Source organism: Ranitomeya variabilis, chromosome 6, assembly GCF_051348905.1.
Source record: "Ranitomeya variabilis isolate aRanVar5 chromosome 6, aRanVar5.hap1, whole genome shotgun sequence".
NCBI classification, from domain to species: Eukaryota; Metazoa; Chordata; class Amphibia; order Anura; family Dendrobatidae; genus Ranitomeya; species Ranitomeya variabilis.
In genome coordinates, this window is record NC_135237.1 from 447,261,384 (window position 1) to 447,333,472 (window position 72,089).

Below are 72,089 nucleotides of genomic sequence, written 5' to 3' on the forward strand. Positions count from 1 at the left end.
CACTAGCAGCACTTCTCTCACTTGGAATGGAGAAGATGATGGAATTCATCAGTGTGTCTTGGTACTCCCGCATTTTTCGCTCCCGGTTCAACGGTGTGATGAGGCTTTCTACGTTGTCCCGGTAGCGAGGATCGAGGAGGGTGAACACCCAATATTCAGACATGTTGAGAATGTGGGCGATGCGGCGGTCGTTTCTCAGGCACTGCAGCATGTAATCCACCATGTGCTGCAGACTGCCAACTGCCCAAGAAACGCTGTCCCCTGCTGGAGGCGTGATCTCTGCCCGCTCGTCATCACCCCACCCTCGCTGTACACACTGACTACTGGACAATTGTGTAACTCCCTCCTCTGGACGGATGTCTTCCTCCTCCATTGACTCCTCCTCATCCTCCTCACAAACTATCCCCTGCCTACGCGTTTGTGAGGAACCACGTGGCGCTGACTGTCCAGAAGATGATGGAAATGCTGAATCCTCATCCTCCACCTCTTCCACAACATCATCCCTTAGCGCTTGCAGTGATTTTTCAAGCAGGCAGATAAGGGGGACAGTCATGCTGACTAGTGCATCATCTGCACTCGCCATCCGCGTGGAATAATCGAAGGGACGCAAAACCTGGCAGACGTCCTTCATAGTGGCCCACTCTGTGGTTGTGAAGTCTGTACGGTGCTGACTGCGACTTTTTTGCGCCTGAAGCAGCTGGTACTCCATTACAGCTTGCTGCTGCTCACACAACCGCTCCAACATATGTAACGTGGAATTCCACCTGGTAGGTAGGTCACATATGATGCGATGTTCCGGCAGGCGGTGTCGGCGCTGCAGAGCCGCAATGCGCGCTTTTGCCGTGCTGGAACGCCGCAAGTGAGCACACTCTAGGCAGACCTTGTGCAGCAGTGCATCAAGATCCGGATAGTCCCTCAGAAAACTCTGCACGACCAAATTGAGCACATGTGCCAGACATGGGATGTGAGTGAGGTTGCCGAGGCCCAGAGCTGCCACCAGATTTCGGCCATTATCACACACTACCATGCCTGGCTGGAGATTCGCTGGCACAAACCACACATCGCTCTCCTGCTTGATGGCATTCCAGAGCTCCTGCGCTGTGTGGCTTCGATTCCCCAAAGAAATTAATTTCAAGACGGCCTGTTGACGTTTGGCCACGGCTGTGCTCATGTCGGTCGTAACAGGTACACGTTCATCACGGGTCCATGTGGAGGTGGACTGTGACGGCTCCTGCAGTGATGATTCTGAGGAACTGGTGTAGGAGGAGGAGTCAATGCGTACAGAATGGATTCCTGCAATCCTTGGAGTGGGCAGGACACGTCCTGCGCCACTCGCACGGTCTGTACCCGGCTCAACGACATTAACCCAATGGGCAGTGAGGGAAAGGTATCGCCCCTGTCCATGGTGACTGGTCCACGCATCGGTGGTGAGGTGGACCTTGCTACTGACGGCGTTCAGTAGCGCGTGTTTTATGTGTCCCTCCACATGCTTGTGCAGGGCAGGGATGGCTTGCCTGCTGAAGTAAAAGCGGCTGGGCACATTGTACTGGGGGACTGCCAATGACATCAAGTCACGGAAGCTATCAGTCTCCACCAGCCTGAATGACAGCATTTCCAGTGACAGAAGTTTGGCAATGCCTGCAGTCAGAGCCTGTGCTCGTGGGTGGTTTGACGAGAAAGGCCGCCTTTTCTCCCATGCCTGTACTACCGATGGCTGTAGACTGGGCTGGGAGTGTGTGGATGACTGGGAAAGTGGTGCTGCGGGTGGAATTACAGCGGGTCTCTGGACAACAGGGCCAGAGGTTCTTCCACGGCGATCCTGGGAGGAAGCCGAACCAGCTGCGTGTGAGCTGGAGGAAGAGGCAACACGAGCTGAAGAGGTGGTAGCTGCCGCTGTTGGTTGGCCTAGCTCTTCAGTGTGTTTTTCTAACTCCGCCGTGTGCCTGGTGCGCACATGTTTCCACATGTTGGAGGTATTGAGGCTGCTGACATTTCGACCTCTTTTGACTTTCTGATGACACACCTTGCATTTGACATAGCAAATGTCAGCTGCAACTGTGTCAAAAAAGGACCAGGCACTGCAAGTCTTGGGAGCGCCCTTTTTGGCTTTTGGAAGAGACATGCTCCTAACGGCTGCCAAAGCGGAGGCTGCAGGATCCGCAGTCTTCCCCCTCCCTCTCCCTCTTTGGGCCATACGGGGAATCTCTTCCTCAGAGCTGCTCCCACCACCTTCCTGTCCCTCACGCCAAGATGGGTCAAGGACCTCATCATCTACACTACCCTCTGCCCCCAACTGCTCCTCCTGGGTAGTCTCAGCAGCAGAGCACGCACCAGTAAGTGGCACCTGAGTGTCATCATCAGCTGATGCGGCCTGCGATGTGGTGACCGGAGCCACTGGCCCACCCGCCTCTTCAGAGGAAGAGAGAAAAAGCTGTTGGGCATCACTGCACCCTGCCTCTTCTTCCATTTCTCCAATGCTGCTTGGCTGGCCCCCTGTTTCCGAGCCAAGAGATTCAGAGAACAGAAGTAGAGACGGCTCCTGTCCTGGGCTCTCTGTCTGCCTGGGCAATTTGGCAGGTGGTGAAGAGACAGATGGCTGCTCTCCAGTGCTCTGTGTCTGAGAGGATGTGGCACTAATTGAAGTTGATGCATTAGCTGCCATCCATCCGACAACGGCTTCAATTTGTTCTTCACGCAGCAGCGGTGTACGGCGCTCTGACACAAAGCTGCGCATGAATGACTGTTGCCTGGTGAAAGTGGGTGCTGATGAGTCACCGGTGCCCGCAGCAGGCACAGAATCCCCACGTCCCCTCCCTGCTCCGCGCCCACGCCCACGCCCACGTGCCTTACTCACTGCCTTCTTCATCTTGGTTGACTGATAAAGATAAGCAGAAAAGTACTAACGGCTTTGTGTGCTTATTCCTGAGCAACTCCTCCTAACAGGTATAAGAAACACTAATTTTCTAAAGTGTGGACTAGACTTTAATATGAGCTAATGTGGCCTACACAAATGTAAAGTGGTGTAACTGGTGTGTTTGGTGAACTTTATTAGGTATTTATTTTTTGGGGGCTGAACTGACAACGGATAGAGCTGCAGTCACACGGAGACCGTGCAGACAGACGTAAACGGCGCTGCAAGGCCCAAAAACCCTCCTCTACGTTATCCTATGTAGTGTTTTTCCACAAATTAGCTGGAGACGGGTGGAAAGACACTAATAGGAATTTTTTGAAAAAATGTGCAGCAGCCTGCACTACTTAAAACAAAATGAAAATTGATTTGGCGGTATGACGCAGTGAACAACCCTGAGCTGGAGACAACCAGGCTATGGCTGCTCACAGACTACAGGGCGAGCTGCAGTCACACGGAGACCGTGCAGACAGCCGTAAACGGCGCTGCAAGGCCCAAAAACCCTCCTCTACGTTATCCTATGTAGTGTTTTTCCACAAATTAGCTGGAGACGGGCGGAAAGACACTAATAGGAATTTTTGGAAAAAATGTGCAGCAGCCTGCACTACTTAAAACAAAATGAAAATTGATTTGGCGGTATGACGCAGTGAACAACCCTGAGCTGGAGACAACCAGGCTATGGCTGCTCACAGACTACAGGGCGAGCTGCAGTCACACGGAGACCGTGCAGACAGCCGTAAACGGCGCTGCAAGGCCCAAAAACCCTCCTCTACGTTATCCTATGTAGTGTTTTTCCACAAATTAGCTGGAGACGGGTGGAAAGACACTAATAGGATTTTTTTGAATAAATTAGCAGCAGACTACACTACTTGAAAAAAAAAAAAAAAAAAAGAACAGTATGAGGCAATGAACCACCCTCCCTGAACTGAATACAACCAGCTATGGATGGCCTATGTGGCTGCACTCAGACTAGAGAGTGGGCTGCACTCACACACACACACACACAGACCTTGCAGATCGCTGTGAAAACAGCGCTACAAGGCAAAAGCAAGGTGAATAGTAGGTGAACACAGCGGTTGCTAAATTAGCCTTTGGAAAGCACAAAGAAGCAAATCGCTATCTCTAAACTGTCCCTCAGTCAGCAAACAGCGTCCTGTCACTAACTGAATTCACAGCAGAGTGATCGCAAAATGGCGCCAGCGACTTTTAAACTGCATCATGACATCATTTCAGCAGCCAATCACAGCCTTGCCAGTAGTTTCATGCCCTCCATGCTAAACAGGATGTGCCCACACTTGGAATCATTCTCATTGGCTGAATTTCTGCATTTTGAATCTTGGAACTTCCGATTCCGGTATCCGATACGTGGCAAGTATCGGAATCCACCCGATACTTGCGGTATCGGAATGCTCAACACTACTCAGGAGCAGTTCTGTAACTCCTGTGCAAAATAATGCAGTAAATGGAAAAAATGGCTTGGGCTCCTGCGCAGTTTTCAAAGCCAGCAAAGGGAAAGTTCACGGCTGGGGGCTGATTTTAATAAACTGGAACAAGGGACAATATCCCAAAAGGTTCCCAGGCTGTTAATAACAGCTCATAATTGTTTGCTTAGCCTTTCCTGGTGAATTTAAGGGAGACACCAGAAAAAAAATGACTTGGGGGTCCCCTATAAATTAAAAACCAGCAAAGGCTAAACAGACAGCTGTCAGTTGATATTAATAGCCTGGGAAGGGGTCAGGAATATTGCATCTCCCCCAGTATCAGCCCGTAGCCGCCCCGAAATGGCACATCCATAAGATATGACAGATGTTCTGCTTAGTCTCACTTTCCCACTTGCCCTGTTGCAGTCGCAAATGGGGTAATAGGGGTTGATGTCAGCCTTGTGTTGTCCGCTGACATCAAGCCCAGGGTTAGTAATGGAGAGGCGTCTATGAAATGTCCCCATTAGTAATCCCATAGTAAGTTAGGAAATAAACACACAGGAAGATTAAAATCCTTTATCTGAAATAAAATCAACACCTTTTTTACAAATTTATTTAAAAAGAAAAAACAAAGTTATACTCACCTTACACCTATTCCATTGAATCCCTTGTTCCCTGTAAAAGATAGAAAATAATAAACAACCATATCCCTCACCTATCCAAAAAATAGCAATACTGTCCCATTCCGTAATCCATCTCTGCGATATCTGGTTTACAACCTGAATGGTGGCTTGATGTGACCATTCAGGCTGAAAACCATGAGGTGCTGTGAGCGCTGCTTCATTGATGAGCAGTGACTTCTTAGAGGTTACCGCCAGTCAAAGATGTGTTTTCAGGCTCAGTTCACTGCGAGCGACCCAATGAACTGTGGTGATCTCAATGAGATCACCGCAAGCACCATAAAGGACAGAGCTACTCTAGAGACTAGTCAGACCGGCTGGTCTCTGGTGACTTTTCTGCCCCCGCAGTCCTAAATTGAGAGATCTCTACATATATGCACATGGAGGCAGAGACCTTTCAATCTAGGGCAGCAGGCATTTAAAGTATGTTTTTCTCTGAAGTGCTGCAGTGTTTCAGAGTCAAACATACATAGCTGAGATCATACAGTCAGTGTCTGATACAAGCCGGATCTTCGTGGGACAGATATGGATTATCATCGGAAAGGTGAGGAATATTGTGTTCTATTTTTTTTGTCTTTTGCACATAGCATGGGCATCGGAGGATTATCTTCACATCTGACAGGTGAGGATTTTGGTTGTTTATTAATTTTATTCTTTTACAGGGCACATGGGCTTCAGGGTATTAGTAAGATGAGTATAACTTTGCTTTTTCATTTTTATTTCAAATAAAGGTGTCAGTGTCTTTATTTCAACTGAAGGACTTTATTCTGGCTGTGTTTTTTTACGATCTAGCTATAAGGTTACTAATGGAGGTATTTTTTAGATGCCTCTCCATTACTAACCCCTGGGCTTAATTTCAGCAGCCATAAAACAGCTGATATCAACCCCATTAACCCCAAACCTATAAACCATCTATTACCTATTATCCCTAATAGGGCTCATACTCACATGCGATAAACTCGGATGAGTCTCGCACGTCAATACCCGGCACTGCACCCGGCACTCAGATTGGAGCGTGCGGCTGCATAGAAATACATGCAGCCGCACACTCCGCTCCTGAGTGTCAGGTGCAGTGCCGGGTATTGACGTGCGAGACTCATCCGAGTTTCTCGCATGTGAGTATGAGCCCTTACCTTCACTCTCCACTGCATCAGCACCTTATCTGGGGTGACTGTGGGCTGTTATTTTAAGGCTGGGGAGGCCAATATCCATGACCTTGAGAATATCAGCCCCCAGCTGTCTGTATTAGATTGGCTTCTTGTCAAAGTGTGGGGGACCCCACACCGCTTTTTCTATTATTTTAAATTATTTAAAAAATAATGGAGTGGTAACCAGCCATGATAAAGCGGACAGCTGATGGCTGCAGTCCGCAGCTGTCAGTTTTGCCTGCACTGATTATAAAAAATAACAGACCCACATTATATTTGTCCAATATATTTACCTCACAGGCACCAGCTGATGAATACTGTCATCATCATACACCTGCTCTCACTGCTATCAGTGACAGCAGGCATACATTGACAAGAGTAATACTCTCACATCAGCAGATGCCTGTTACTGGCGGTCACAGCTGCTGGCTCACAGCTTTTTAACCCCTTAACCCCCACAGCTTTTTTCAGGTTTTGCGTTTTTGTTTTTCGCTCCTCTTCTTCCCAGAGCCATAACTTTTTTATATTTCCGTCAATATAGCCATGTGAAAGCTTGTTTTTTGGGGGGCAAGTTGTAATTTTGAACAACACCATTGGTTTTACCATGTCTTGTACTACAAAATGGGAAAAAAATCCAAGTGTGGTGAAATTGAAAAAAAAAACTGCAACCCCATACTTGTTGTTTTTGTTTGGCTTTTTTATTAGGTTCACTAAATGCTAAAACTGGCCTGCCATTATGATTCACAGACATCAAGTATGTCTAGGTTCTTTTTTATCTATGTGGTGAATAAAATTCCAACCTTTGTTAAAAAAAAATTGCGCCATTTTCCGATACCCATAGCATCTCAATTTTTTTGTGATCTCTGGTTGTGTGAGGGCTTATTTTTTGCGTGCCGAGCTGACATTTTTAATTATACCATTTTGGTGCAGATACGATCTTTTGATCACCTGTTTTTGCATTTTAATGCAATGTCGCGGTGACCAAAAAAAAATCGTAATTCTGGCGTTTTTACTTTTTTTCTCACCACGCCGTTTAGCATTCAGGTTAATCCTTTTTATATTGATAAATCATGTGATTCTGAACGTGGCAATACCAAATATGTATGTTAGATTTTTATTGTTTTATTTTGAATGGGGCAAAGGGGGGTGATTTGAAGGTTTATATTTTTTACATGTTTTTATATTTTTAAAAACTTTTTTTTTAACTTTTGGTATGCTTCAATAGTCTCCATAGGAGACTAGAAGCTGCCATAGCCCGATCGGCTCTGCTACATAGTGGAGATGTTCAGATCGCCCTCTATATAGCTGATTTACTGACTTACTATGAGCACCGACCACTGGGTGGTGCTCACAGCAAGCCGGCACTGAAAACCATAGAGGTCTCCAGGAGACTTCAGGTTGTCATGCCAACACGTGACGGGGTCACCGGTATGCGCATTTCCAGTCCGATGGCCAGAAGCGTGATTGAAATGCCACTGTCAGAGTTTGATAGCAGCATTTAACTGGTTAAAAGCTGCGAGAGGATCGCGATTCCACCTGCGGCTATTGTGGGCGCATGCCAGCTGTTCAAAACAGCTGACATGTCCGCGGAAAGATGTGGGCTCACCACTGGAGCCCACATCAAAGGGAGGGAGACTGACATTGACATACTATTTTGCCCAATGTCTGGTGGTAACGATCTTAGCGCCGATCAAAGCAGATGACAGCGTGGCAACCAATGGATGTTTGCCCCCCATTCATATGAATGGGGTTCGGGTTCGAGTTTGGTTACTGTTTTGATGCCTGAACCAAACTTTTTTTAATGATCGACTGAACCCGCTCGACCCGAATATCCATGGGTTTGCCCATCACTAGTCAATAATAATAGCACTAAAATAACATACCCTGAAGCTTCTCTATACAAGAAACTGGAAAAATGCTTTAAAATTATAACACATGTAATAAATCTGTACGTTAAAGTTATGAACTTAATTTACTGAGTATATTTTTCATTTTTTTCTGTGAAATTGTAAGGGGGGCACAAGGGCTATTGTGCCCACTTGCCCTGGCCCGTGTTTTACGTCCCTGACAAACTGGTGTGTTTAACATGCACTGCTGCTATATTGTATATAATTGTTATATGTTATGTGTACTGTAAGATTGCTAATGCCATGTATTTATGTTATTGTCTAGGGACTAGACACTAGAAGGGGGCACAATAATATAAGACATCAGTAGGATAGGAACTAGTTAAATTAGAGTGCTCCCCCTGACGAACGCAGGCCGCCGAAACGTGCGTAGGGGAAGTGGCACCACCATCTGGGTCTAGGTAAGGCAACTTTTCACTATCATTTATGGTTTTTTCAATCCTTTTTCTGGCAGCATTGGCATCTTTTTGCACTATCTAATCCTGAAACCTTCATCCTCATGTCATATGACTGTAATTATGTATTGCCATTGATATGGATTACCAATTGTTTCAGGATGCATTTATTTGTCTATGTCACAGACACTTAGTATAACATCGCCATTCCTTGCCATTTAGTTGTACTTGTACCTGCCTTGCTTGTTTTCCCAGGGTGGGGTCACTGAGATCTATTTTGGCTCCTTTTAGGCACTCATGACTACTTTTTAAATAATTTTTGTTTTGCTTTGTTGCGATTATTAATAAATTTTCTACTTTGTTCAATATACGTTTTTTGTCTATATGTTTTTAAATTAGAAGGGGTCAACTGGGGTAAGCTGGAAGGATTTCCTGTAGTCAGTCAGTTGGGTCATACAATGTTATTAAAGGAAAATGAGCCCAGCTCGTCCATGGCCTAGGAGCAACAATTGCCAGAGAAGCAAAGGAATACAGGGCAGCTTCATCAGGGTGGCAGTCAGTTATATAGGAAGACACCTGAGTGTCTGGGGCAAAACGGACCAGGAACTTATAAAGTCAGACCTGTCAGACAGAATGCTGTAGTACTGGGGACAACAATGCGATCCTGTGAAAGCCCTAAACAAGTGAGGGACAGCACAGTGAAAGAAAATGTCATATCTTATGAAGTTTCTGGTGCTATTCCTAAATGTGAACTGGACGAGCTGAGAAAGGAACTGAGTAAAATCGTTTGTTTTAAGTTGGAACTTGACTCTGTCTCTCTTTATGTGGAATCTCAAGAAAGAAACTCCCAGCGAATTAGAGGGGACCCAGATGGACAGGAAGCGGACAAAAAGGTATGCTACCGCTGGGACATTGTGTGCATGTGATGGAGGGCCAGGGTGCTCTAGAGCAGCCGCCATTGGAAGCCACGGCTACAGCCCTGGCCCCCGTTACAAAATCAGTTACCTTATGTATTGACCATTAACTATTTTAATAATGTCTATATTTTTAATAGGTATCATTACTTTTTTACTATAGTAACTTATTTCTTTTATATTAAAAGGGCAATTTTATTCCTACGCAATACTTAATGTTTGGAGAGGTTGGCGCTCACACTGGGTAATATGGAAGATTTATGTGACTAAGCTTTTATTTCTTTATCTCTGTAAGTATTTTAGACTTACTTTATCATAACATATTCTTCGTTAGAATGCATTACATAGTTCAACTTTTCTATTATACTGTGAAGGAGCACTCACACAAGGACATTTAAATAAAGTGAAAACTGCTACTTTCATGTCCTTCATGTCATCTGGGAGAATAAATACAACATAAATCCCAGTTATAAAATAGGTTTCTGTGTCCCATATGACAGAAGCATAGGCTTTAAAAAACCCAAAGTTTATGCTTGCAAATAATTCTGTAATAAATGAAACTCATACAAATAAAACACATGGTTTTAAAGTAATCACCGAACAAAACAGTGTAAGAAATATTAGCCACATCTGTGTAAGGATTAACGTGGCCATCTCGTCATGGTTCATTAGAACAAAAGCAGAATAAAAGACGACTGCTGGTCCAAAATAAAGAACAAAGATACGGTAAGTTTATTGGATAAAAAGGGGATTATGACGGTGTGGGGAAGGGACAATAACATGTCACATACAAGACTGGGACACACACAATATGGGGACAGTTGCATCTATCATGATATGTATACTTGAAATGCTGACAGACTAAATGGTAAAGTACTGTACATACAGTCCCATAGATGTTGCCATTTATATATGCAATTACATCTCAAATCAACCTCTGCCTAGGAAATAATAATGGTATCAATATTTATATTAAAATAAATATTCGATCATGTAATAAGTAAACTAGTACCTATGCAAAGAACGACAGGAATCCCCAGAGACTGCGCTGCCGCAAAAAAACAAAACTTATGCTTGCAAATAATTCAGTAAGACAAGAACACATTGCGAGATGTATTAAAAATAGAACAAAAGAAAAGTGGTCAAGGAAATATCAAGATAGAACACCATATAACCTACAATGTGTGAACTAATGGCGCTCTGTCAGTGGTCACCTGGCATCTCTAAAATGACCACAGACAGGCTTAACGCAAGCCACTCCATTTACCAGATCTCAGGGGTTTTCCTGGCCTTCATTCTTTACCCCTGTACAGTAATCTGGACTTTGATAGGGGTGCTGAGCAAAGACCATGGAATAAGCTGCTCCTTGGTGGTGCAGACTGACAGGAATGGTCAGGTGATCAGGTAGCCAGGTGTAAACCAAAAGAGTAGAAAAAGTTCAAATTCAGAATATGTAAGAATAGTCAGAAACAAGCCGAGGTCAAAATAAGGAGCCATAACACAACAAAGTGCTAAATAGACAGAGTGAAACCAGAGAGACACAAGACTATATCTGGCATCCTCCTGGAGTAAGCTGAAAGCTTAAGTAGGGAGTGGTACTCTCCAATTGGTTGGAGCAAGGAGTTGTCCAGCTGGAGAGCACACACATCCATACTGTCAGACTGTACAGCCATGCAGGTCCTAACCACCTTAATCTAAATAGTTGGACAAAGTCTGTGCTGTTCTGAGTTTCTGGTTCCAAAATCTCTTCTAACACTAGTGCTGACCATGGAGTGAATATGGTGGTTCCTGGAGACAGAAGAAGACATTGCAGGAGATGTGACATATACCTAAACAGGAGACAGGCAGCTGTATCCCACAAAGCTTGTAATTTAACCTTTTTACTGGTGGAAACATTTACAGTTCAGGTCACCAGAAGACTTTGTTTTGCTTTTACCTTCCCATATCTGTAAAAATAAGAGCCAAACCTTTTTCTTTTTTACATACCGCATTTTTCGGATTATAAGACACACTTTTTCTCCCCAAAATTTTTGGGGCAAAAGGGGTGCGTCTTATAATGCGGATATACCTTCTCAGCACCGTTGCAGGTGTCCCGGATGTGCTGAGTCCCGGTGGCACTGCTGCGCTGTGTCCCCGGTGGCGCTGCAGCACAGTGTCCCCAGTGGCGGTGCGGTGCTGTGCTGTGTCCCCTCATGCGTAGATGAGATCTCATGAGATGAAATCTCATCTCCCGAGATCTCGGTGCCAAGATCTCCATCTGCACATGCGCCGCCTCCCGGCCGCCATTTTTCTGGAGTCCACCACACAGGAAACCATAGAAGAACTGCCGGGGCTCTGGCCTTTCACAAAATGTCGGCAGAGCTCCATGCAGTATCGGGGACACAGCGAAGCATCGCAGTGCCACCAGGGACACAGTGCAGCAGAGCCACAGGGACACAGCACAGCAGAGCTACCGAAACACCCACAGCAGCATGCCACACAACGGAGCACCCCTCATCCCAGCCTGCAGCATCACCCCACTCCGGCCTCCTCCAGCAGCAATCCTTGGACCCTGCTTCACTGCAGCCACCACCTTGGAAAGCAATAAGACACATGGATTATAAGAGGCACCACCATTTTATAAAAAAAATGTTTTCCTATTTTTCTCCCCAAAATTTTGGGTGCGTCTTATAATCCGGAGTGTCTTATAAAGCAAAAATACGGTGATCTTTGAAATACGAGGTCTTGTTTTTTTTGCAAGATAAGTGGTAGTTTTTTAGGAATGATTTTACCATACAAAAATGTAAGCTTACATTTATATTAACTTTTATTGTTAAATGAAGAGAAAATGATTGCAACATTTACAGATCATCATAAATAATATGTTGACTTTATGTACCATATTACAGTTACAGGAATATCAAATATGTCTTTTATTTACTGTTTTCTTTACCCATAGTTATGTATTTTTTACCCAGTTGTACATTATGCCTGGAAAGAAGAAAAATTTAATTCAAAAAACACTATTAATGTGCAGATATGGTGTTAATTTCCAAGTTAATAGCATTGTGAACCTGCCCGGCGCCTGCACTTAGAGCCCTGCTACTACAAAAAAATTAACTTTATTCCTCCCTGCAGCGCTCGGTGTTTAGTCATAGGGTTGGTGCCGGCATGGTTCAGTCACAGCTCTGATTCATAAAGAGCAGCGTCTGCAACCGTGTCTCTGGCACTGACTGTCAGCAGGCTCCTCATAAGGATTCGGTTGTCAGTCAGTGTCGGGAGGACAGATACAGCCACCACTCACTACAAACACAGAGCGGTGTCTGTATTAGGGTTGAACAATTAATATAAATGTTCAATTCTCTAGTTGCCTACTCCTGGCCTAATGTATATTGATCATGTGCACTAAAGAAATACACCAGACACAGTCAGCTGTAACTCTCCTTGATCAGTGTGGCTCAGCTCCAAGAAGAAATTTATTAGTCAAACACAATGTTATATATCTCCTGTAAGGGGGCTCGGTTAGCTCTAAAATGGGAGTGATCGGATGTATTCCATTGGTTAGTGGGTTGGGCATGAGCAAGTCCATGGGCGGATCCATGAGGTCATCAAGGTGGGTTGGTCCGTGAGGTCATCAGGGTGGGCGTCGCTGTGGGTGGATCCATGAGGTCATCAGGATGGGTGTCATCTTGGATACCAGACCATGCGGCATGCTAAAACAGGAAATGGCGGCCATCTTCAGTGTCTTCATTGTTCATCTTGGATACCAGAGCACATGGCTCTGGTATAGGAGATGGCAGCCATCTTAAGTGTCTTACTTTGTCTGAGGAAAACTTATGTAAGGTTAAACAATACATGTTATAGGTTGCTTCCCTCAATTACCTTATGTGTTGAGGTTAATTAAGTATTTGATCTTATGGCTCTCCTCAACAGTCCCCCCTAAATACTTTATTAACCTTTTCTTTTATCTTGATCCCACCGTGGTTCCCTAACCCATCGATGTTAAGTGTTATTATGACATCAGAAGCTTCATGACAATATGGATGCTATAGACACCAGAGAATGTGTGACCAATTACGGGTATACCGGAGCGTGTTACCCATGTCCTTGGGACTTTCCTACATGCTGGATCTATTACTCTCCAATCTCCCATCTTTTTGGTTACTTAGAGTAAAATACACATGCGACTAACCCTGTTGTACACATCCTAGATCTGACCGTCTTGCCCGGGAGGGGGAATTGGAGTTTTCACCAGTTTGAGACAAGTTTTCCCTTGTGGAAAACCTCCCTTTGTAGCTGGACTTTGACAAGCAGGTCAGATCCTACTCTGTCCCTAACTGTCTAACAATTTTATAATGTGAGAGATGGATCCAGGAGGCGCTCAGCAACCCTGACTGAAGTAGGAGTAGTCAGGAGCACTTGGTAGGGACCCTTAAATCTCGACTCCAGGAATGTCTTTTCTGATGAACTTCTTTACAAGCACGTAGTCACCAGGTTGGAAAGCATGGGTACCTTCACTGGAATCTGGACCTGGAATGGATGATAAAGCTCGTACATGTGTTACTGACAGTTCTTTAGTAACAACAATTAACAACAATTACAGAATTTACAAGAGTATCACTTCCCAAGGCTAGCTGTTGTGGAAAATATTGACCCAACCTTGGAGGCCCCCCAAAAAGAATCTCGTATGGTGTGAGTTTAGTGGGACCCCTTGGAGTGTTTCTGACTGAGTATAAGGCAATGGGCAAAATGTCTGTCCAAGGAAGTCTGACCTCCTGACTGGCTTTCAGTATTTTATTTTTCAAGGTGCCATTCAATCTTTCTACTTTCCCACTGCTCTGAGGGTGATATGGAGTATGTAAACCCAAATCCGCTGCCACCAGTGTCCATAATTCCTTAGTCAGTGCTGCAGTGAACGCAGGTCCTTGGTCACTCTCAATTACCTCTGGGACCCCATATCTGCAGACTACTTCAGTCATCAGTCTCTTAACAGTCACTCTGGCAGTCATGTTTGTTACTGGATAGGCTTCGGGCCATCCTGAGAACATGTCAGTCACTACCAGTACATACTCGTACTTCCCTACTTTTGGCATTTGAATGTGATCAATCTGAATTTTCTGAAAGGGATAAAGAGGTTTAGCCAAATGTTTCTGAGTAACTTTCTGAGGTGGTGCTGGATTGCATGCTGCACACACAAGGCAGGACTTGAAATGATTTTGGGTGACAGTAGAAATTCCAGGTGCCATATAAGTCTTCCAAATCAGGTCATTCATCCGATTCTTGCCTCTGTGGGTGATACCGTGTGCCCATTCTGTCACTGAAGGGTACAGATTACGGGGTAGACAGACCTTTGTGTTCACCCTCCAGCCTCCATCTTCATCCTTTTTAGCTCCTCCTTCTTGCCATGACTTCTTTTCATCATCTGATGTCTTGATGTATATGGATAATCCTCATAAGAGAGGCTTTAGTCCCTTCTTCAGTGTCTTGTGACACGTACACCGCTGCTTTCTCTTTCCTAAATGGATCCACAGCATAGGTTTTTGCTGTTTTGTCAACAAAGAAGTTCCCCCTTGCTTCTGGAGAATCCAGTCTCCCGTGAGCTTTGATCTCGATCACTGTAACCTCTTGAAGGTAGATTCAGAGTGACCACAAGTTCTTGCATGGTAGCAGCATGTTTTACAGGAGTTCCACTGGACTTTAGGTATCCTCTGGCTGCCCAGATACTGCCGAAGTCATGAGCCACTCCAAAAGCGTATCTTGAATCCGTGTAGATGTTGACCACCTTCTCCGTCGCTTCCTGACAAGCCAGCGTCAAAGCTTTAAGTTCCGCTTCTTGTGCAGACATGTGCGGTGGTAGCGATCCAGCTGAGATGATCAGGTCATTTGTAACCACGGCATATCCCGTATGGAATCTTCCTGTTTCATCTGCAAATCTGGAACCATCAGTGAAGAACGTCACGTCAGCATGTGGGAGTGGGTCTTCAGACACGTTTTTCTGGGAGGCTACTTCTTCCTGCATTTGTTTGAGACAGTCATGATCCTCTGAGTGTGTAGAGGCATCTTCTCCGAGAGCATCAGTATCATCATCCACATCCCCCCTGGAAAGAGGAAGCAGCGTGGACGGGTTGAGGATGGTGCAGCGGACAAGAGTGACATTATCCGGAATCAAGAGGGAACATTGGAGTCTCATATGACGCTGTACCAACCGATGTTTAGGTTCCAACAATAGCAATTATGTCGTGTGGAGCCATTAAGAGAACTGGATGTCCTCAGATGATATCAGGATTTGTGATTCCAAGAGCTGGTGCAGACTGTATGGCCTGTTTAAGAGCGTAGAAAGCTTCCACGGATTTAGTACATAGTGGAAACGCTGACATCTTGAGGTCATCGTACAATGGCTGCATCAGCTTTGAGGCATCTGGAAACCTTTGGCAACAATAATAATTGATAGGTCAGCCAACTCATCCGAGGCCCTTGTCTTAGGTTCTTGGCAGAACAAAATACCAGAGTCCCATGTCTCGTCATGCTCCTGTAGAAAGGCATCAGCTGTTTTTCTGGATCTAGAACTTGGTTCAACAGAGTAGCAGCTTGCTGGGGTGTAAACTTGATGTAGAGGGTGGGCTCCTCAGACATGAGCATTGGCGCTGTTGGTGGTGGCACCTGAGGCGGGAGTAGAGATGGCACCGCAAGTACAGATGTAATCACTTGTGTATGAGGAGCCGGAGGAGGTAACAGTCCTGGAATGAGGGGCTCTATTTGGGCAGCTCCAGTATCATGGTGTGGGCTCCAGGTGACGCAGGCAGTCTTAAAAGCTTTAACAGTCCTGTCCTCATTAATGCGAGTTATTGCTGCATGAAGTTGTTAAGCACTAACGTCTGGATGAATAGGGTCATAAGTAGGGGTCACAGCATGTATGATCATTCTACATGGAAGATTGCCAGCTTTAGTCACCGCTATATCCCCAACAGCTATCTGACCACGTGACTCAACAATGATTCGACTGTCAGCTTGAATAGTCGCCCCTCCTGCTTCCACTATAGCTCTAGCTACACCTCCGTTGTGCTCTAACCGAGAATTGGCAGCATTAACAATAGCGTCTGTCTCCAATGTTATGTCACCCTTTCCCACCACTAACAAGGGTCCCTCAGGAAGTTCTTTTTCAAAAATAGGTTGCCAACATTCCCTCCCCTTTGTGCTTCCTGTGCTATTGGTATCCCCCTCCCACATTGAGCCCCCCTTGTTACAGTTGCCACCGTCCCATACAGGTGTGCACTTGGCTGCGAGACAGCCTGTGAGGTACCAGGTATAGGGTTAGGTAGACTGCATGAGAGTGCTGTTGTGGAAGCATTGGGAGGAGAGGCCGCTGCTTGGAGCATCTCATGTGGGTGTGCGGCTAAATTGGCAGTGGAAGTGACAGTAGAAAGGGTAGGTGCTGGGGACGATCCAGGTGGGAGGACTGCTGGATTCACAACAGGAGTGATAGGGGAAAGGGTTGGTGCCCCATTGGAAACAACTGAGATAGGAAACATGGGTAAAGCCAGTTCACTTCCCGAAGGAATATAGTATTGGCCGTTAGTGGTCATTACTGGGTAACAAGGATTTGGTGATGTGGCGTGTAGCCCTTAATCTGAGATGTTCACCACCAGGAGCAGCACATTCGCCATCTACAACATGGCCGCCGTCAGAATTATATTTACCACCAACAAGATGGCCGCCATCAGAATTGTATTTACCACCAACAAGATGGCCGCCATCAGAATTATATTTACCACCAACAAGATGGCCGCCATCAGAATTATATTTACCACCAACAAGATGGCCGCCATCAGAATTATATTTACCACCAACAAGATGGCCGCCATCAGAATTATATTTACCACCAACAAGATGGCCGCCATCAGAATTATATTTACCACCAACAAGATGGCCGCCATCAGAATTATATTTACCACCAACAAGATGGCCGCCATCAGAATTGTATTTACCACCAACAAGATGGCCGCCATCAGAATTATATTTACCACCAACAAGATGGCCGCCATTACATTTAGCACCTGGCTCTGGGCCACCATTTTGGCTGCTATTACATTTAACACATTCGCCATTAACAAAATGGCCACCATTACATTTACCACATGGCTCTGGGCCACCATTTTGGCTACTATTACATTTAACACATTCGCCATTAACAAAATGGCCGCCATTACATTTACCACATGGCTCTGGGCCACCATTTTGGCTGCTATTACATTTAACACATTCCTCTGGGCCACCATTATACGGTGGTGGCCGCTCACAGGATATATTTTGTAATACACATAAGTCAAAACTCTATTCTTTCTATTCCTTTTCTCTTCTACCCAATTTCCAATTTTTATTTATTTATTTATTTATTTTAAAATACAGACTTTCAGAGACTCTTTCTCCTGCCCTAGCAATAGACAACAATCCATTATCTTCTAGGATACCTTTTCTTTCTTTCCTTTTTTTTTTTTTTTTTCTAAGACAATCTTCCACTCCAGGGGCTGTAACCATCCCCCTTCTGGCATTCCACACAATTTCCACTAATGTGCATGAGTCTAACTTGCCATCTGAATTTGGCTTAGTGCCCATACGGCAGAACTGCATTAATTTCTCCATCTTTCTATAGATATACAGTATATATATATCTATCTATCAAGATAACAAACACCAAACAAACACCAAACAAACAATAAGACGGGGGAGATGACTCAAACCTGAGATTCTAAAGGGAACTGAGTCTGCAGTACCCAGTTCCTATTGCTTCTTGTCACGTGGTCCCTGTCTGACTTCCGTGCTCCGTACTTTACAAACCAATTATTCCCTACTTTGTCAAATTGCTCCCTAACTTACCGGTCCCCGTGCAGAGTCAACTCACTCGATGTCACGGGGCAAAAAAAAAAAGAAAAACTATAAATTTAATTGGCTCGAACTGAGCCAATTCGCTCCAAGTTTCAATGAGCCGCTACACAATTTATTATGCCCGAACTGAGCCAATTCGCTCTAAGCTTTACCGGGCCCCCCTAGGCCGAGTCAATTCACTCCAGGTCCTAGTCTCTCTTGTACAGAACTGAAAATCTTATCACAGGCGACAACCGTATACCACAGACAAAAATTATTATTATTTTTTTTTTTTTTCTACTTGCTTGCTTTCCTTCTCTAAAACCTGTTTATCCCGTTCCAAACACAATGCTTTTCCTAACTACCAGTGTAAAAACCCGTTTTTCCTGTTTTATCACTTGCCTCTAGCCCTCTGTAAACACTTTTTTTCTAACTACTATTCATCTCCCCTCTTCACAACATGTAACAGGCAGTAGGCAACTAAAACATGTGACGGTTCTTGCAATTAAATGACCAGCAGCGGAGATACCCTTTCTGCCGTCTTACAGATACCAAGAAAACCGGACACGGTCAGGCAATCTGCACAGGATACCCCGAAAGACACAGGTAAAGACTACAGATTATAAAAAATCAGCAGACTTACCGTGTTCTGTTAAAGAGGTGATCAGTCTCCAGATTCGGGGTACTCAGTGCATCCAGCCGTTCCACCCGCCGGTTTTACAGGGTTCAGGGCTCTCCTCTGCTGGCCCCAGGTTGGGCGGCCAAATATTAGGGTTGAACAATTAATATAAATGTTCAATTCTCTAGTTGCCTACTCCTGGCCTAATGTATATTGATCATGTGCACTAAAGAAATACACCAGACACAGTCAGCTGTAACTCTCCTTGATCAGTGTGGCTCAGCTCCAAGAAGAAATTTATTAGTCAAACACAATGTTATATATCTCCTGTAAGGGGGCTCGGTTAGCTCTAAAATGGGAGTGATCGGATGTATTCCATTGGTTAGTGGGTTGGGCATGAGCAAGTCCATGGGCGGATCCATGAGGTCATCAAGGTGGGTTGGTCCGTGAGGTCATCAGGGTGGGCGTCGCTGTGGGTGGAACCATGAGGTCATCAGGATGGGCGTCATCTTGGATACCAGACCATGCGGCATGCTAAAACAGGAAATGGCGGCCATCTTCAGTGTCTTCATTGTTCATCTTGGATACCAGAGCACATGGCTCTGGTATAGGAGATGGCAGCCATCTTAAGTGTCTTACTTTGTCTGAGGAAAACTTATGTAAGGTTAAACAATACATGTTATAGGTTGCTTCCCTCAATTACCTTATGTGTTGAGGTTAATTAAGTATTTGATCTTATGGCTCTCCTCAACATCTGTAGCCATGCAAATGCCACCTCTATGGCAGAATGCCAAGTGATGTCAGGAGAGATAAGCGCCACTGCTGGGAAGAAGTTAACTTTAAGTGTGAGCGCCGGGCAGATTCACAACACTACTAACCTACAGATTATGCCCATATCTGCAGGTTAAGTGTTTTGTTACGTGACAGATTCTCTTTTAAAGAATAGTCTTTGGTAGATATTTAAGGTTAGGGACCATGAATTAAAATTCTAGATTAAACCTAGCACAACTATCTCACTTCTGCGCCTACTTAAACAGTCTCTGCTCACAATTAAACATGAAACTTTGTATGCGGACCAGGTGGGGACGGAGGAAAACATAACACAAAGAATTTGTAGCCAACCCAGCCTCATCTCATCTGCTCAGGACAGATTGGGTAACAATGATGTGGATGCTGAGGAGGAAGAACAGGAGCTGGTGGCTACCGCAAAAGAGGCTAGTAAGCACACAACCTTCATCCTGTCTCTCATGGAGCTTGGCACATATGGCCGACTTTATGTACTAGTGCCTTTACTGTGACCCTCACAATACATTCATCTTGGCAAAAAAAGAGTACTGGTTGTTCACCCTGCTAGACCCATGCTGCAAGGATAACTTTGCATCTCTTCTTCCTGAGGTGGAGAAGTCATCTAAAATGGTGCTATACCAGAAGGCCATTGTGGAAAATATGTTGAAAAATTCCCATCAGACAATGCCAATGGTAGGGGGCAAGCTTCTTTGCGCAACCAAGCAGGAGAGGCCAGAGAGAAACACAGCTGAGGAAAGGGTACATTGGCAAAGGCATAGGCCAGCTTCATAACACCAGCCAAGCACCCAGGGCCTGATGGCCAGGTATTTTCGACAAGGAGGAAAAAGTTTTTAAAGATGGTCAAGCTATTCTTGGCCAACTAAGCCAGCATACTCCTTAAATTTGACTTTCAACCATTGGGTCCCAAAAGATGGACACCTGGCATGAGCTGTCCCTCTATCCCTTGAAGGCGTTGTGCTGCCCTGTGGCTAGCATCTTGTCTGAGCGAGTTTTTAAAGCCGGCGGGGGGCATTAATAGACAGGCATTTTCGCATGTCAACAGGGGTCTATGGATGACCCTAATCATATTTTCTTTCTGGCTTTGCACTTTCTGTTAAGCCTTTATGACTGTATAAATACATCAGCTACACTTTCAAAATATTTTAGATCACAATGTTGTTATGGATTTAATGACTCATCCATAGAGTTTAACATGGTTATCGTTGCATTACTGTTGTATGTAAAACTTACAAAAAGCAAAAATAGTTCAGGATTAGATTACTCATCCATGCAGTATTATGTGCTGTGCATCGCATTTTTGTGGTATATAATAGTAGAAAAAGCATTTGTAAAGTTTGTTTGTTTCTTCACATTTCTTACCCATACACTATTCTGTGTTCCAGGGTACATTTTTGTGCTATATAAGACTGAAAAAACACTTATGAATTTTTTTCTGGCTTAGATTTCTCAGCCATACAGTTTTACATGTTCTTTGGTACATTTCATTGGTATATAACTCTCTAATAACAATAGACTTTTGAACAAAGTTTTTGTATTGATCACCCAAAAACTTGTTTCAAATTTATTAGTATCATATTGCTCACCCATAGGTTATTACATCTTTGTGGGTACATTTAGCTTCCCTGTAATCCTTTAAAAACTTGTTACAAACATATTGGTATCATATTGCACCCCATAAGGTATTACATCTTCTTGGGTTCATTTAGTTGCTATATAAGCCACCAAAAACTTGTTCCAAATTTATCGGTATCATACTGCTCACCCATTTCGTTGGTATAAAAACCTCAAAAAATGTTGTCAAAAATGTATTGGTATTATATTGCTCACCCATAGGGTATTACATCTTCGTGGGTACATTTAGCTGCCATGTAATCCTTTAAAAACTTGCTACAAATACTGTATATTGGTATCATATTGCTCCCCCATAAGATATTACATCTTCTTGGGTTCATTTAGTTGCTATATAAGCCTCCAAAAACTTGTTCCAAATTTATCGGTATCATATTGCTCACCTATTGGGTATTACATCTTCTTGGATAGATTTCATTGCTATAAAAGCCTCAAAAAACTTGTTAAAAAAATTATCGGTATTATTATGCTCACCCATAGACTATTCCGTGGTCTTCAGTACATTTTGCTGCTTTATAAGCCTCAAAAAAATGTTCAAAATGTTTTAGTTATTATATTGCTCACCCATAGGGTAATCCATGGTCTTGATTCCATTTCGGTGGTATATTACCCTGAAAAAACTTGATCATAATTTATCAGTATCATATTGCTCACCGAATTGGATATTACATCTTCTTGGTACATTTAGTTGCCATATAAGCCTCCAAAAACTTGTTACAAATTTATGGGTATCATAGTGCTCACTCATAGGATATTACATCTTCTTTGGTACGTTTCATTGCTATAAAGGCCTCAAAAGAATTGGTCAAAATATATTGGTATTATTATGCTCACCTATAGACTATTATGTGGTATGGAGTTCATTTCATTGGTATAAAAGCCTCAAAAAACTGTGTCAAAAATGTATTGGTATTATATTGATCATCCTTAGGGTATTACATCTTCTTGGGTACATTTTGTTGCTATAAAAGTCTCTAATAACTTTTTCAAAACAAGGACAAGAGGGATGTCCGTATCTTGACCACCACCATACACTATGACAACAGCTCCCATGCCACTGTCTGAGGTACCACACAGGTCCCAAAGCCAGATTGTATCCTGGATAGTGTTGAGCGATACCGTCCGATATTTGAAAGTATCGGTATCGGATTGGATCGGCCAATATCCAAAAAATATCGGATATCGCCGATACCGATACCCGATACCAATACAAGTCAATGGGACACAAATATCGGAAGGTATCCTGGATGGTTCCCAGGGTCTGAAGGAGAGGAAACTCTCCTTCAGGCCCTGGGATCCATATTCATGTAAAAAATAAAGAATAAAAATGAAAAATATGGATATACTCACCCTCAGACGGACCCTGGACCTTAGCGGTGCAACCGGCAGCCTCCGTTCCTAAGAATGCAGTGAGTGAAGGACCTTCGATGATGTCGCGGTCACGTGAGCGGTCACATGAGCGGTCACGCGACCAGTCACAAGACCGCGACGTCATCGCAGGTCCTGTACACTCACTGCATTCTTAGGAATGGAGGCTGCCGGTTGCACCGCTAAGGTCCTGGGTCCGTCGGACGGGTGAGTATATCCATATTTTTTATTTTTATTCTTTATTTTTTACATGAATATGGATCCCAGGGCCTGAAGAAGAGTCTCCTCTCCTCCAGACCCTGGGAACCATACACTGGGAACTTCCGATTCCGATTTCCGATATCACAAAAATATCGGAACTCGGTATCGGAATTCCGATACAGCAAATATCGGCCGATACCCGATACTTGCGGTATCGGAATGCTCAACACTAATCCTGGATGATGATAAGTACACTGGGGGTGTAGATCACACAGATCAGGTCCTAAAACCATACAGTGCCATGCAAAAAGCTAAAGTATGGTACAAAAAATTAACCTTGCATATGCACTGTACAATGCTTTTGTGCTGTTTTGTTCTGCAGGTAATACATGGACCTTCCTTCAGTTTCACGAAGGTGAGGGTCCCAGTATTTCTGAAACTGATGGTGCCCATATCGTACAATGTCAACAGTTTCCAGTAGAGGTTCCCCAAACAGCGAAGAAGGGAAGATCACAAAAAATGTTCAGAGTATGCTCAAAGAGGGTAATCCGAATATACACAATTTACCATTGTGAAACCTGCCGTGAGAAACCAGGCCTTTGCATTAAGGATTGCTTCAAAGCAGACCACAAGTCCACAAATTAATAAAATGTGTTTTTACCCTGTTGACACAACACACTTTTATAATATTATTTATTCTACACAACTTAAACATGCCACATTAAAAATTCATATACCAGTAAAACCAAAATAATTATTATTATTACTATACCTATGCCTCTAGATAAATCCTTGAGGGGTGTAGTTTCCAAAATGAGCTGACTTCTGGGGGATTTCCAATGTTTAGGCACATCAGGGGCTCTCCAAATGCGACATGGCGCACCCAGACCATTCCATCAAAGTCTGCACTCCAAACAGTCACTCCTTCCCTTCTGAGCCCTGCTGCGCGCCCAAACAGTAGTTTTCACCACATACTCAGGGGAAATGTAATAGAATTTTTTTGGGTCCATTTTCTTATGTTACCATTGTACAAATAAAAAAGGGCTAAAAAACAATTTTGGGGAAAAAAATGTTTTTGTTTTTTTTTTAATTTTCATTGTTATACATTTCTGCAAAGCATCTGGGTGATCAAGGTGCGCACCACACATCTAGTTAAATTCCTATGGGATCTAGTTGCCAAAATAAAGTCACATTTTAGGGGTTTCCACTGTTTAGGCACATCAGGGGCTCTCCAAATGTGATACGGTGCTCTCAGACCATTCCATCAAAGTCTGTGCTCCACACTGTTACCCCTTCCCTTCCAAGCCCTGCCATGTGCCCAAACAATGGTTTTCTCCCTCATATGGGGTAAAGGCATACTCAGGAGAAATTGAACAAGAATTTTTGGAGTTCATTTTCACCTGCTATTTTTGTGAAAATAAAAAAATGGGTCTAAAAGAACATTTTTTGGGGAAAAAATTAGATTTTTTTTTTGTTGGCTCAAGGCTATAAACTTCTGTGAAGCACCTGGCAGTTCAATTTGTATAAAATTGGTAAGTACTTTTTATCAATATTAATTATTTGATAATTGTTCGGTCTATTTTGGGTGGAATTTTTGTTTCTTGTTCTTGTTCTATTTTGTTCTTGTTTTGAAATTAGCAACTTTTTTTGCATGATTTCAAATTTTAGTAGAATATCTACGCTGTTTAAAGCATGAGTCTATCTTGGAGCACTCTGCAGTATATTTATGTTCAAAAGTACAACACTGGTTCGCCCTAATATATTCTTCAACTGGCAAATTTTGTACAACATGTTTAGGGTGACAACTAGTAACAAATAAGGAATTGTCTGCAGCAGATTTTCTAAATAATTCACGTTTAAGATCTTTTTTTAAACTGTCACCATATAGAAGCACATGCAAAAAAGGAATCTCAGAACAATCAAAATTGTAAATAAATCTGATGTTAATACTATTACTATTTATATACAGGGTGGACCATTTGTATGAATACACCTAAATAAAATGGGAATGGTTGGTGATATCAACTTCCTGTTTGTGACACATTAGTATATAGAAGGGGAAAACTTTTCAAGATGGATGATGACCATGGCGGCCATTTTGAAGTCGGCCATTTTGGATCCAACTTTATTTTGTCCAATGGGAAGAGGGTCATGTGACACATGAAACTTATTGAGAATTTCACCAGAAAAACAATGATGTGCTTGGTTTTAATGTAACCTTTTTCTTTCATGAGATATTTACAAGTTTCTCTTTGTTTACAGCCATTGACATTTCACAGGTTAACACATGAGGAGCGGATAGAAATTGTGTTATCTGGTGAACGCATATATATTAGCAAAAAATATATTACTCTCAGTATCAATTAATTTCAATTGCTAGAGTAATTAGAATATTTATGCAATTGTTCTGATGCAATAATAGCCAGATGATGAGGTATGGCAGTATACAATGTGTTAACATCACATGTGATCCAGGCATATTCTTTGCACCATATCATATCCTTCACAACATTCAAAATGTATTTACTGTATCGAATATAACTAGGTGATGTTATTAGTTAGTACTCATAGATTTTCTGATACAGAACTGATCCCAGACCCAATAGGTCTTAACCCCTTTACTCCCGAAGGTGGTTTGCACGTTACTGACCAGGCCAATTTTTATGAGGTAATAAATCTGGAACGCTTCAACGGATCCTGGTGATTCTAAGATTGTTTTTTTCATGACATATTGTACTTCATGATAGTGTAAACATCAAGAAACCCTTATACGCAGTTTCAAGCAAAAGGGTCAAAGAGTATATTTAGATAGAATGAACATATTTTATTGCAAAAAATAAATAAATAAATACATTACATGATTAAAGAACAGAGCAACGCTCACTAAGTTATTTTGCCTGCTTAGTGAGTGTTGCTCTGTTTTTTTTACATGTAGTGTATTTATTTATTTATTTTTGCAATAAAATATATTCATTCTATCTAAATATACTCTTTGACCCTTTTGCTTGAAACTGCGTATAAGGGTTTCTTGATGTTAACATTGTATCATTGAGTTGTTGGATTTGTTACCTGATCCCATAGGTTAAGAGAATTTTGAGATGTTTATCTTCATGATGGTAGTAACATTTCTTTGATATGAATTGTGTTTATGTGTGAAAAAAATGGAAATTTGACGACAATTTAGAAAATGTCGTAATTTTCCAACTTTGAATTTTCATACCCTTAAATCACAGAGATATGTCACACAAAATAGTTAATAAGTAATATTTCCCACATGCCTACTTTTCATCAGCACAATTTTGGAACCAAAATTTTTTTTGTCAGGAAGTTATGAGGGTTAAAATTTGACCAGCGATTTCTCATTTTTACAACATTGACCTGGGGAGGGGGTGTGGAGAGGATAAAAGAGCATCTGAAGTGATTACAGATCAAACATGTCCCCCCTGTCTTCCTCACTCATCATACAGCACCACTATCCTTGCCACAGTCATGCAAAAGCATTAGTGGAAACTCGATGATTTACCGTAACTGTGACCGACTTTTGCCGACTTTGAGTAAAATTGCTTGTGAAAGCAAATACTATTCCAAATTTGCTATGTTTGTACCAAATTTGAGATTGGCGAATGTTTTCCAAACATGTTTGCTCATCTTTAGCTAGGACAGAGCCTTGAACCCCAGAACCCCTCTTGAAACACTTTTCCAACTGGATGTACAACCATTTATTACCACTCTTTAAGTAGGATCACTGAGCCAGTTATGAATCCACCTAACCGTAGCCTTGTCAATCTCATACTGTGTCATTATTTCAATAAGGATAGTACTAAAAACGTTATCAAATGCTTTGTTAACGTCGAGTTATACTATACATACTGCATTTCCCTTATTTACCCAGTTAGTGATTCCATCATAGAAGGAAATTAGATTAGTCTGCCATGACATGTTTACTACAAACCCATGGTGGCTCTGGTTAATTACTGTATTCTTATCCAAGTATTTACATACATGTTGTTTAATATGTTTAATAATCTGTTCAAAGATCTTTCATGGTATAGAAGTAAGGCTCACTGGCCTGTAATTTCCTGGCTCCATCTTCTTTCCTTTTTTGAATATAGTGAAAAGATTTGCCATTCTCCAATCTTCTGGGACTTCTCCTGTTCTTCAGCATTTTTCAAAAATTTTGGCTAGTGGTTCTGCAATTTCCTCTGCCAGCACTTTCAGTACCCTAAGATGTAATTCATGTGGACCAGGAGATTTAAATTCATTTAAATTAGCTAAATGTTCCTGCACCATCTTTCTGTTTATAGATAGTGTTGATTATTTTATTCCTTTAATGGCACTATGAAGATCATATGTTATAATTGCTTTCTTAGTGAACACAGTAGCAAAATAGGAATTTAAAATTTTGGCCTTCTCAACATCATTTTTACCACCTCACCCTTTTCATCCTGTATAGCATCTTTGACTTTTATTTTGCCTTTGACATACCCCCCAAATCATTTTTTACTACTTTTGGTCTTCCTTGCAAGCCTCACTTCAGTACTGGTTTTAGCTGTTCTAACATTTGCCCTGCATTCCCTTTGTGACCTGTAAGACAATAATATGCCTTGCTCTTTGTAAGAGTAGGGTAATCATAGTCTTGAATTTCCTCCATTTGTACACAATTAGGGATGAACGAACATGAACTGTAGAGTCGGTTGTCCGGTGCCGAACTCTGAACTCTGAAATTTTTTTTCAGAAGTCCATTTTGCTGTTTTTGTATTGTGCCGAATATAGTTTGTTGAAAGGGTGCAGCACAGATAATCAACAAGCTTTTCGCTGTGGACACTTCCAGAGCCATCACAGCCATATCAAGTATTGGATCATGAGTTACACCACCATTTTAGTCTCAACCTAGACTCAACCTGCAGAGTGTAGAGAGTCCTAACAGCGTGGTGCAGTGTGCCTTAACATTCTGGTGCAGCGTGCTCTAACATTCTGATGCAGCATACCCTAACAGCCTGGTGCAGCATGCCCTAACAGCCTGGAGCAGAGCGCCCTAACAGCCTGGAGCAGAGTGCCCTAACAGCCTGGAGCAGTGCACCCTAACAGCCTGGTGCAGCGTGCCCTATCAGCCTGGTGCATAGTACCCTAAAAATGTAATAATCTGCTAGGCACTTTCTGTCCCCTATTGTTTTTTTTTTAAATTCGTTTATTAACCAAAAAAGCAAAAAATATATAATATACAATATACACATTTATGTTCATTAGTATTACATTCAATTCAATATAGAACATGTATACTGTATGTATAATTGAGTATTACAATTCTATGCTCAACATGTTATTTACTCCATTCAAACCATACAAAGCATGGAGTGTGAAATTATGCAATTATTAAACCATAACTATAACTATCTTATTAACTACCTATCTGCCGCTTAATAATAAATTGTATCTTACTCTGTGCGATATCTAGAGTAATTTGACACTTTGCACTGATGCAATTAACTAGAAGATTATAAAGTAAGATGAGAGGAGTTTCATCCGCTCCAAATTTTCTCGAATTTACCCGGACATCCTCTATTTTGATATAGCGTTCGTTCATAAGGGATGACCGAGTTTACCAACTCAACCCAGGCCCTGAGGGAGGGGCATGAACCCCCCATCCACCGCATCACTATCACCTTCCTTGCCATAAAAAGTGACTCCCGTATTAAGATCCCAATATGATGACCCCAGGTCTCTTCATCCCACACCCCAAATAAGCAAATTAATGGTTCAAGAGGAACAGGAGTTAATACTATGGATGAAAGTAGGGGCCACCGGAGAGGTGAGTATATGGATATATATGGATATATATATATGGATATACTCACCTCTCCGGCGGCCCCTGGACCTTACCGCTGTAACCGGGAGCCTCCGTTCCTAAGAATGAGCCCATGAAGGACCTTCGATGACGTCGTGGCTGATGTCGCGGCTTCTGATTGGTCGCGTGAGCGGTCACATGAGCGGTCACGCGACCAATCAGAAGCCGCGACGTCATCGAAGGCCCTTCACGCGCTCATTCTTAGGAACGGAGGCTCCCGGTTACAGCGGTAAGATCCAGGGGCCACCGGAGAGGTGAGTATATCCATATTTTTTATTTTAATTCTTTATTTTACACATGAATATGGTTCCGATACCGATTCCCGATACCACAAAAGTATCGGAACTCGGTATCGGAATTCCGATACTGCAAGTATCGGCCGATACCCGATACTTGCGGTATCGGAATGCTCAACACTAATAACCACCTATTCGTGGATCAGTAAGCACGGCCAGGGTTTCTATATCTCTATATAATATTCATTATGTAAACTAGGGGTAAGTCACTGAAGGATCAGTGACCTGTCAGCAGTCTTCATTATGAAAAGCTAATCAAAGCACCACATGGTATGTCCACTGGCTGCAATATCATCTACATCACCCATCTTTACTGATCCCATTCATCCTGTATCTGTCTAACAGTTTTGGCTCCATTACTCCTCAGTCTCCTTCGCTATCCCCAAACCCCAGCACCCTCTAACAAAGTAATAATCTTTCCTTCCCTCTTGCCTCCCCACCTAACCTCCTACACTGACCTGTTCATCAACCTCAGATCTCTCCTAATAAAACACAAAAGAAGCCACCCACTTTCTTTCACTCACCTGCTCTGTCTCTCTCTGCTTCTCCTCACTGCTGGTAACATATCGCCTAATCCTTGACCCCCACATCTCATACCTCCCATTATTACCCTCTTCTATCGCTCACAAGCCAATATAAACACCCAAAATCTTGCTCACCTCAAACCTGTGCCCTTGACGCTCACCCTCCTCCCTCTCTCTGGATCACTCTGGAATGCCTGCTCCATCTGCAATAAACTCCATGTGATTCAATACCTCTTTTACCTATCGTAATTTTTCCTTCCTGGGCCTAACTGAAATATGGCTGACACCCTGTGACACAGCCTCCCCTGCTGTGCTATGTTACGGTGGCTTCCACTTCACCCACATTCCTCGCCCTGGCAACAGACATGGTGGAGGAGTGGGCCTTCTCCTTTCTTCCAACTGTACCTTTAAGGCTACATTCACATTTGCGTTGTGTCGGGCGCAGGTTCGGCGACGCATAGCGACGCATGCATGATGCGCCCCTATATTTAACATGGGGGTGCATGGACATGCGTTGTCTTGCGTTTTGTGATGCATGCATCATTTTTGGCGCAAGCGTCAGGGCGCACAGGACGCTGCATGTTGCATTTTTTTTGCGTCCAAAATCAAGCCAAAAATGGACGCATGCATCACAAAACAATGCGTTTTTGCATGCGTTTTGCATGCGTTGTGCGTTGCGTCGCCGACGCAACGCCCAACAACGCGAATGTGAACGTAGCCTAACCGAATCCCACCTCTACTCTCCCTTATTCTCCCCTATTTTGAAGTCCACTCTGTCCACATCTACTCTCCAACTAATCTCCAAATGGCCTTCATATACCAACCTCCGGGCCCGACCACTGCCTTTGTTGACCAATTCGCCACCCGGCTTCTTCACTTTCTCTCTGCTGGCATTCCCACCATCATCATGGGTGACTTCAACATCCCAATTGACACCCACCAGTCTGCAGCCTCCAAACTCCAGTCCCTTGCTTCATCTTTTGGACTTACTCAGTGGTCCTCCTCAGCCACCCACACAGACAGACACACATTAGACCTGGTCTTCGCCCATTTCTGCTCCCCATCTAATTTCACCACCTCCTCTCTCCCTCTATCTGACCACCATCTACTCACTTTCTAATCACTGTCCTCCACACCTGACACCCATGTCCAGCAACATGCGCATACCCGCAGAAACATCAAACATCTACACTCTCTCTGATTCTATTCTACTGCTGTCCTCCATATCTTCACTCCACAACACAGACACTGCCACTAGTTTCTACAATGCCACTCTGGCATCAGCCATCGACTCGTTCGCCCCTGTCATGCATAGCAGAGTGCGACAAATCAATAGACAACCTTGGCACAATCACATCACTAAAAAGCTTTGGCAAGTATCCAGAATTGCAGAACAGCGTTGGAAGAAAATGCATTCGCAAGATGATTTCACTGCACTCAAACAAGCAACACTCGCATTCAAATCAGCGCTCACCTCTGCTAAACAGGCCTACTTTACATCCCTCGTATCTTCCTTATCCCACAACCTCAAACGGTTGTTCAACACTTTTAACTCCCTCGTCCACCCACCACTGCCCCTATGACTTCCCTAATCTCTGCTGAGGACTTTGCAACGCACTTCAAAAATAAGATAGACCAAACAAGGCAAGTCTTTGTTGTCTGACCACCACAACCCCTTTGTATGCCAGGCCCTAAACCCATAACTTCCCCCTCCAAAATCACTGAAGGACAGCTTGCTCATCTTCTCTCCAAATCACACCTCACCACTTGTGCACTTGACCCCATCTCATCCCACCTCCTCCCCAACCTCACTACTACACTTATCCCATCCCTAACCCATCTCTTCAATCTGTCACTAACTTCTGGTACCTTCCCCTTTGCTTTCAAACATGCCACAATCACACCTATCTTCAAAAAGCCTTCCCTTTACACAAGCACTATGTCCAGCTATCGCCCCATATCTTTTCTCCCAATTGCTTCCAAACTCCTTGAGCAGCATGTCCACGCTGAACTTTCCTCTCACCTTGCATCTAACTCCGTCTTCGATAACCTACAATCTGACTTCCGTCCCCACCATTCCACTGAGACTGCCCTGACCAAACTTATGACTGACTTACTTACAGCCAAAGCTAACAGACAATTCTCAATTCTCTATACTCCTCCTTCTAGACCTGTCCTCTGCCTTTGACACAGTTGACCACTGCCTCCTACTACAGATCCTCTCTTCCTTTGGTGTCAAAGACCTTGCCCTATCCTGGATCTCCTCATAACTTACCAACCACACATTCCTACTCCCATACTACCTCTTTATCTCGCCCCTTCTCTGTTGGTGTCCCTCAAGGCTCTATACTAGGACCCCTACTCTTCTCAATCGATACACTTGGCCTGCGACAACTCATAAAGTCCTATGGCTTCCAGTACCATCTATATGCTGATGACACTCAGATCTACCTCTCTGGCCCAGATGTCACCTCTCTGCTCTCCAGCCATATCCTCCTTCTTCTCCTCTCGCTTCCTCAAACTCAATGTGGACAAATCTGAACTAATTATCTTTCCTTCATCTCGCACACCTTCCCTACCTGATCTATCTATCACAATAAATGAATTCACACTTTCCCCTGTCCCAGTAATTCACTGCCTCGGAGTAATTCTTGACTCTGCCCTGTCCTTCAAACCAAACATCCAAGCTCTCGCCACCTTCTGTCGCCTTCAGCTCAAAAATATTTCCAGAATCCGTCCTTTCCTCAACCCTCACGCTACCAAAATGCTTGTGCATGCCCTAATCATCTCCTGCCTCGACTACTGCATCATCCTTCTTTGTGGCCTACCTTCTAACACTCTCACACCCCTCCAGTCCATCCTTAACTCTGATGCGCAACTAATTAATCTCTCTCCTCACTACACTCCTGCTTCCCCTCTTTGCAAATCCCTTCACTGACTCCCAATTTCCCAGCGTATACAATTTAAACTAACACTGACCTACAAATCCATCCATAACCTTTCTCCTCCGTACATTTCAGAACTAATCTCTCAATATCTTCTCCGGTCCTCCCAAGACCTCTTTCTTCCACACTTATCACCTCACCCAATCGCCCCCAAGACTTCTCCCGAATATCCCCCATCATCTGAAATTCTGTGCCCCAACATGTCTGGTTATCCACCACATTTGGATCCTTCAATTGGAACCTGAAAACCCATCAAAAAAAGCTTACAACCTGTAATGACCTCATGGCCACCTCAACACCATCGGAGCTACTGCAATCCCGACCTACTGTCTCCTTCCCCATAATCCTGTAGAATGTAAGCACACAAGGGCAGGATCCTCTTCCCTCTGTACCAGTCTGCCATTGTTAGTTTTGTTCACTGTAAGTGATATTTGTATTTTGATGTAACCCCATCTAATGTACAGCACCATAGAATTAATGGTGCTATATAAATAATAATAATAATAATGATGATGATGATGAAGCACAGGCCCGTCCCGAAACACGAGCATAACTCAAAACTGAAAAAAGATTACACAACAACGACAAGATTGATTTCATCAACCAAGGTATTATTTTAATCAGTATAACGGCACCTACCTGATAATGTCTGTAGGTTACTGTGCACAATCCTGCTGACAGGTTCCCTTTAAAAATGACCCACATATGTCAGAGCTGCTGCTGAAAGTGCAGGCTGTCTGTGTGCACTTTCAGCATTATCACCCTTCTATTGCTTATTTGTTTGCGCTGCGGTGTCACTTCTGCCTTCCTGCTTACTGCTTCATATGTGACGTACCCACAAGGTGGAACTCCAACTTGCATATCCTGGAGAGCCTGTGTGATCAGTGGAGCTTAAGCTGCAGTATGCATGGGTGAGTTTCTCTGCTGAACAATACCAATTCACGACCATCAAGTGAGTCTCCATGTGGGACATGTGTCCAGTGTTGTGCTGCATCGAGTTTTCCACCAACATGGCCAGCCCTGATGATGCCATTATCAGCATTACTGCTTCTAAACCTGCTTAAGGAAGAGGAGGAACAGGGAACGTTCACACCATTATCAGGCCAGTTGTCCATACATGCCTCGGAAGGTGGGTTCCTGTATTAACAGTAGCCAAGTACACAACTGTCCAGCCAGGTGACAGATTTGGAGAATGAGGAGGAGGAAAGGAGTTCACAGCAGGTGGCACTCAAAGCAACTCTCGAGTGGGGCTGGATGAATACAAAGGACACAAATCATACACCCCCCACCAAGGACTTTTTATTATTATTTTTAGTAATTTTCCTATCCACATTTGTTTTCAGTGCAATTTACCTGCTATTTTGCCCATTTTGCTTCCTTTTTCAGCACCCCTAATGTAATAGCATGCAGGTACTGAGTATGTCACCACGGAACAGACAGACCAACAGTTGAGGGGTTTAATAACAGGAATTAGGTTCTCCTCGCAGGGAGGAAGCAATGGAAAATAACTACTAATAAAACAATGCAAAAATACGGGAGTTAAACAATATAACAGAATTAAGCAGGATTTCTTGAGAAAAGAACACTTATCAGTCTGATGAGGACTTGCTTGGAGGGTCGTCTTCTCCAACGTAGGCGCCGAGAATCAGCGGCACTTGTCGTCCCTCTGTTGTCCGTGAGCAGAGTAGTCTCTGAGAGCCTGCTGCCTGGGGTTTCGGGAGTTAATGTGGTATGCACAGGCTCTGAGTCTTTAACTTTTACAGCACAGCCAGAAAATCAGGGCTCCACACTGTTGTCTCTGTACCAGGAAAACGGGCTCTGCACTGTTGTCTCTATACCAGGAAAACAGGGGCTCTGCACTGTTAAGTCTCTGTACCAGGAAAACAGGGGCTCTGCACTGTTAAGTCTCTGTACCAAGAGTCAGGGGCCAGGGTGTCATAGTCTCTCAACGGGTCTCAAAGCGCCCCTCTCCAGTCACAGCAGAGTCCGCTTTATGTACTCACAAGATGCAGTCTTTCTGGGCAGTCTCTACAAGATGCAGTCTTTCTGGGCAGTCTCTACAAGATGCAGTCTTTCTGGGCAGTCTCTTTCTCTCTCTCTTCTGGAGCGCAGCTGCACCCTGCTCTGCACGCTGCTCTGCACGCTGCTCTGCAAGCTGCTCTGCAAGCTGCTCTGCACGCTGCTCTGTCTTCTGCGTGCGTCCCTTTTCCGCTCTCTGGCTGCTTCCTTTCTGTCCCAGTCTCCAAGTCCCCCCCCTAGGGAACCTGTGGCACAGCTCAATGGTTCCGGGCACAGAGCCGAGAAGGTAACCGCCCCCAGGCTCTTCTTGTGCTTTTAACTCCTTACATTCCCCCCCTCTTTCTGCTCGACATTCCATGGGCGAGATCTTCAGGAGCTCCTGTTGGCAATCTTCTAGTCCTTGCACAATCTGCTGCCAGATGAACTCGTCCTGATTGTAGCGAACAGGGGGTACACCAGCCGTTGAACATTCAGAGCGTCTCAAACCAGCAGGGGCGGTGGTGTCAGCTGCTGTGGGAGGAGTCGAGGCTTCCTCCAATACGTTGGTAGAATCTGGCACCAGCCCTGTTCCTGGGTTCACTGGAAGAGATTCGGAGTCTTCCTCGTCTTCCACATCTACATTGATCACTGGCGCAGCCGGTGGGGGTGCTGGAGCCAATTGGACTGATTCAGGATCTCGAGACAAACATGGATGCAACATATTCCTGTGCAGCGTGCGGGTGGGAGTCCCTTCTTCCGTTTCGGGCTGGACCTCATAAACGGGACCCCCGTTGCTGAGCCGCCACTTCACTCGGTACGGCCTTTTCTCCCACCGGTACTCCAGTTTGTTGTGTGGGCGCTTTTCCCTCACTAAGACTCGGTCTCCAGGCTGCAGGGCTGTCCCCTTTTGAGGAGCTACCTGGGGATGCTCCAATTCTTGCAGCCGGTCCTGCACTAGACGTTGAATTGTCCGCAGCCGACGACGATGTTCTTGAACCCAGGAGTACACCCCTGTCCGTGGGTAGTCCTCCTCGGGTTCCAGCGCCAGCTCTGCCAGTCCCTTCCCGGGTCGGCCAAAGAACAGAGAGTAGGGGGTGAATCCGGTGGTGCTGTGTTTACGATTGTTATACGCCCACACCAATTCAGGGACGGACTCAGTCCACTTCGCTTTTTGGTCCTCCTCCAGGGTCCTCAGCACTTGAATCAGAGTGCGGTTAAATCTTTCACAAGCCCCATTCCCCTGTGGATGATAAGGGGTGGTCCAGGACTTATCTATTTTGTACAGCTGGTGCAGCTCCTCCATCACTCTTCCGAGGAAGCAGGCCCCTTGATCAGAATGGATGCGCTTGGGACACCCGTACACCTGAATGAAGTGTTTGCAGATTGCATGAGCCGCAGACTCGGCAGTCTGGTCCCGCGTGGGCGTCACTACGGCAAATTTAGTAAAGTGGTCTATCATCACTAAACAATGCTCATAACCTTGATGTGCTGGTCCAATTGTCAAGTAATCTATTGCCAGTAGGTCCATGGGGCCAGAAGACCTCACCGTCTCTGTGGGAGCTCGTTGTTCTGGTGGTTTGACCAGCTCACAACTTCTGCATTGCCGACATACTTTATCCACAGTGTTCCTTAAGTGGGGGTGATAAAATAGGCGCTGTAACCACTGGAAAGTCTTTTCTGGCCCAAAGTGTGCTCCTTTCTCATGTGCTTCCTTAGCCACCTGGTCTATCATGGACGAGGGAATCACTGTCTGCCATACAAGACTGAGTTCTGTTTGCAGGAATACCTTCCGGTACAGGATACCATCCCGCAACTCGAGCCTCTCCCACTGGCGTAGCATCTTCAGTACTTCAGGTGACATGGACCTCCTCTAATGTCCATTGGGCATTTGTTCAGACACGACCCACCTTCTCAACTGAGCTAGCTCCGGATCCTCCTGTTGTATTCGGACCCACTCATCGCGGGGCTGCTCCAGCAAATTCACACAGGCCTCTTCCTGTTCAATTTCCTGCGCCGCTGCCACCGTCCTGGCAGTCTCTCCAAAACCTGGAACCTCTACATCTTCCAGTTCTTCATCCTGGATGGGTGCTGGCTTGCGATAGTTTACTCGGGAGAGGGCATCCGCATGTACATTCTCAGCTCCTCTTTTCTACGAAATTCTGTATCGGAACTTGGCCATTCGGGCTACCCAACGTTGTTCTAGGGCGCCTAACTTGGCATTCTCGAGATGGGCCAACAGATTGTTATCGGTGCGTACATGAACTTCTGAGCAAGCCAGATATTCCGCGAACTTCTCAGTCATTGCCCACTCCAGCGCCAACAACTCCAGCTTGAATGAACTGTAGTTTTCTGGATTCCTTTCTGAGTCATGCAGAGACCGACTGGCGTATGCGATGATGCGCTCTTTCCCATCCTGCATCTGCGACAGTACAGCCCCGAGGCCCTGCAGGCTCCCGTCAGTGTGCAAGATGAACGGTTGTGTGAAGTCAGCATAGGCCAGCACGGGGGCCTCCGTCAAAGCCTTCTTCAAAGCCAAGAATGCCTCCTCCTGATGCTTCCCCCACTGTATGTTCCTGTTTTTGGCGCAAGAGGGCACTCCCCTCAACAACTCCTGGAGTGGATTAGCAAGGCGGGTAAAGTCTCTTACAAAGCGTCTGAAGTATCCCGTGAGTACCAGGAACGCACGCACATCTTTCACCGTTTTTGGAGTTGGCCACTCTTGTACCGCAGCGATCTTCTCCTGGGAAGGCCTCACCCCCTCAGCGGAGACAACATGTCCCAAGTATTCAATCTCGGTACGGAAGAGGTGACATTTCTGGGGTTTCACTTTCAAGCCATACTTCTGTAGCCGACTCAGAACTTGCTCTAATCTCTGCAGATGCTCCTCAAAGGTGGGGGCAAAGACGATGATATCATCCAAGTAGATCAAAGTGGCTTCAAAGTTCAGGTCTCCCAGACATCTCTCCATGAGTCGCTGAAATGTTCCTGGGGCGTTTGCTAGGCTGAAGGGCATCCGGTCGAATTCATACAGTCCCATCGGAAGGATGAAAGCTGTCTTGGCTCAGTCTTGCTCAGACATGGGCACCTGCCAGTAGTCGCTGGCCAAGTCTAACGTGGAGAAATATCTGGAATTCCCTAGTGCCGTCAGGGACTCCTCTATCCTGGGCAGTGGGTACAAGTCCCGCACTGTGCAAGCGTTGAGCCGCCGATAGTCCACACAGAACCATAGGGACCCATCTTTCTTTCTCACCAAGATGATAGGGGCAGCCCACGGGCTCTGACTCTCATGTATAACTCCCTTCTTCAGCATGTGTGACAGCATTCCCTTCACCTCCTGGTACATCTGTGGAGGTATTTGGCGGTACCGTTCCCGGATTGGTGCCGCATCCCCGGTGGGTATCTCGTGGGTAATGGCCGTGGTACGTCCAAAGTCATCTTCAACTTTGGCGAACGCATCCTGAAATTTCCCCAATACAGCTTCTACCTGAGGTACCTGCTGCGGGGTAAGTTCCGAGAGCTCCGCCCTCATGCGTTCCAGTATCTGGCGCCCTTCTTGCATTAACCTGGGGTCCGGAGCTGCCTCCGCCTTGACGGTCACCAGCCACGGATCTTCCGTTTCTTGCTGTCAGCTGTACCGCCTCAGTGGGGACCAACTCGTCTGGAAGGCCCAGGACTTGAGCGACTTCGCTTCTAGGGGGCAAAGTTGTATCTGTCTTCCCCAAATTGATGCAGCGCACAAGGACAGTTCCATCCCGCACGGTAGCCAGGGACAGTGCGACCAATATTCCTGACGGCAGCTGTCCGGCTCTGCTGGGCTCAATTTGGACTTCGACCCCCTCCAGCGGGATGCCAGCTTGTACAGGCAGGGGAAGCACTGTCTGCCCAGGGGGAACACTCGATTGACTGAGGCGGGGATGACGACTTTGCCGAGTTCCTTTCCGTCGCTGTATGCTTCCTGGACCTGGGCGGTCCGTATCAGTTGTTGGAAGACCCTTCTCTGGGGGGTTTGGTCGCTCCATTGTTGGAGGAACTGTTCCGGGGACTCGTTGAAAACGAGGCTTCCGAGGTCTTTTAACACATTCATGCCCAGGGTCACGGTATGGTCTTTAGCTACCTCTCCATCCACCAGTACCACTCCTCTCCTCCCAAGGTCTTTTCCGCAGACCTCTATGTTCATCCATACCACCCCTGCGACCGGGATGGGCAAGTGATTGGCCGCCATAAGTTTGATCACAGGGCCCCATTCGGGCCATAGCGCCTCTGTGAAGTGATGGCGGAAATATCTCTCAGGCATGGTGGTCACTTGTGATCCGGTGTCTATCAAGCATCGCACTGCTCTTCCATTGATTTCTGCCCAGACCAGAGGGCATGTGGAAACAAGGCTGTGGGGACTTTTACTCCTCCTCCTCTGTTCTTCACACTCTGAGCGGCGCCCCTCAAGTCCAGAGCCACCTAGTTTAAAGGAGGATGCGGGGATGGTCGACTCTGCCGGGGACACCATCGAGCAATGTGGCCGGACTCTCCACAAGTGTAGCATGTAAGAGGGCTTCTCCTCCTGGTAGTTTCACCCTCCCTTCAGGGGGCAGCTTCTCTGTCTCGCACCAGAGGGCCGGGCCCCTCTGCCAGAGTTCTTCTGGAGGCCACCTTTTCTTCATGGACCTGTTTAATCTCCATTCTCAGGTCCTCCACCCACTGGGGAATATTACCAAACAAAAAAAGAGAAAAAGGAGTTCTATACAAAATTTTAAATAATTGTTTTATTACCATAACTTGTAAAAGACATAAATAGTCCAAAGTTTTTTTATTATACAAAAATTGCAAAAAAGGAAGAAAAAGGAGACCCTAGTACAAAAAACATCCGAGTCACAGGCAATAGAAGTAAAAAATACCATGGTATGAGTAAAAATATAAGTGAACACCCATACTGGCGCATAAAGATGTGGTCTAAATAATTAATTTGACTATACCGGTGTCCAAGTGGACATGCATACCACATACGTGAGAAGCGCCAGTTATGGTGCAACTATAACACAAATGTATTACAAAATTTCTTACCCATGGTAAAAGTAGTTGTTGCCTGGGACTCCGAATACCCCCTAACGCGCGTTTCGCGTTGCTTTCTCAAAGAGGGAATAGGCTATTCCCTCTTTGAGAAAGCAACGCGAAACACGCGTTAGGGGGTATTCGGAGTCCCAGGCAACAACTACTTTTACCATGGGTAAGAAATTTTGTAATACATTTGTGTTATAGTTGCACCATAACTGGCGCTTCTCACGTATGTGGTATGCATGTCCACTTGGACACCGGTATAGTCAAAATAATTATTTAGACCACATCTTTATGCGCCAGTATGGGTGTTCACTTATATTTTTACTCATACCATGGTATTTTTTACTTCTATTGCCTGTGACTCGGATGTTTTTTGTACTAGGGTCTCCTTTTTCTTCCTTTTTTGCAATTTTTGTATAATAAAAAAACTTTGGACTATTTATGTCTTTTACAAGTTATGGTAATAAAACAATTATTTTAAATTTCGTATAGAACTCCTTTTTCTCTTTTTTTGTTTGGTATCAATTCTTCAGAGTATACACTATTGTCCTCTTATACATACATGGGTAAAGGTAACCATCTGTTTACACCTGCACACTTTGTGTGTGGGATCCATGTTGTTTCTGTGGGAGTGTTCTCATCACTGGGGAATATTGCCTGCGGTGGTGGTTACCTCCCCGCTCTGCACCCTTCCTACCAGCCCCGTCACTCCCTGTTCTTGTTCTCGCACACGCGCCTCGCTGCCAACCTCAGAGAAAGTCATGTCTGGCTTTACTCGCATGCGCTCTCGCAGTGCCTGTTTCATCATTGCGTCACGCAGTCCTGTCACTAGCTGATCTCTGAGCACCACATCAACTGACCCTACCCCTACACCATCCTTTCGTCTGATAGCAGTGTGAAGCTCTTGTAGGGCGTTCATGAATTGGGTCACGGTCTCCCCCTCCTGTTGTACCCGGTGAAACAGTCGCATGCGAAGTTCCCCTACGTCAGTGGGGTCCCCATGCGTTTCCTCAAGTATGCGCAGCACTTTGTCCAGGGTATCTCTCTCCCGGGGGAACCTATGCATGACAGAATCCCGCGCCTCCCCCTCCAGGGCCATCAATGCAATTTCTGCCTCCAGGGCTGGTGTCATGGGGTGCATCCGCATCATTCCCCGGATACGCTCTGTCCAACTCCACAACATTACATTGTTCCCAGTGAACCTTGGCAAATTATTCAACATGGCTCCCAGGGAAATGCTAGACCTGGGAACTTCCCCAGCTGCTTGGTCTGCCCTGTCCGCGCTACCATGTGACATCCTGCCGACTACGCCAAATGTAATAGCGTGCAGGTACTGAGTATGTCACCACGGAACAGACAGACCAACAGTTGAGGGGTTTAATAACAGGAATTAGGTTCTCCTCGCAGGGAGGAAGCAATGGAAAATAACTAGCAATAAAACAATGCAAAAATAAGGGAGTTAAACAATATAACAGAATTAAGCAGGATTTCTTGAGAAAAGAACACTTATCAGTCTGATGAGGACTTGCTTGGAGGGTCGTCTTCTCCAACGTAGGCGCCGAGAATCAGCGGCACTTGTCATCCCTCTGTTGTCCGTGAGCAGAGTAGTCTCTGAGAGCCTGCTGCCTGGGGTTTCGGGAGTTAATGTGGTATGCACAGGCTCTGAGTCTTTAACTTTTACAGCACAGCCAGAAAATCAGGGCTCCGCACTGTTGTCTCTGTACTAGGAAAACAGGGGCTCTGCACTGTTGTCTCTATACCAGGAAAACAGGGGCTCTGCACTGTTGTCTCTATACCAGGAAAACAGGGGCTCTGCACTGTTAAGTCTCTGTACCAGGAAAACAGGGGCTCTGCACTGTTAAGTCTCTGTACCAGGAGTCAGGGGCCAGGGTGTCGTAGTCTCTCAACGGGTCTCAAAGCGCCCCTCTCCAGTCACAGCAGAGTCCGCTTTATGTACTCACAAGATGCAGTCTTTCTGGGCAGTCTCTACAAGATGCAGTCTTTCTGGGCAGTCTCTACAAGATGCAGTCTTTCTGGGCAGTCTCTTTCTCTCTCTCTCTTCTGGAGCGCAGCTGCACCCTGCTCTGCACGCTGCTCTGCACGCTGCTCTGCAAGCTGCTCTGCACGCTGCTCTGTCTCCTGCATGCGTCCCTTTTCCGCTCTCTGGCTGCTTCCTTTCTGTCCCAGTCTCCAAGTCCCCCCCTTAGGGAACCTGCGGCACAGCTCAATGGTTCCGGGCACAGAGCCGAGAAGGTAACTGCCCCCAGACTCTTCTTGTGCTTTTAACTCCTTACACTAACACTTACTATGACCATTTTACAGCACCAAAGCCTGGGTCCCCATTGGCTTCTATGGTGTTCAGGTCAAGTTCTGGCACCCGAACCGAACTTTGAACTAGAGTTCGACTGTTGTGACAAATTCGAACATCCACAGGTCCGTTCATCTCTATACACAATCTGTCTGTGGTTTGGTGAGTTACAAATTCTTTATCAATAGATTTGTAACCTTTTTCAATCTGATAATTTTCAAGATAATTCTGACGTCCTCAGAAATCTCCTTTGTTTGTAACAAGATACACTTTCATAAAATGGTTGTGAAGGTCAGACTTTTATAGGTCCCCATTCTTTAAATAAACCAAGTCATGCCTAATTGTCATCCCAGTGATTGAAAACGCCAGACTCTAATTTCACCTTCAAATTCTCTAATAATCTTAAAGTGTAACATACTTTTTCAACTCACAATCATGCGATATTTTATCCTTTTCTCATTTAAAAATGAGTCTATTTTATTTATTTTATTTGGTTCTCTGCATCTCTGTTTTTAATGCATATAGAAAATTCACAAACTGTCAGGCTCCACTGTAATGCACATATCAGCTTCTATCAAACAAGGAAGAGGTTTGAGAAGAGAATGATTAGTTTGCAATTAAGATTAATGTGCATTCAGTATTTTTGTGCTGAGTGCTAGCACCTGTTCAATCTTATCTTGTAACCAAGAAATAGGGCCCATAAAGTAAACGTGTTACTTATAGGCTTTGTGACAGGAGTCGTAAGTAAAAAAAATGCAAATCAAGATAAAATAAAAACTACGATTCAAGTAGGACTATTAATTTCCGTTAAACATCTACATAGGGTCAAGATGCCATTGTTATTAGTGATGAGCGAGTATGCTCATTATTAGAGATTTCCCAGCATGCTCGGGTGCCTGTTTGTTAGGGAATCCTCACATGTATTCAGGCTGTCAAGCAGCTGCAAATCATGCAGCTGCTGCGACACAAACTAAATCTCTGAGCACTCCCAAGATACTCGGAGAACACCCAAGCATGAACGGAAATCTTGAGTAGCATACTAGCTCATCACTAACTTTTAAATATTTTGTGACCACTTCATTTTTTTTTTTTTCCATTCTTGTCAAAAGATGAAAAATATCAAAAATATCAGTTTTGTTACATGTATGTACAAGATATTTTTTCTGGTATGCAATTCTTTTTATAGAACTTTTCTTACCAAATGTTATAATGTCACTGAGTGAAACCTTCCAAATTGCTTATAGAGGGTTGGTCCTCAAAAAGAGACAAATGCACATAAAATATAACTTCTAACCTGAAAGTGTAGCTGTACATTCAAGTGATTTTTCAAGATAGACTGTTATGTGTGTGTTAGGGGTCGAGTTCCCACCTCTGCACAGGGGGAATCTCAGCCCATTCTTCTTCTGCCGCAGTGGAGCCTGCTCAGCGGAGACGTCAGTCCCAGCATCTTGCTCAGACTCACTCTGTGCAAAGGGTTACTGCTGCTTTTCCAGCTTCTGCCATTGAAGCCAGTGCTGGGCAGCGGCAAGCAGATGCTTTTGGGACTAAGTCCTGCTTTTCCTCTTCTGAGCATGCCCAGGGCAAGATCTCCCATTGGAGATCCAGGGTCACATGCTCAGATACTGCAGCAGGTCCCATTGGTCCTCCAGGAAGGTCCTGAAGGGGCTCAACTTCTGTGGCAGCCTCCCATTGGTCCTTTTGGGAAGGTCCTGTACATGCTGCAGCTATAAAAGGTTCGCATGACTGCACGGCCATGCGCTTGTGTACATTTGTATACGTATGTGTGTTGATGAGTGCAAGTCGTTCTTAAATATCCCATCCCTATTGTATGACTGTTCGCGTATGGTGTATGACTGCTATCTAGCGCCCAGCTGAACTGTCAGCACTATTACACACAACAGCGTCTACTGCTGTAAACCCCAGTACCGCGCCACGCGCCATTAGAGCTCTTTCTTAGCCCAAGCCTGGGTGGTTGGTGGCGTCCTCCAGTCTGGCACAGCTCACACTCTTGTGCTCAAAATATTATTTCAGTTAATCTCTTACACCCAGTAGCAGTGTCGAGCGCAAGTAGTCTAGACGGACTCAAATCCCGAGTCTTGGGACTGAGCTCGGTGACTCCTTGCTTGCGCTCTTTGTGCGGTACCGCGGCCCTGTGACTTAACAGAGTTCGCTTCCACCGCCATATAGCGCTGCCATTTGCTAGCAGCAGGTTCTCTCCTGCACGGTGGACCCCGGACTGCGAACGCACCTGATAACATCTCACCATTTACTCGGTGCATTCCGCCAGTCCTAACAGTGTGTACAAGTGAAATAACTGGCCAAAATATGACTTATATCCAGCATTTTTTATAAGTTTTCCCTTTTGCAATTTCTAATCTCTAGAATCAACAGCAGCTTATCTTTGTGTATGCTACCTCTACTTCCTATTCTTCTTCCACTCTTCATAGACTTCTATAGACAGCACACAAAATCAATCACAAAAGCAAATCTGTAGTCAGTTTTGAACAGAGAGTGAATGAAAATACGCACGTGGACACAATTCTTGGTCTCCTTACATTAATGTAAGAAAAATTCACAATGGTCGCTGAAATAAATTGAAACTGACAAAACTAATTTTCTATTTAAAAATTAGCTGATTATTATCTAACTTGCTTTTGAATTGTGGTTCAACAGAAAATAAAATAAAATGACCTGGACAAAAATGATGGTACACCCATAAAACATAGAAAATAATTTGACCATAGGGATATATTTAACTAAGATGTGTCATGTAATTAGCATATCAGGTGTCTACAAACTTGCATTTGATCATGCTGCCTGAAAAAGGGTGAAAAGTAGTCACTGTGCTGTGTGTTATTATGGGGAGTACCACCCTGAATATGAAACAAAGAAAGTCAAGGAGAGTTGTTTTAGAAGATTATAAAATTATAGACCAAAATGATAAAGGTCAAGACTATAGTCATCTCCAAACAGCTTCATATTCCTTTTACTACAGTTGCACATAATATTCAGAAGTTTAATAGGTTTGGCCAGATCAAAGCAAGTCTGCAGTCAGTGTGTTTGACTGCAGATTTATGAATTCCCCCAGGCAACACACTGTGCCCTGCGAGGTTTCGACAATTTCTGAATCTAGACCGGCGGTTAAGTATGCATTATGCATGCTTTCATCCAGGGTCCGACTAGTGCGCGTGACATCATTCAACACACTTGTATTGAATAAGGTCATGCCCACTGGACTGTCCCACCCACTGGATAGCTGCATCACTAGACAGGACACGGCCTCGCCTATTAGTCAAGCTGTAGCCGGGAGTATAGATAATGCAAACGTACCTGCCGGTTCCTGCTCAGAAACCAGGGAATCCTCAAAATGCAGAGTGCATGTGCTGGTTGGATTCATAAGTCTGCAGTCACAGAGCGTGACTGCAGACTTATCATTTTAGACTGGACAACCACTTTAAGGTCTATGGGACTGTAGCCAACCTTCCTCTGTGTGGCCACACGAGGAAAATTGATGATAAAAAGAATAATACATGGATTATACAAATAGTAACCAAAGAGCCTAGAAAATCTTCAAAAGAGATTAGAGGTGAACTCCAAGGACAAAGTACATCAGTGTCACATTGCACCACTCACTGTATTAGCCAAAATGTGAACTTCAGGGATGATGGCTGAGGTGGAAACCACTGTTTAAAGCAAATCATAAAAAAGCGAGACTGGAGTTTTTCCAAAATGCATATTCACAAGTAACAAAGCTTCTTGGAGAATGATCTTTGGACCGATGAGACTACACTGAAGCTTATTTGCAAGTCATATCAGCTCTCTGTTCCTAGACAAAAAAATTAAGCATGCAAGGAAAAAAACATTATACCCACTCTGTGACACACGTAGAAGGCTTGGTTATGTGTTTGGGTTGTTTCGGTTCATCCGGCACAGGGGGCCTTGAATCCGTGCAGAGTACAATGAAATCTCAAGGCATTCTGAAATGAAATGTGCTGGCCAGTGCCAAAAAGCTTGGTCTGAGTAACAAGTCATGGGTAATTCAGCAGGATAACGACCTAAAACACATAGCTAAAACCATCCAAGAATGGGTAAGAGCAAAGAGTTGGACTGTTCTGAAGTGGCCTTCTATGAGCCCTAATGTGTGGAAGTATCTCTGAAGCATGCGGTTTGGAGAGGCAGTTTACTTGTGGAGAACTGGCCAAAATGCTTGTGGACTGGTGAAGATGAAGTCTCACTGAGAATTACTCAAATTGTTTTTTTACAGTGATAGCCTCAATAGGTTTTGCAAAGAAATATTAAGTTAAAGGTACCATTTTTTTGTTCTGCTCTAAATTCACCTGAAAAAAGCATTGTGTGAACATATCCAAATGGTTATACCCTCTAAGAAGTTAATAGGCCGAGACAGGAATATCAGCATCCAAGCGCTGGCCACTGGAGGTGTTCCTTTGGAAACTGATAAGGCTGGTTTCACATTTGTGGTTGTGTCCACAGCCTTTCTGATGCATACATCTGCATGCGTCGTGTTTTCATATCTATTACATTGTGGACGCAGGTACATGCATTTGCATGTGTTCGCCTGCGTTTGCTTACACATGCGTCGTTTCGCGGTGTGCAGCTGGGCACGTCGAACGCAACATGTTGCATTTTTGGAAGCATCAAAAATTAGTCAAATATGTGCAGCCATGTGCATGTGGATGAGTGTGTTAAAAAACGCATTGCTGTCTATGGGAACGCATGCATACTCATGTCCTTGCGTACGCATGCGTTCGATGCGCTTGCGTACTTCGGACTGCGCATGTCCAAGAACCGATTGAGACATGCCCATTGAGACACGCCCTCCTGGAAATATCGAACGCATGTGAATAAAAAACGCAAACACAGGCAACAAACGGATGCACACACAGCATTTTTTTGCCGTCATTCGTAAACTGATGCAGATAAAAAATGTTGTGTTAGCATGCGTTTGCATGCATTTTTCATGCATTTGCGGTTGCGGATAATACACTGCGCACATAGATGCAAATGTGTAACTAGCCTAAGTGCGGCTGCTCTATGTTGTTTCCATTCACATCTGTGGGACACAAGGAATCAGAACCGCGCAGTTGCTAATTCATGGGTAACAGATTCAGGGATCAGCTGGAGTGCAAAATTAAGTTGCTGCAAAGTTCACAGGTGATTATAATAATATAACTGTGTTCAGCTATATAATTGACCCCCATTAAAACAGTTTTTACTGGAGAATCTGGAAACCGATCCCAAGCTATTGATTTAGTACATTTCCTCTGCCGTATTTTGTCATTTTTATTCTAGAAAAAGAATTGAATGTGTTATATTCAGCAGAATGAAACAAATTATAGTAATCATTTTAATACAACATAAGCAAAGTAGAATAGTTTGCACTCTGCATTATACTCCATTCATGTTGCATACACAAGGTTGTCTCTTTTTTAATCATGCCTGCAGGTAACATCTTAGAAAGCATTATTACTTCTGAAGTCTATTTATTTCAACAACATATATAGCACAACAGATAAGTAAGTCACCATAGGAGCTCGAGGCAATTTCACGACAACAGTGTTCATGCAAAGGTGGTGTTTCAATCTTAAAAGTGATGTGTCAGTAGTAATTTGACATTTATGAGCTTATTTGATTGCTGCTCTAAAATGAGATTGTGTCAGAAAATCCAGTGCAATATCTGAGTACATTGATCATGCTGGCAAGTTTAAGTCTTGACTTTCATGGCCAAATTGTTAAATGCTTTACCTGTGGAAAAAAACAATAAAAATCAAGGCAAAATCTAAATAACTACAAACCAATAATATATAAATGATATTGAGAAAGGCCAAATATAAAATTGAATACACAGTGTAGCAGGTAATGTATAGTCTATAAAGCTAGGCACTCTGTACCATGGTCCCGATTCATCAAGACCAGCATTATTAATGGTGGCATTAGTGGGTAGGCATGGTGGAGTCATAGGAACCTGATTTTTTAAGAGGCAGTGATGCACAAATAGGTGGTGCAGACTGAAACTGGTGTGAAAACACAAAAAGTCATAACACCACTTCACCATCTCCCCTCTCTATCCGACCACCATCTGCTTACTTTCTCATCCCTGTCCTCCTCACCGGTCACCCATGTCCAGCAACATGCGCACCCCTGCAGAAGCCTCGCACACCTAGACACCTACACACTCTCTGACTCTATCCTACCACTGGCATCCATATCCTCACTCCATGACACAGACAGTGCCATTGCTTCCTACAATGCCACACACGCATCAGCTATTGACACAGTCGCCCCTCTCGTTCATGTCAGAGTGTGAGGTATCAATAGACTGGCACAATAACACCACTAAAAAGCTCCAGCAAGTGTCCAGGGTTGCAGAACAGAATTGGAAGAAAACACCATCGCAAGACGACTTCACTGCACTCAAACAGGCAACACTCGCTTTTAAATATGCTCTCAGCTCTGCTAAACAGGCCTACTTCACAACCCTCATATCTTCCCTGTCCTACAACCCCAATCAGTTATTCAAAACCTTTAACTCCCTCCTCCGCCCCCACTGCCCCTCCAACCTTACTCATCTCTGCTGAGGACTTTAAAAATAAGATCGACCAAACAAGTCTTCATTGTTCAACCATCACAACCCCTTTGTATACCAGACCAATGCCCAAACCCCATTACCTCCATATCCAACATCACTGAAGGGGGCTTAATTGTCTCCTCTCCAAATCGCACCTCACCACCTGTGCGCTCGACCCCATCCCATCCCATCACTTCCCCAACCTCACCACCACTCTTATCCCATCCTTAACCCACCTCTCCAACCTATCACTAACTTCTGGCACTTTCCCTTCTGCTTTCAAACATGCCACAATCATGCCTATCCTTAAAAAGCCAACCCTCTATCCAACTGCTATGTCCAGCTATTGCCCAATATTGCTGATCCCATTCGCTTCCAAACTCCTGGAGCAGCACGGCCACGCTGAACTTTACTCCCACCTCTCATCTAACTTGCTCTTTGGTGCCCCTAGGGGTATTTGCCACAAAAATAGTTATTGACACCAAATACAAATATTAAAATAGCAAGACTGCACTACCATCTCCGGCCAGAAGGGGGAGCTCCAGAGACTCCCCTTGATCTATTCTGGTCTGAGAAAAGGACTGGCAGTTGGGTTGAGGAGCTGAAAGTGAGAGGTCGTATAACTGAACTCCTAACAGCCCTATGACGGATTATAGGCCCGTAATACCCATAGTAGGAAAAGAGGAATAGAGAAAAAGGACATTGTGAGAACCGGGTAGCAATAATTTCTACCCAAAATAGGCGCAGAGACGGATACCGGATCCATGGCTATATTCGTTATATATAATACAGCAACCGGAAGAAAGTGAGGTGATATCAGCTTCACCAGGGTAAGACGCAACAACAGACACAGAGTTCAGCGGTACTCCCAAAGGGGGTAAGCCAACAAAAAGGACTCGGGTTGTCCGTCGAACCAGAGCACAGAAGAGACAGATTGGGTCGGCAGCCAGTTCACATACAGCAGCAGGGCCATACAGAAACTGCGCATAATAAGAGGTGGAAATCCTGACAGGGTCAAAATAATTCAGAGTTCTTATACAGACTCCGGTGACAGTATTGGTTGCAAATCCCTTTTTGTTGAAGTAAACTGGTTAAACGTTTCAGCGCCTCAGTCTTTCATTTGGATAATAGCCATCGATCCAGGATCGGGGTCATCACAGCTGAGAGGACCTGCTGCTGATCTAGTAAGTGTCTGTTCCTTCATGATATCCCTTACACTGTGCATCCCCTGAGGCCACAGCACCGGGTCAAGCCACTAGTGACATCCCCCTCAAGAGACGGACCTCTTTGATTTGGTGCTGGGTACCTCGGTCTCCCGGGCGTCACACTCTTTGACAATCTACATTCTGGTTTCCGCCCCATCACTCAACTGAGACAGCCCTGACCAAAATTACTAATGACCTACTTACAGCCAAAGCTAACGGACAATACTCTGTACTCCTTCTAGACCTGTCCTCTGCTTTTGACACAGTTGACCACTGCCTCCTACTACAGATTGTCTCCTCTTTTGGCATCAAAGACCTCGCCCTAGCCTGGATCTCCTCATACCTTTACAACTGCACATTCAGCATCTCCCACTCCCACACTACCTCCTCATCCCACCCACTCTCTGTTTGAGTCCCCCAAGGCTCTGTTCTAGGACCCCTACTCTTATCAATCTATTCACTTGGCCTGGGACAACTCATAAAGTCCCAAGGATTCCAGTACCACTTTTATGCTGATGACACTTAGATCTACCTTTCTGGCCCAGACGTCACCTCTCTGGTGTCCAGAATCCCAGAGTGTCTATCAGCCATATCCTCCTTCTTCTCCTCTCGCTTCCTCAAAATCAATGTGGACAAATCTGAGCTCATTATCTTTCCTCCATCTCATATATCTTCCTTACCTGACCTATCTATCACAATTAACGACATCAAACCTTCCCCTGTACCAGAAGTCTGCTGCCTCAGTGTTACCCTTGACTCTGCCCTGTCCTTCAAACCGCACATCTAAGCTCTTTCCACCTCCTGTCTCCTTCAGCTCAAAAATATCTCCAGAATCCGTCCTTTCCTCAACCGTCAATCTACTAAAATGCTTGTGCATGCCCTCATAATCTCCCACCTTGACTACTGCAACATCCTTTTCTGTGACCTCCCTGCTAATACCCTTGCACCTCTCCAGTTTATCCTTAGCTCTGCTGCCCGACTAATTCATCTCTCTCCTCGCTACTCGTCCGCTTCCCCACTCTGCAAATCTCTTCACTGGCTCCCATTCCCTCAGTGTATCCAGTTCAAATTACTTATTCTAACCTACAAAGCCATCCATAACCTGTCTCCTCCACATATCTCTGAAATAATCTCCCGATATCTTCCCTCACATAATCTCTGGTCCTCCCAAGACCTCCTTTTCTCCTCCACACTTATTTGCTCTTCACCCAACCGCCTCCAAGACTTCTCCCGAATATCACCCATTCTCTGCAATACTTTGCCCCAACACGTCCGGCTATCAACCACATTGGGATCCTTCAGACGGAACCTGAAAACCCACCTCTTCAGGAAAACCTACAGCCTGCACTGACCCCGCTGCCTCCTCACCACTACCGAAGCTACCGCCTCACCAACACCGGAGCTCCTGCAACCATCAACCTATTGTCTCCTTCCCCACCATCCTGCAGAATGTAAGCCCGCAAGAGCAGGATCCTCACCCCTCTGTATCAGTCTGCATTTGTTAGTTTGCTTACTGTAAGTGATATCTCTAATTTGTATGTAACCCCTTCTCATGTACAGCACCATGGAATCAATGGTGCTATATAAATAAATAATAATAACATTTTTGCACAATCCCGCATTGTGCATCAATTCTGATACTTTTGAAAGTTTAAACACTCTGATGAATTGGGGCCTGTTTCTTTTGAGTTTTTTTTCCCACCCCAGTATTGTATATAGGACTGTACAACCATAGTGTCACAAATTATCAATATAAATAGACTAGATGGCCCGTGCAAAATTTTCGTGCATTGGTTGTTGGGGGTGCAGACAATTTCAGGAAAATCAAGCTGGACAAATGTTAATGTATTTAATGAGATGATGAGCACAGAGACTTATTTATATATGCAGATTGGTAATATAATAAATTGGTTTGATAAGTTGAGTCTAAAAAATGTGTTGAGGTTATGGTGCCACAGGTTATTGTTTTTTCTGCAGGTTTCTGAAAATGAATGTTTAAACTGTATTTATTGATCAAATTATAAATCTGTGGTTTGTTTGTGTCTTTTCTTGCTGAAGGGGGTAAGTTTATTTTTCAAATGGTGTATTTGTGTGTGTGGGGCGAAGTAATCACCAAAAAAGCAGTGCATGTTTACAAATGTATTTGCATATGTGACTCACCATTTGTGTGTGTGTGTGGGGTGAAGTAATTACTGAAAAAGCAGTGCATTTTTACAATTGTCTTTGCATATGCGAGTCACCTGCAGTGAAGTGTGCAATCCTTGAATATGCCTGAAATAGGCTGGGCAAGCACTTAGGCAAGCTGGAAAGACTACAAGGCAAATACCAACTGCAGGTAATTTGACCTTTGAAATGGTGTATCATTTGTGTGTATCGGTGGAGTATAAACTGAGCAACTTGAGGTTGTGGTGCCACCTGCAGGTTTTTGTTTTTTCTGCAGGTTTCTGAAAATGAATGTTTAAACTGTATTTATTGATCAATTCGTGAATGTGTGGTTTGTGTCTTTTCTTGCTGAAGGGGGCAAGTTTACCTTTCAAATGGTGTATTAGTTGTGTGTGTGGGGCGAAGTAATCACCAAAAAAGCAGGGCATGTTTGCAAATGTGTTTGCATATGTGACTCACCTGCAGTGAAGTATGCAATCCTCGAATTTGTCTGAAAGCTGGAAAGACCCAAAGGCAAATGCCACCTGCAGGTAATTTGACCTTTGAAATGGTGTATCATTTGTGTGTCCGTGGAGCATAAACGGAGCAAGTGTGCAATTGAATAGGCAGTGCATGTTTAGAAATGTGTTTGCATATGTGACTCACATGCAGTGAAGTGTGCAATCCTCCAATGTGCCTGAAATCGGCTGGGCAAGGAGTTTGGCAAGCTGGAAAGCCCCCAAGGCAAATGTTAGGATTTGCTTGTGATGTCTGTAAGCAGCTTTGTGGTAGTGTGCTTTGGGGTAGTGTGGTGCCACCTGCAGGTAATTTTTCCTTACTGCAGATTTATGAAAATTAATGTTTAAACTGTATTTTGTGATCACTTCGTAGATGTGTGGTTTCTTTGGCTATTTTCTTATTGAAGGGGGCAAGTTTACCTTTCAAATGGTGTATCATTTGTGTGTGTGGGTGCAGTATGAACGGAGATACAAAATATTCACAGAAAAAGAGTGTTTAGAAATAATATATAAGGATAAAAAGCAGCATTAACGAGCCACAAAGTGCCCAGACAGTACTGCTTATTATTTGGTGCATACAGTGCTTGCATTATACATAATAAGTGCATTTTTAATGTCACACCTTCTCTAAACAGAGGAAAAATTATTATACCCTGTACACAAGAAACTTGGGTCAAAAATTCCCAAAATGTGTTGCATGTAATATTTGAGACAAATTTTGCAACTTTTTTCCCTTTTGAGCCAGCCTTTCCAGTTTTTTAAAAACTAGCATGTATTGTAGCTGAGAACTATACCATCACATGGCTTGCTTATATTTCATTTTCTGAAGTACATGGTCACCTCTCCACTGTAGTGGGGCAAACTATGGCCCTGTTTACAATATAGGTGGGAATCAGGACCTCTGTGATCACCTATCTTGTGCCACTGCAGTAAATCAGTGGCATTAAGGCTTTGCGTTTAGTGATATTGCCAGCACATTACAAGATTGCTGCTGACATTAAGTTGGTCGCTTGTTAATAAAATGGGAGTAAGACAGCTGGGCTATCAGGAAATAATAGAGATGTGTTTGTTATTTGTTATTTTAGAACATTTGATGCTGTTCATTTTTTTATTAGTTGGATACACAGTTTAATCTAGTGCCATTAGCCATTTGGTAAAGAATTCCACTTATGTCCACATAAGTCTAAATAGCTTCCATGTAGTGCCATACTTCGAACATATTGAGCTAAATAATTTACATATAGTACCGTACCTTAATAGCATTGAACCAAAATGTAACCACAATGTTATACATACCAAAATATATGAGTCCCTTAGATTTGTCTAATGACACTGGGGCACTAAGACTGTACAGGTGATTGTTGCTGCTTTCAAAGAACCATGAGACATGCAGTCACAGGGACTCGAACACATTTTTCGAGCATACTGAAGACACTTGGTTAGCACATGAGAATACTCGGATAACACCTTATCCCAGCACATTCACTCATCACTAATAAGTACAAATCAAATATACCTAAGATCCCATTTCCCTGGGCGGTTCTACCAGATCTGAATCAAAAATAGTTTGGCAAGACTTGTTTGTGTTTATTAACATTAACAGAACCCATAAATGTTATGCTATTAGTAATCAGAACCTCACTTAGCAAAGCTATATGATGTTTAATCAATGAGTGTGCCCAATACTAAGGTTCAAAGTGTCTGGATGCAAAGTAGCCAATTTATATATACAGAAGGAATCAGTCATTCAGCTTCTGTATCCAGTTTGGAATGGCCTCTGGTATATGCTCAGGAATGGTCAAATGTAAATTATCAGGCCTTTTTAGATGATACATTAGGAAATGCCTCGACTGACTATGGTTGCTTACTCCATTATTGATGTTGTGCCTGTGGCCGTTCATACTGTTGTGAAATTGCTGCGGGGTGCATCCCACATATTGGACATCGCACCCACATTCCTACAGAGTAAACAGCGAATAACATGCAACAGGTCAGATGTAGCTAAACCTCAAAAGTTTCTCCTGTCACCCTTGATTTAAAGTCAGTGCATAGACACTTACTGTTTCCACACTTAAACATGCCCCTGCATACAGGATTCATTGAGAGATTCTTAGGAGATTTATACATACCATTAATCCTAGTAAGAGCGATATGATATTTCAAACTCTTGTTCCTTCTGATCACAGTAGTAGGGTTTTAAGGTATATCCACCAATAGGACCGAATCATTCGCCAAAATAAACCAATATTTTTTTAAAAATGTTCTATCTTGACAATTCTTTGAGACCTGCTAAATGTTGTCACAGGAGTGTATCTAAATGTACTGTCCCCAGTAGATTCAGTTGACATTTTCAATTTCATCCCCCTATCCTTTACTTTGTTCAAACAATCAATCTGTTGGAGATCTGTCACATCAGTGGATGTGTATTTAAAGCAATGAGCATTGTAAACATTATCTAATCACCTGATGAAGGGGGCGGATCATCCCTGAAACATGTTGTGTGTTGAATAAATCAACTTTCCTGATCTGACCTGGATGGTTTCTGATTCAGAGCATGGCACCCTGTGGATTTCCACTGCCCACCTTTCATCATTATTCATTGTATCACGCTCTCCTAAGCAGGATGCCAGGATTGGGTAAAAGGTGCTGCAGAGCTCCAGGACTGCCATCATTCACCGCTTCGCTTAAGTATTGTGCATGGTATGTACAATTATGAGAGGCGAGTTGAACACCTTTCTTCCTACCGCATATGTGTTGTGACATTTTTCACATGGGGCAATGTTTCTCTGGAGCTGAAATTCAGCCCTGGCATTTGAAATCACACATGCCCATGTTGTCCCCGTCCCCATGAACCAGATGGGATATATTACTAATATTACCCTGGATGGAGGAAAGGAAGATTTTCTACAAGATCAATATTTCTAATGATACCCATGGCCTGCTGGGTAAGTGATGGAGTCAGCAAGTTTGTGCTCCATCACAACTCTTAACAGTGTGGGTGTCTTGAGAATGCAGATTTTGTTAACAACATAGGAGACAAGGCGGCCCACAACTAGACAGGCCCTTCTGGCATTTGCCAGAATTGCCAGATGGCCAGTCCGGCCCTGGCTGTAGTCATCTTTGTAGAATTTTCAGTAGTATTTTCAGATCCTCCTCACTGGTGTGCCAGGTGTTTGCTATGTAAAGATTTTTCATTTTGAAGAACTATTTATCGGTTTAGTTGTCTAATAAAGTCTCACAAAGTTTGGACTGCCTCCACCTCCAGCTGGATCATTTCTCTTTTTGTCTTCATTTGCTGTGGGTGCTCACCCTGAACCGTGCTGGGCGTTGGCAGGTCTGGGGATACCATCCAAGACCGGTAAGCTGACTATATTCCTTTTTTCTTTTGTTATCAACAGTCTGATAGTTTCAACAGTTGGCAGCATTTCCCTTTTTCAAAATAGGAATAAACATGGATCTTGTCCAGTTTTTAGACCATTTACCAGTTGTCCATATCGGTTGACACATGCGTGTGATGTCATCAAATTGCTGCTTCGAAATACAGAGTGCCATAATTGATTGTACCTTGAGAAATGATATGAGGTCAAATAAAACCCTTTCCCCAGCTCCCAGCTCTTAAGGTACCTTCACAATCAGCAACTTTACAACGAGAACGACAACGATCCGTGACGTTGCAGCATTCTGGTTAGCGATCTTGTGTTTGACACGCAGCAGCGATTTGGATCCTGCTGTGATATCGCTGGTCGGAGCTAGAAGTCCAGAACTTTATTTGGTCGTCAGGTCGGCATGTATCGTCGTGTTTGACAGCAAAAGCAACGATGCCAGCAATGTTTTACATGGAGCTAATGACCTGTGAGAACGATAAGTGAGTCACCATTACATCACAGGATCGCTCCTGCATCGTTCTGGAGCTGCTGTGTTTGACGTCTCTACAGCCACCTAAACAGCGACGCTGCAGCGATCGGCTCGTTGTCTATATCGCCGCAGCGTCGCTAAGTGTGACGGTACCTTTAGGCATATCCATAACAAAGAAAAGGATGCTAGAGGAGACAGGATATGAGGTAAGAAAATAGGAGCAACAGGAAGAATAATAAATTAGATCTGCAAATAACATTATAACCAAATTATGATAGAGACCAGTGGATAGCAACAATGACACTAACAATGCACGACAAGCTTAACTGTGCATGAAGAATGTTAGTGCAATACATTGTAGAGCGTAGATGTCTAGTCTACATATATATGCATTTAGTGTATATTTATATTTATCACTTTGAGTCCTGTAGAGATCTGAGTGCCTGTAGGCTTAAAAGGACACATTTCTGTTTACCTTCTCATAAAAACCTGCACCCTAATCACTAATCTGACAGTTATATATTTAGGGATCATATAGTCATCCTTCAAAGACATACATGTGTAAAGAGAGGTATGAGTTAGTAATGCATCTTCCCCAATTCATTAACCACTGAGCCTCACCTCCTCAGTTCATTACCCGCTTAGCTTCTCCTCACTAGTTCATTACCACTGAACCTCTCCCCCCAGTTCATTACCGACTTGCCGATCAAAAAATAACTTCTAATCTGTACAGTTCAGTTTCTCAGAGTGGCTTAGGCTTCTTCTGGGCAGGAATAATGCTAGCAGTGCAATCACATCATAGCACCACACGCATCACAGCAAAGGCACCACACCACTGCTATATTCTATTATACGTACATCCTAATGATACAAATAAAATTGTATATGGCAGGCAGCAATGCAGCAGGAAGCCATCCCTGTGTCACTTTCTCGCCACCCTGTGCTAATTGTGTCCTTTTGGGTTTTAGAATGTCCAGTGTGGCCATAGGTCATCCCACAGCTTTGGATCTGGGCTGGTTGACCAGTTTGATTTGATTATATTCAGCCACTGTTGATAATATCCATCTGTTAGAAACACTATTCTTTGTGGCAGACTCAGGTACACCCGTTTTCTCAGGAAGAATGGCCTAAGATTTCAACAACATATTGTATGAAGTTTGTGGAAGGCTACAAGGAACAAGTGACCAAAATTAGGCTATTTAATAGTAATGCTACCAAATATTATACACTTGTATGTAATCTTCCGAGCCAGTAGAAACATGAAAGAAATAAAAGCTAAAGTAGATCATCGTCTTTTGCATTATTCTGACATTTCACATTCTTGAAATACATTAGTGATCCTAACTGACCTAAGAGAAAGAGTTACTAGAATTATATTCAGGAATTCAGAAAAACTGAGTTATAAGTATGCTCTAACTAAGGGGAATGTACACTTATGAATTCAACTGTCTAGAATACATCATCTTATAGTAATGGCCGGAGCTGGAGCCGCCCCTCCCCCCGCGGCGTAAGGGTAGGCACATCATGACCATGGGATGGAGGGAGGGGTTAATGAGTAAGAGGTGGGGATAGAGGAGACTGTTAGTTTAACTAAGCAGTGGGGGGTGGGGCTTGTTAGTTCCCGCTCTTCAGACAGCAAGTGTGCACCTACCATGGCCACTGTGGACAGCATTCTGGAGAGCCTGAGGGCCGCAGCAGCAGAGCACCCTCCAGGCTGGCTGGAAAGGCAGGTCGCTGGAATCATCGGGAGCGGAGGGTTGGCATCAGCAGCGACGACGGCGGTGTCTCCGGTGAGGCGCGCGCGTCGGTCAAGGCCTCCGGACCGGCTGTCGCCCAACAGCTCCTCGGGCCCCCCATCGGTGCAGGAGCCCCTCCAGGGACCCTCCAGGTCGGGCGCCTTTAAACAGCAGCACCAGTAGGCCCCGGCCTGGGAGGAATCCTACTGCCAGGCGGGGTCCGGCGGCGGCTGCAAGGCCTTCACCTCGCGGCATTGCGGGGGCGGGGCCAGCACGAGCCGGGCAGCGTCTGAGGCCTAGTACATCGGGGGGCCGCGGCAGGGATGCTCCTTCCGCGCGGCCTGCCTCTGGCTCACCTGCAGCAAGACGAGGGAGAGGAGCGACGGCGGGTAGCCCTGCAGTTCCGGGTGTGGGGCTGGCCCCGGCAGCATCGGCAGGGTTTGCCCCTGCAGCTGGATCGATGGACACAGCGGCGGCCTCACACAGTGGGGATGGGGGCTCGGCCATTTGGATGACAGACCGGCGCCAGCAAGCAGGGACGGTACAGGCTGCGCTTTCTTCACCTCAGGCTGGATCTTCACAGCACGATGCAACGCAGACTCCCATGCGGCAGTTGCCTTCTGGGGCACCAGATCTCCACGGACAGCGGCGTTTGGATCTTGGGACTCCGGCTGGGGGGATCACAGCTCCCCCGCAGCCTGGTGAGTGTTTGTCTATGTCTTTGCTACCTGTACAGTGTTTGCCGTCCCCGGTGCGTTTGGAGGCACAAGGGGGTTTGGCTACGGGTTTTGGTGATAGTGGCGTTGTCGGGGCTGATGTAGGGGGTGTCGGGGCGGTTTTGGAAAATGTGAGGGATTTGTTGGTGCGGTTGGAGAGGGGAATGAGTGACCAACGGCATTTGGCGGCGTGGATGGGGTCGCAGAGGGTTGCAAGTTCGAATCAAGCGGCGTCGGGCTCCTGGGCGCCGGTGTCGGTTTCGGTACAAACGGAGAAAGAGAAGGAGTGTCGGGTTCATTTGGATGACAGGGCTCATGGGGAGGTATATGTTTGTTTTGAGGGCCCTTTGGGGGCGCATCTTAAGAAGGAGGTAAAAGAAATGATCATGAAGGATGATTATGTCGAAATTTTTTCGCTGCTCCCGTTAGAAAAATTCAATTTAGACAAAGGGAAAAAGGAGGATAGTAAAAAGGAGGAGGAGGAAAAACGCAGGTGGCGTTTGATTCCTCAAACTTTTATAAATTGGCTGCAGGCATTTGCTATTTTGGCGAGTGTGATTGGGGAGAAGGCGCCTGAGAATTGTTCGGGCCTTTTTTGTTATATGGACTCCATTGGAGAGGCGCATAGGGTTTATGGCGGACAGTCTTGGTTGAGGTACGATGAGCAATTCCGGCAGAGGAAGGCTATACGTCCAACGCTTCGTTGGGATCAGAAGGATATTGGGCTTTGGCTGCGGGTGATGGCGCAGTACAAATTTGGCCATTCCTTTCAAGGGGGGGCCGGTAGTTCCGGTCAGAGTGGTCAATCCGGTTCGGCGGGATCGGCCGGACAGTCCAATCAGGCGGGGGGTCATAAAGCGGGCTTGTGTTGGCAGTTTAACGACGGGCAATGTAAGTTCGGGGTTAACTGCAAATTCAAGCACTTGTGTTCACACTGCAGTGGCTCTTCCCATGGGGCCTCAAAATGTTTTAAAAAAGCTAAGTCCAAGCCAGGGTCAGGGAATTCTCAAGGGGGTGACGCCAGTGAGTCTGGAAAAGATGGCCCCCTTTCTAAATAGGTACCCTCTGAAGGAGGCGGCGGGGGTGCTACATCGAGGTTTTCGGGACGGTTTCGTTATTCCGGCCCCTTCATTTGTGGTGCCTCAGACGCTTAAGAATTTGAGGTCGGCGGTGTTACATGGGGAGGTGGTTTCAGAGAAGTTGAGGAAGGAGGTTGCGTTGGGGAGGATGGCGGGCCCCTTTCTGTCTCCTCCGTTTGAGGATTTGGTTGTGTCACCTCTAGGTGTGGTTCCTAAGAAGGAAGCTGGTAAATTTCGTCTGATTCACCACTTGTCTTACCCGCGGGGGTTGTCCGTTAACGACGGTATTGCGCCCGAGCTTTGCTCGGTGGTGTACGCGTCTTTTGATGAAGCTGTTGCGTGGGTAGGCAAGTTTGGTCGTGGGGCCTTGTTGGCCAAGACGGATATTGAAGCTGCGTTCAGGCTGTTGCCACTTCATCCTGATAGTGTTAAGCTTTTGGGTTGTTTTTGGGAGGGGTTTTTTTTTTCGTAGATAGGTGTCTACCTATGGGTTGTTTCCTTTCTTGCGCTTTGTTTGAGCTGTTTAGTTCGTTTTTGGAGTGGGCGGTTAAGGATGTTTCCGATTGTGATTCGGTGATACATTATCTGGATGATTTCCTATGTGTGGGCCCGGCTGGGTCAGATCGTTGTTCGCGCCTTTTACGGGCTGTCAAATGGGTGTGTGAACGTTTCGGGGTTCCATTGGCCCCCGGGAAGACGGAAGGGCCGTGTACGTGCCTGAGTTTTTTAGGGATTGTCATTGATACGGTCGCGTGGGAGTTTAGGCTTCCCGTTGACAAGATTGAAGGATTGAAGGAGGATTTGGCTCGGGCGAGGCGTGTAAAGAAATTGACTTTGCGTGAATTGCAGTCGTTGCTGGGAAAACTCAACTTCGCGTGTCGGGTGATGCCAATGGGGAGAGTTTTTTCCAGAAGGTTGGCGGGGGCTACGGCCGGAGTCCGTGCGCCGCACCATTTCATTCGTTTGTCAGCGGAGTTAAAAGAAGATTTGGCGGTTTGGAGTTAATTTTTGGGATCTTACAACTGTCGTTCCTTGTTTATGGAGGAAGCGGTGGACAATGATTCGTTGGATTTGTTTACGGACGCGGCAGGTGGCAGTGGTTTTGGGGCTTACTTCAAAGGGCAATGGTGTGCTGCACCCTGGCCGGCGGAGTGGGTTTCATCAGGGCTGGTTCGTAACATAGCGCTATTGGAAATTTTTCCGATCTTGGTGGCGGTTCAGTTGTGGAAGCAGGAATTTCGCAACAGGCGCATTCGCTTTAATTGTGATAACATGGGGGTGGTGTGTGCGGTGAATGGACTTACTGCTTCATCACCGCCTGTGGTTCGGGTCCTCAGGCGATTGGTCCTATCTTGTTTGGAGTTGAATTCGCAGGTCACTGCGACGCATGTGCCTGGGGCGAGGAATTCAATAGCTGATTCCCTTTCTCGTTTTCAGTTCGAGCGTTTCCGGTCTTTGGCTCCGGAAGCAGAAACCATCGGTTTGGATTGCCCAGCGGACCTTTGGCTTGTGGCATCGGGGACGCGAGTGACCTGATAAGATCGTCGTTGGCTCCAAGAACATGGGAGACTTATCAGTTGGTTTGGTCTTCTTGGGAAGGGGTCTTGGCATCGTGCCTTGGTGGTAACAATGCCGATGATCAGGTAGGGTTTTTGTTGTCCTGGATTAGCAGTGGTTTTGATGAAGGTTGGTCGTGGGCGAAGGTGTCGCGTTTACTGTCTGCGTTGGCTTTTGGTTTCAAGCTAAGGGGGCAGTGTGATTTGACTAAAGCCTTCCTAGTTAGGCAAGCGGTTAAAGGTTTCAGGAGACAGCATGGAAGGTTGGATTCTCGGCGTCCTGTGTCTTTCGCGATGTTGGAGCGATTGGGTGAGATTTTGGGTGGCTGTTGTGGGTCACTGTTTGAACAACGTCTTTTCTGCTTAGCTTTCTCGTGGGCATATTTTGGTGCAATGAGAATTAGTGAATTGGTGTCTCCTAATAAGCATATAGCTGGGGGAGTTTTGGCAAGGGATGTGCTCTTGGCCGAAGGACGTGTGGAGTTTTGGTTGCGTCGATCCAAGACGGATCAGGTGGGGCGCGGTAAGAAAATTGAGTTGGGTGCAGTAGCTGGTTCACTGATGTGCCCAGTTAGTTGTTTAAAAGGTTTTTGGGGGCTAGGGCCTCGCAAGGAAGGATCTTTACTTTGTCATGAGGACGGTTCGGCTTTGTCTAGATATCAGTTTCAGACGATTTTTAAGAGAGCGGTTGATTTGTTGGGGTTGGATGATTCGCGTTTCACTCCTCATTCGTTTCGGATTGGGGCTGCTACGGATGCGGCCGCTGGTGGTTTGGATGCGGAGGCTATCAAGCGTATTGGGAGATGGCAGTCGAATAGATATCACAGTTATGTTAGGTGTTAGGGGTAGTGTGCGTTTCTCATCCTGAAGGGGTGTGTTTAGGTAAGCTGGCGGTTTCTTTATTGGTTGATTTACTTTTGTGTTTTGTGTTTTTAGGTGCCTTACCGTTTTTGGTGTGGATTTTCGGCCATTCCTATGTGCATTGGGGAGCCCGACGTGCTGATGTTCGGCCGGAGGGTAGACAGCTCGGTTTCGATCGATCGGTAGCGGTGGTCCGGTGGATCGGTTTTAGAGGTTTGGCCTGGAACAGGGTGCTGAAGGAGATCAATTCTGCAGTAGTTTTGGACAGGTCTCCGGATATCTTGGTGCTGCATGTGGGAGGAAATGACTTGGGTTCGCGCCCATTCAGAGAACTAATTAAAGACATCAAGCAGGACTTGTTGCGGTTGTGGCGGTTATATCCGGGGATATCAGTAGTCTGGTCGGAGATTGTACCGCGAAAACGGTGGAGGAACATGCGGTCATTGGATAAACTTAATAAGGCCAGAATTAAGGTTAACAGAGCGGTGTCCACGTTTGTGGCCAGGAATGGTGGAGTAGCCGTAAGGCATTTTGAGTTGGAGAAAGGTGACGGGGCATTCTGGCTTGGAGACGGTGTGCATCTGAATGCCGTCGGAATTGATTTTTGGGCACTTGGACTGCAAGAAGGTGTGGAGAAGGCCATAGCGTTTCGGAGTGGTGGGGTCTCGGGTCTTTAAGGTCTCAAAGTCCCTCGTTGTGGAGGCTGGGGGGAGTCCTTGGAGTTGATGGAAATTGGGTTGGGGGAGTCATTGGCTTATGGCTCCCCGGTATCTTGTGTTAAAACTGGTTTTGGATCTGGTGACTTGGGGGGTTCCGGCGGGGGTAGCCGGTTCTCCGGGAATTGTAACGTGAACAGGTAACCCTCCGGGGTTTTGGTGCTCCTGAGCCAGGCGGTATCGGCTGGGAGTAATTTGGTTTTGGTAACGTTCACGTTGTGTTGTGTTTTGATCACCAGATCCATGGGAGCTCCAAGGACCCCTCCTAGCTTAATAAGTTATTGGATGTTATTATTTATGATGTTTTGTTTGTATTTAAATAAAAAGGCTGCTGTGGCCGACATTATTCCAAAAGAATACGTAGTTGGAGTCTTATTTAAGGGTAAGAGGGTATGGGTTACGGGGGAGGTGTTATAAAAGGTAAAGGGTTGTGCCGTTTTTATACCCCAACTGCTCGACATTACCAGGGTCATGTGCAGATCCAGGAGCTACAAGATATGTTACCAAGTTTTTTTCTTCTCTTCCTGTTATTGATTTATTATAAAAATAAAACAATGGTCTCTAAATAAATGAGTTGTACCTTTAAATGAAGTGATGTTCCTTCACTCACACAGCTGTTCTATTTATTGCCTGTGGGACTGCCAGATATAGCCAAGCACTGTGCTCAGCTATCTACCATAGTTTAATGAATCCTAAAATCCATTTAATGGTTAAAGATATTGCTTAAAGTAAAAATTTGAGGTATACCCTAGTGTATGGACTAATTATCTGAAATATCAACGATTGGATCACCACCAATAAGGGAAAAATGGTCTAAAATTTGGTTGGGCCTTGTGAGAGTGAGACATGTTCATAGTGCTCCTCATTATTATTAAAAATGAATAAAACCGCATTTCTCAAATATGCGTTCAAGTATACAGCAGTGTCAGTGCGCACGTGCAGAAACAGGAATTTAATTTAAAGGGAACCTCTCACCAGAAAAAACACTATTAATGTGCAGATACGGGGTTAATCTGAAGGTTAATAGCATCATTATGGTACCCGGCTCCTGCACTTAGCCGAACACTGTGGGGAGACAATGAACTTTATTCTCCCCATCAGCGTTCCCATTTTAGTCACGGGAGGTGGCGGCATTGGTTTAGTCAGCACTCTGAGTATACAGAGCAGTGGCTGTAACCGGGCCTTCGGCCCAGACTGACATTGACCTTTCATTGATCAGTGACTGCACCAGCTCCTCTTTCATGAGTGAAATGTTACCCATGGCCCTGACTCGCAGCCAGCCCCAATGCAGAACCAGTGCCAGTCAGGGCCAGGGGCATAGGTTCAGTCACAGGGATGGAGCTGGTGCAATTCATTTTCTCCCGGCAGCGTTAGGCTATGTGCATGTGCCTGGCAGCACAATAACACAAATAATTTGCAGATTAACCCCATATCTGCAGGTTAATAGCATTTTTTTCTGGTGACAGGTTCCCTTTCAAGGAGTGCTCACTGTGAGAAACCCAGCACGCTTGTTCAATGAGAAAACTGACCGCTTGTACTTGAATTGAACAGCCATTTTGTACTGACAAATTCCCTATGAGTGGCTGAATTTGAAATTTAGGGTGACAAACTCACTTTAAAGTTATCTGACACTTGTAGATAAATGACTAAATATGATAAAAATGTATGAATTTGTTATAAATTCCACTAGAGAATTTATCTTATCATACAGTACAGTGGATACAGTAGATACCATCAAAACAAAGCAATACAATCTTTACCTGGAATATCCTTAAAAGGAAGGTGCCACCAGTTTTCTTATAGTTTTTGTGTGAAAATAAGCTTAAAATAGTAATTAAAATGTATAAATGCAATATTTGCACTGTTTGCAAACATTTCCATATGAAAAATATTTTATTTTTTCATACAAATATATATATTTACCACTAGGGAGAGCATTTTCCTTTTTAGGCCTCAAGCAGCTATAGTAAGACTTACCAGCTTTACTGTTAGGAGCAAAATTGGGGCAGTAACTGCTGACATCACCATTTCCCTCCCCATTTGGGTGGTCTAGTATCCCTGGGGCAGAATGAAGAGTAGCATAACAGGGCAGAGCCATTTGTGGGTGACTGCCCTGTGATCTGCTATCACCAGCAGTTACTGTCTCACTCTCCCCAATCAGTCTCTCACCCAGATTACATGATTCTCTCACCCCCTTCCACAATGGCCATTCACTGCAGACTTGCAGCTCCTTATCTTATCTTACTGAGGGATGAGTCACAACTCCTGCTGAGCAGCTGACAGCTCCTGCTTCAATAATGGTACACTGTTCCTCAATGATGTGATGTCTCTGCTAATCTGCCCGTACTTTTCTCCTGCATTTTACTCCCCTTAGCTGTCAATCTAGGATCTGTTCTACCAGAAGCAGTACTGCTTAGGTCTGAGGGCTCCATGAATATGTCAGCAGAACACTCCCACTACTGTGAATTGTGAAGCCCACAGAGGCCTGCCCAGTTCACAGCAGTGACAGTTCTATTACAATAGATAGGGTCAGAGTCAGTCTGTTATGTCCTATGACCATTGGGTGTTGTATCATGACACTGATAGTGTCGTGCTGCTACTGTGAATGCAAGATGTCAGCCCCAGTGAGTTCTTTTAACTCCTATAACACATGAAATATGTTTCAAATGCCATCAAAACTTGGTTATAACAGCATGGTATGCTGCATTACATTGATTTATTAATGATCTACAAACATGGCATCTTTCCTTTAAGAAAATAGTGAATCTACATACTGTAATAATAGAGAATCTCAACATTGAAGTGCCTCTTTCTGTATAATTCTCAAATAAAGAGGACTCAGATGTTTTTTCTGTGGATATATTTGAAACATTTTATGTTTTATGCCATCTTTATAGTACTTGTTAAAAAATGTCAAAATATTTTACCTGCTCTATGTTGGGAAGAGTATATGTTACTTCTAAAAAGTGAGGGCTCCATTAATGAAGCAATTACCTAAATACAAGTATTTTTAGTAATTATTTTATAATGTGCCAACTGATGATTAATTCACTTAGAATTATGAAACAAATTATGTGAAACCACATAATTTAGCTTCAAAGAAATTAACAGTTTTTCACATAAATTAATTAGTTTAATGTTACCAAAAATTGTATCCACATTAAACTATAAGTTGTTACCTGTGATACTGATACAATCATTTGATTTAACCTTAATAAAGATTAAATTAAATATGCAAATTGTCTCTTCAGTAAGGAAGAGGACGTGAACTTTAGTGCCACTTATTAAAAGTATCAATCCTACAAGTCAATATCTATCCTTTAAAGATCTTTACGATAAAAGCCAAATCAGAATCTTAATTTGCAAACATGGTGTTTTGGTGTATGTCCCTTCATCATTGCAAAGTATGAGATCTGATTTGCCTAGGTGACAGACTAAGACTGGTATCTAAGAGTAAGGTTTCTCCTGATAGAGAGTGAATTGCCAGATCTGGGACTTCTATGATTGCTACTTCCAATAGGTGGCACTAGAGTTCAAGTCCTCTTCCTTCCTGAAGAGACAATTTGCATATTTAACTTCCTAGAGGAGCAAGCAAGCCATTAAGTCTCCTCATACTGGCATGCCAAACCTGGTATGTCACTTTCCATAAGGAGAAACCTTAACCCTTAGATATAGATTACCGGTAAATGGTATTTAATTACCTCTTTCAATTTTGTTGACATACAGTTTAATCCAGAGATATTTGGATAGTGACAGAATTATTATAACTTTGCATCTGAACATGTGCACAATGGATAAGAAGCAAAAAAAAATCAAAATGTGATCGAAATACAGATTTTCATTTTTAATTACTCGCTTCTCAACTTGGCAATTCTTTTTTACTACGCCTTCTTCCAAGAGTCATATCATTTTTGTTTTTCTGTCATAGCCATATAATGGTTGTTTGAGAAGTGAGTTTTTAGTTTTGAGTGATACTTTTCATTTTACCATACAATGTACTTTACTAGAAAATTGGAAATTTTTTCCAAGTGTGTTTACAGTTCACAACTCTGTGTGCACAAATATTAGGAAAGTGAGTATTTTTACCATATCGTCATTTATATACATGTTGTATTTTCCATCTCCAACTGTAAAAATTGTTACTGCATGAAGCAGATCCAGTGATGTGTATTTGGGTAATGAGGTAGGGTGTGGCTGTAAGAATATCAACACCCTTTATCAAGGTGTGCAGAATTATTAGGCAGCTTGTTTTCCTTAAGCAAAATGGGCAAAAAAAAAAGAGATTTAAAGTGGTATTCTGATCTCCAAATTCCTATTCCAATATTTAGTAAGTATAATAATAATAATAATATTAGCAAATTCCTCCAAGTAGAATTGTAGTAGAGTTTTCTGATTTGCTATGTCTCTTTTTTCATGTGCTGGCATTTCAGGACCTTATGTATCTATGGTTATGACAGCTGAAATGGTGACAATTAGCTAGTTGCTAGTGGTAGAAACCATGGATACCTAAGGTCCTGCAATGCAAGCACATGTGTAGAGAGACATAGCAAATCAGAAAAACTACACTACATTTCTACTTGGAGGTGTTTGCTAATATTATTATTACACTTACTACATATTGGGAAATGATCTTCGAGATGGGAATACCCCTTTAACTGACTCAAATTCAAAAACTGTTACAAGTCTGTCAGAGTGATGATTACTATTGAAATTACTAGGTTATTGTTGCATTACGGTAGTATATTAAACTTACAAAAAACATAGAGAAATATTTCAGGATTAGATTATTTATACATAGAGTATTACGTGCTTTCTGTCACATGTTGGTGGTATATAACAGTACAAAAAAGCACTTCAAAATTTTGCTTGTTTGTTCACATTTCTTAGGCTGGTTTCAGACTTGCGTTCCTGTGCGCTGCTGTGGCAGCGTACTTCCTCCTTGCTTACTCCGTGAAGCTCTGCCTACTGCCGGCTGCGTCCAGCATTTCCTAGCATACCTATCTTTAACATTGGGTACGCAGGGACATGCATTGTATGCGGATGTGTCCCCATGCGGCGATTTGAGGTGTGCGGAACAGAAACACAAAATTAAAAGTTAAAAGTGTATCTGTACTATATTGCTCATCCATCAGATATTACATCTTCGGTACATTTCGCTGCTAAATAAGCCTCAAAAAACTTGTTAAAAATGTATCGGTGTTATATTGCTCACCCATAGTGTATTACATCTTCTTGGGTACATTTAGTTGCTACAAAAAACCTCAAAAACCTTTTTAAAAATTGCACTGGTATTATATTTCTCATCCATAGACTTTTCCACAGTCTGAAGTATATTTCTTTGTTATAAAGCCTCAAAAAACTTGTTAAAAAGTATTGGTATTATGTTGCTCACCTATAGACTATTCCTTGATTTAGAGTACATTATGTTGGTATGTAAACCTCTAAAAGCTTGTTCAAAATGTATCAGTATTGTATTGTTCACCCATAGGGTATTACATCTTCTTAGGTATATTTCGTTGCTATATAAGTATCTAAAACCTTGTCCAAAATGTATCGGTATTATATTGCTCTCCCACAATGTACAGAGTGGGCCATTTATATGGATACACCTAAATAAAATGGGAATGGTTAGTGATATCAAACATTAGTATATGGGAGGGGGAAAACTTTTCAAGATGGGTGGTGACCATGGTGGCCATTTTGAAGTCGGCCATTTTGGATCCAGTTTTATTTTTTCCAATGGGAAGAGGGTCATGTGACAAATCAAACTTATTGAGAATTTCACAAGAAAAACGACGGTGTGCTTTGTTTTAACGTAACTTTATTCTTTCATGAGTTATTTACAAGTTTCTCTTTGTTTACAGCCATTGACATGTCGCAGAGGGTAACACATGAGGAGCGGATAGAAATTGTGTTGATGTCTGGTGAGCGCTGTACCTTGGTCATTGCAGCAGATTTCAGTGCAAGACACCCTACGCAAGAAAACTGTCAGTATTCCCATGTTATTTAGGTGCATCCATATAAATGGCCCACCCAAAAAAGTTTGCCTCATCACTGAATATAATGTTCTGTGTAAACTGAGGGTCCTGTTCCAATTTTTGCTTTGTCCATTCTGCAAATTCTGTGCACCGATCTGGGTCATCAGACCCTTATTTTCTTCCCAAATTATTTGGGGGAAGAAGTGGGTGTTATAGTCTGACAAATAAGTTAATTCAATTTATATTAGAATTTAATGGTTATTGTTTATGAGTATAGTCAACTCCTGAATGACTGCCTTCTCCATGTCATTGTGAATGTATGATAACATACAATCGATGTCTGACTCTTCCCCCAACACTTTTACAGAATGAGTATCAATATTTTCCATTAACTCACAATAAATGGCATGCTTGGATTTGCTGCAAATTTCTAACTCAGTAAATTAATTAATCCATATGAAGGGTCTGAATGTAGCTTACTGGGAGGAGTCATTGAGCTCTAAATCTTCACATGCTCTGCCTCTTTCAACCTTCTTCCTCAAGGCCACCACCAGAAAATCAATGTGCAGAGTGGGAACTCCGCTCCTGCCTTACCACAAACATTTTCTTGAAGCCAAGGGTCAGCAGCCTTACACTGCCTTAACACCCCATCCTCCCAGCCCAGTGCCCACAGCATCACCCCACTCCTGTCACCGCCAGCTTTCTGCAGCAGCAACCTTACCTACTGTGACCCCGATTCACCCCGGTAAACTAAGATTGGACTATAAGATCATTTTTTTCCTATTTTCCTCTCCAATATTTGGGGTGCATCTTATGATCCAGTCCATCTTATAGTCCGAGAAATATTATATAATCTTTTGCAGTAGAATTATATGGAATCAAACTATCCAGCTTGTCATGTTCTATAACATGATGTACCATGTAGCACATCATAACGAGACAGGTTACCTTTAGGATATTAATTAGCATAGGAGTTGGATCTAAAAGTTACATAATTTCAAAAAGTTGAACACATATAAATCCAATGCACTAACTTTTCCAGCATGTTTCAGTCATTATAATAACCTATTCTGTATCTACAAATTAATTTAATAAATATGTATTGCATAAACCCAGCATTATACTCATAATATTCACATAAATACCCTAAATATGAATGCATAACTTAAAGTACCTACCTATATGCATTAAACTGTATGCCATTGCAGAAACAAAACACAATAATTTAATTCCCGAGGTATCTAAACCCGTGTAACAATATGGAGTGATGAATTGTTTAATCATAAAAATGTCAAAACAAGCATTATGTTTCGCCACCAAGATGAATACGTCTATTCCAGGAGGACATAGAATTTGGTTTGAGCATGTTACTTTTAAATAATTGTTTGAAGGAGCATGAATTGGTTCAATTAGATGTTTTATTTAGTAACTTAATCTTCTAGATCATTGTCATTAATAATTATGTTTTCTATTACTTTTTGATATTGATGACTTTAGTCAGTGGTGGCATTTTAATATAATGGAAAGCCAAAGTCAAGGAATGTCACATTAGTTAGTCAAAATGACTATTGTATGGTATACACAAACCAGCTTAATTGTGACACATGATAATACGTTTAGATATGTCACCACCATGAGATTGCCCCTGTACCATAATCATCTTACTAAATAATTAATATATAGTCTCAACGAAAGGTCAAAAATCTGTTGTAGGTCACTGCCACTTTCAAATAAAATATATGTTGTTGAGTCACACTGAGCATTAAGGAGGACAAAAGCTTTTTTACTCTAGAATAGACATTGATATGATTTTGACCCTAGTAGGAGAATTGGTCTTCAGTAACAATATGTACCGTATGTAGGAGACTTAAAACACCAGGTTAATGAATATGACCTCAAATACAGCAAGGCCCCTTTTTTTTCTCTTGAGAACCTGATATTATATAGTACATATAAAGGTCTCTATATAGAAAATGAGAGGTTTCGGGTGGCACAATATGGGAACACAGGTTTCTTTGGGTTCAGTATTTTGCTACATATGTAAAAATACTGACAAGTGAAGAAAGGTTTCAAACATATTGAGAAACAAGAATAACCCTGATAATTAGACATGGCAAATATCATGTAAAATTGTATTAAGAGCATAAATTAAGAACATAAATTTGGCCATTTTTAAGATTAAAATGTTTTTAAGATTTCGTTGACTTCCTTAAACTATTGGTTAAATACTATGACTTTTCTTTCAAAATTTAGATTCAAACATCCAAAAATAGTTGCTGAAAGACTGTCTGGAAGCTAACACCATACCAATGTAAAATAAAGCTTGTTCTGAGTAAAGATAAGGCTGATGTGTTTAATAGTGACAGGATAATTCAGGTAGAAATAATGATGGCATCACCGGTAGATGAATTTTTTTAAACTGCCTAAAGGCTTAGTGTTGAGAGAATGATGTAGTCTCTGCAAGTCTTCAAATGACAGCAGAAGTGAAGATCTCTAAAGACTAATAAGAGCCTTCAAAATGGACCTAAGTAGAACTTTGAAATGTTTCTATGTAACTCTATTGAAAGTCCTGTTCAGCATTGCACATTGTTGTCAGCCTTAGACAGACATCGCACTTAAGTATGCACATGCGGCAGTCTTCTTATATTCATATGGAAAGCTGTAGTTTAGTAGATATTAAGTTTAGTAGATATTAAGAAAAAAATAAAAATTTGTTCACAACTTTACTGCCACTATCTACTGTATGTGGTATACTTGTAACCAGGTGGTAGTCATAGCGAGTCCACTGGGTCACAGTCAGTGACCACCCTGGCCCCTTGCACATGAAAAGACAGTTTCAGTTCCTGCCCCAGGTCACTGAGTTACCTCAGAATCATGGCTGCTCTCCACATTAGAACGGCGTAATCCAGATGCACAACACGTCACACTCTTTAGGGCCCAACAGTGCAAATTCTTTAATGAAGATAAAGAATAGAAGAAGGTAATAATTCCTGAACTGTCCCTATTCAAAGATGGTGCTCCTTCGGCAGCAGCAGCACAAGAATCAGTTCCCAATGGCTCCTGGAAGCTCACAGTCACCTGAAGGGCACTATCAAGGTTCCCGTGCCTGTTCCACTGCCTGGCAGTCCTTGGCAGCTTGAAGTCCCCAGCCGGGGATTCCTTTTGTCTCAGATGGGGATCCACATATATGCCAAACGGGGGTCCTCACTGTTCCAGATGGGAACACCTTATGCCCCAGACAGGGGTCTCTTCTGTCACAGACAGGGATGCACATATGTTCCAGATGGGGGCCCCTTCTGTCCCAAGTGGGGACACACCTGTGCCCCAGATGGGGACAT